Genomic DNA, 72,089 nt, shown 5'->3' with positions numbered 1-72,089 from the left:
GCGAACCGAAAGGAAATACAAAAAAGTAAAGAAAGAAAAATACCCAACTCCGCTCGAAACGTTGAAGATGTTATTCTCGCTATCAATTCTCGCCGGTCTGTCCCGGGGAAAATCCATCCCACGGCCTCAGGGTCGGGTGGGGAAAACGCTGTGTCTTCTTTCCAAACACACACACACACACACACACACACACACACACACACACACACACAACATGAAGATGATCGACACTCGTTAGAAAATTGGGTCTCGACAGTTTTGGCGAGGAGAGATTTGAGCAGTTCGTTTCGATTCCTTGCCCTGCTTCCTTTTCCAGGTTTTGTTTTTCCTTCCACTGCGGACCGTATTCCTATTTCTAAGGATTTCGGGATTCTTTCCTTTTTTCCGCGCTTGCTGGTTTTACTGGTAAGTGTTGTCGCATCGTTGCTGCCAACAAGGACGCTGCAGCCCCGCAGGGCTTTGCCTATCACGGGCAAACGGAACGATGTATCGAGACGATGTTGGAAGAGGGACGATAATGAATGTGGCCTGAGCACGGTTCCAACATGGATGAAATAGGAAAAAGGACATTTTTACAGGAAGATGTAAAGGTTACGCTTGATGATTGAGTGTAACGAGGTTTTCATGTCGTGTGGGAGTAAATAAAATGTTTTCAAACGCAACAATTGGAATGCTGAAATTTTAAACGTTTCTTGAGATTTTCTAAAAATTTACTACCTCTAAACGTACTCCAAAGGATAATGCAAAGTGCAAGTTTTAACTGAATAGGACAATTCTTCATAACATTTTCTAGCCATCCAAGTTTCAACATTGCTTGAAAGTAGGTTTATTGTAAAATAATTGTCTGAAAACTTGACCAAAGACTTCGGCGATCAAAATACGTAATGCAAAAATTGCAATTTCTCCTTTTGTAATAAAATGTTACATTGAAATAAGCCCGTCTCAATAAATTTTGTAACATATAGCGATAACTTCCTCCCATTGCTTGTTTTATTGCATGAAAAGAGGATTTAAATGAATTCTACATTTCATTAATTGCTACAATACTGTTGTTCATTTACATTTGTAGAATTGAAACATAATTCATCCATGATCCATTGCAACATCCAAACTCTATCGAAGCGGGAACGATCCAAGTGGTTAAAAAAATCACAAAAGTGGTGGTTTCCTATGATATTTTTAGAACATTTTGGCATATTATACGCATTATTGAACAGCACACTCTTGAAATAAATTCAGTCGTCGTTTCAAGGCATCTGCAGCTACCGTTCCTCTTCAATCGTGTATGGGATAGTGGTTGAATGATAGTATTTTTTTACATTTGTTCAAGTACAAGAAGTTTATTTGAATCAAATCCTTACCGATGTAGATAATTGGATCCTCATAGCTCTAGCAACGCTTCTTGCACCAACATTGCCGACAACCTCATTGATACAACCATCCTCTTCGTTCTCGATAAATATGTCTATCTTTTCACGTAACTTACCATGTCAAGCATATTATAACACCATATTTAAACATATTATTTGAATCACATGTTTTGCAATTTGGGTTTTTGAAGGGATTTGAAGGGATCAAAAGATTAACCATTTGTACATTGAAAAAAGGTTTAGAAGCATTTGGAACTTATTAAATGATTTAAGAAAACATCCATACGTACGATCCGTTGTCGAACTAACTTTAGCTAGTTTAAGACAAACCAAGTAATCGTTTCAGAAAAATGATAATTATATAGTGATCATATTTAATTCAAATTTATTTATTTTTAGTCATGTGTTTTGCGATTCATAACAATTGTGATTCTTCCCAATGTAAAAAATGGTAACGTTTAACGATATCTGCTCCACCTAATGAACATTACGTGGTTGATGGATGACGCTCAACTGAAATCATTAAGATTCATTTGTAAAACATCTTTGATTTTATTTTTATACAAAAAACAGATATTTTAACTTAACAAAGCTAAGTAAAAAAGTGAAATGATATTGTTATTAACAACGGCTAGTATTCAGGTGAAATCTGCGCGTAAGATTTCTCTTAACTACTCCGGTTTTGCTTTAATACAATATGTATTTGAACGTTTTTCTCTAAATTCATAAACTATAATTTTAAATCATTTACAGATACAGTTTGAAAATCAAAGATACATAAAATAACAAAAATAGAAAATCTTTTTGCATCCATCAAAACAAAATCATCTCTCGAGATCGGCTAAAAAGGACTTATGAATGTATGTTGGGATCCGGAACTCCATACATTGCCCGACCGTCTGTGCTGTGTCCTGGCGCAGCTTGTCAGCTACAAAGTATGTGTTTTTGTAATACTTATCATAAAAGGGACAAGATTTACGATCCAGGAACAAAAACTCATATCACAACCGCTCGGTCGGAAACGATTTTGATCTTGATTTTCTGTTTACGTTCGTCGTTTGGGTGCTTCACGTGAGATTGTGCTTGAAGCGGAATGAAATATACAGTTTTAGAATCTTCCATACACATACACAATGCAGCTCAAGAAACCAGACCAATAATCCTTTTGGTATGGATTAATCAACTTTCTTTTTCTTCCTGTACCCAATTTTGCTAGAACAGGACGACGCCAGGACCGCGCAGGTATCAAGATGATATCCCGTCGAGTAGAAGAAAAGTAGAAACACATCTCAGAGAGAAAGAAGGAGAGAGAACAAAAGAGACAAGAAAAAACTGTCACACACCGTGATTGTGATCCGTTGCTACACACAAGGCGGTTCTAGAGGTTCTGTCCCCATGCCAGGATCTAGTTTGCAGCGAGCAGCGATTGCGGTAAGGATCGTTATCTTGTTCCACGGGACATTTATGAGATGTGTGTGGGGAACCGACCTGAAATTATAAATGTGTATCAATATTACCACAGCGAGTGGGTGAAGAAGGATGTCCCAGCAAAGATCGACGATAAGGTCGGCCTTGCAGCATCGCCCGAAAGGACACGAGCTGGCAAAAGGACGGCATGCGGGCATTTTGAATTAATTTGTTTCATTTTTTTGTTGAGATTCTGTGTTTTTGTTTGGAATTCCGTTGAATTATAATAAAACAAGATATCGGGTGAGCACAACCATTATAATAAAATCATAAACTTAATGGCACCCTTGCACCGAATGCCTGACACGATACGGTTGACGTACTATCAAAGTACACCTGAAGGATACTGGCGTGCATCAAGGATGTAAATGCAGCAACGAGTAGAAAAAGAAAACAACTCCACTCACACGAATGCAACTCTTCTGAATTGTAATTAACGTGCAGTAAATGATGTTTTTTTTTATTTCTTTGCTCTTTCATTCTCGCTCAATACGACATGCATTGGATCACAAAACCATGCATTTGATTAGTTTCGTGTCGAAAACATAGTGATTGATTTCCGTGCGGACTAACCCCAGAAGCGGTTGGTTCGTTGCACTCGCGGCGTCTCTCCGAAAAGTCCTTGTAAAATTTCGATAGCTCCAGCGCAACCGGATGTGCGCCTAACACATCTATCCTGTGTCCTGTCGAGGCCGTTTCGCCTGCCGAATTCTGTCGGTTGTCACGATCGCCGCACGTTCACCCCGAGGACTATAAATAAAGGGTGTCCGATCGGGCGAAACACGGCCCCTTCGGTTTGGTTGGTTGCGTTTTGCGCGCATTATTATTTCATTTCCGGATTGTCTACCATGCGTAGTGGGGAAAAGGGCCAACGCAAGCAAGAAACAACCGCACATACACACACGCACACACACATAGACACGGACATCTTCCGTTTTGTACAATTTTTCATCTCCATCGAAACCAGTGCCAGGCAAACAAACTGTGCCAAGGGCGAGAAAGCGTTCCGGGACGAGAGACACGAGCGCACATTGGGTAAATATCATGAGTGACGGGTAATTATTATATTTTAAATATTAAGGGGTTTAAAATACCGCACGAGTGGAAGACATGTTAGTGTGCAACACTGCAAAAGATGTTGTTTTCTTTTTTATTTCTATGAAATCAGGGTTTTTTTTTAATTTTAATTGTATGGTTTAAATACTGGTGGTAAAATTTATTAATTAAATTAATTAACACTAAAAACATTCAAATAAAAAAAATCAATACTCAAAAAATATATCCTCCAAAAATATATTTGAAACATATTTAAAAAATACTTTGCAAATTTTTCTTTCAAGAATAATAAGTAGTTCTAGGGTTCAGAAGATAGCGACAAATTGCTAGTTGCTGGTTTAGTTTCAATTTTACTAAAAACATATTATAATACAAAAAATTGAACATTATTTCAAAAATTAACTGTAAATCTGAAGTTTATAATTCCAAAGAAGCTTTTGTATAACATAACATATCTCTCACGTGTAATAACTCAAAAAATATCCTGAACCATAGCAATTTCTCGATATAAGTTCAGCATTCTTTTTATTCTTTTTATTTTGTAATATATAAATGCTTGTTTGTGAATAAAAAATATGTTCAGCAAGTATTTTGCATTTTATAAAAAATCCTCAATGATCAAGCCTTTGTTGATTGGACGATCAACACATATATTCTGTTTTTCATAAATTTCCCATAGTGGCATAGTGCTTACGCTCTAATAGCCAAATCATTTGCTCGGTAAGCCAAACTCCAACGCATCAATGACGCTCCAATATGTACTCTCCCGTCTGCTTACCGCACACCTGAACCCAGCCCAAGACGGTACTGGTTGCGGTTTTTCCTTTGCTTCCCCCAAAACCACGGCGCAAAAAACTCAATGTCTTTCCACCGTTCGGCAGCGGGGTTCGTTGCTTGCTTCTTCTTAAATATCATTATTTCATTAAAAACCGTGCCCTTGAACTGGTCCGATTAATGCCGCTACGACACGGCGGGAAGCGAAATGGTGAACGGAGGCGGTCAGGAATAGCAGGGAACTCGAAAACGGGAACACAGGAAACGCTCACAAAACCGCACTTCCTTCGGCAAACCGGCAAGCAATCCTGATCCTGACCAAGCAATCCTGATGAAAAAAACATCGGCGCACCAGTGCACGTCTAGAGTTTCAACGCAAACGCACTTGATATCCGTTTCCGCCCGTGCAGTACGACGGAAGGAATATGGTTAGGATTGAAGAGCGTGTGTTGGTGTTGTTGTTGATTCTTTGCTAAAATTTGGTCCGAGATGTTTGTTGAAAAAGATGCCCAAAACACAGTCGCCAACACGCCCGTCGAAGCTCTGCCAACACGCTCGTCGGAGCTCAAGTACGTGTCCCACGCGTCGGTCCTTTGGGAATGCAAGCGTCTATTTTCAGCGAAAGCGATAGATAAGTGATGGAGTAGAAGGCGGACAATGCCGCTCGGTGTTTTGGTGTTAATGATTTGTGCTCGTCCACCCCGAGTTCGCGGAAGTAGAGGAGTGTAGGATTTCTTGATCTTGCGCCAGGCGCTGTAATGGGACACTCTTACCCACGCACACACGAGCACGAACTGGTCACTCGATCGCTAATGAGTATGGCTTCACCGTTCAAGACCTGCCGATGCAGGAACACGCTACAACACTGACCTGCGCAACAACTGTCCAACGGCAGATGTGTGGCGCTCTTGGAAAACACTTCTGTTTTACAGCAGCGCAAAAGCTGGATCATTATGTCGCAGCTGGATGTCGCGTTGAATATTAGTTGGTTAAAACAAACAGCAAGAATGTGAGTATGTGGCGACAAACATGTTGCTTTGGGATGTCAAAATAATGTTCGTTGGACTTGAAGGAAAATTGCGGGTTGGTAAAATGCTTCTTGTGTTGAGTATCTCTAAATATTCACTTTGAGACAAAGGCTGTCAAAAGAGCTCCAGTAGCTGGAGATGTTACGGATATGAATCAGCATTATTTCTGAGCATGTTTATGAACCGTTCCACCAACTATGGACATTGGAACTACCGTAGTTTTGAAGATTTACTGACAATACAGTGGATTCAAAACGTTGAAGTTCTCACTGATGGGGCTACCATGTGTTACTATTATTTTTTTTGTAAATCCTGTGAGTTCCTTTCAAAGAATGTTTGAACCACATATTACAACACCTCATCGTGTCCCTAGAGACCGCATCCCAAATGGCTAACCGGCCCGACGACTCGATGACAATTATTTCCGTTCCTCCCGGAATAGCAATAGTGCGACACTTATCTTACCAACGATACCAATAACGCGCAACGTTTCGCGCGCCCTTCCTGGATTATTTTTACATCCTGCCCATTTGGACATCAACTGGCACGAGAACATGCGAGAGCGCACCAAAAAATATTAAAACTAAAGATGCATTTTGGTCCGTTTCGTGACATGGTTCGTGCGTTTGTAAGGGCACAAAACACATGTTGCTACTGCTGCTAGTGACTCATTTTTCCAATATTTCCCAGCAGTGACGAGTTTCCGGGAAGCTGCATGGCAATGGCAAGCATCTGTAGTGATGCACTTTTGCCCGTGCCGGTCCACTCTCACATTTCTACCATACGAATGTACCATTTGCAGTACGGTTCACATGTGTGTGCAATATACGGTATGTGCAGCCGATCTCGACTCACTGGACGAGCATTGGAAGAGATCAAGGTTGGAACAAACGGGGAATGAGAACGCGCTAGTTTCTTATAAGATGTGTTTATGGTTTGTGTTTCCTTAATTAACTATCGCCTGACAAACTGCCAATAAAGTCCGCTTCCGCCACACTGTGCCATCGTATCACGCACATGGTACGCGGGTGTTCCACACAAATACGTCTATTTTTGGTGACGACGGTGACAGCCATGCCGTGCGATTACGATTCCAATAAGAAGTTTTGCCTTTTTGTTTGTTGATTCTGTTCTGTTTCGCCCTTTTCATTTTCCTTTCTTTTTCTTTGTTACATTCTTCACAGTCCGGTTCGCGCAGAAAGGGGGAAAGTCATAAAAGTGAATCATAAACAGAATCGCGCGAAACGTTTCCGTCCTGAGCGAGGCGTGAAGACTCCACATGGCGAGAGTGGAAGTGTTTTGTTTATCCCAAAACCATTGAGCGCATAATTGTCGACGAAGTTCGAAACTGGGTGTCATGTTTACCATAAACTGTATTATTTTTAGGACATCTCGAGCACTACTTGGGAAGATGTTGGAATTCTCTTGCTGCTGTTGAGCATCGCCGAACGAATGAATTTTTGTATTACCGTCATTTATGCATGCAAGAGCAAACCATGATAGTTTAAAAACATGATTTCCAATACAGCAAACAATTGTAAAAATTGAATTCAGTATCTCTAACATGCGTGCCCGGTTTCTCAAATAAAAGGATCTCTCTGTTTCGCCTGATACTGAATGATGAATTGGTTTTGAAATCGTTAATTCAACTCGAGATAGTATGTGAAAATAAAGCCCATTACAGTAAACGTCTACAATAAATTCCACTCAAATCAAACTTTATCGAAATGGGAAAAAGGAAATCCAAAAAACCGTAAAGAATGAAGGAGAGAGATAAATGCTCGTCCTTTTCGTACCGAAATCTGTATCCGTACCGCCGGATCAATCATCGATCGATGGATTTTGAACAACCCAAAGGAAGCGCGGCAGAAACAGAATCAACAACAAAAAATATCCCTAAGCCCTTTGACAGCCATTCTTTCCCGATCACGCCCGGACTGGTGGGTTGGGGGGAGAGATAGAAACGTGCGTTCGCTTTCGTTATCGCTTCCGGTGGAAAAACCATCGATGGACGGTGGCGGAGAGGGATTTTCATCCAGGATGCAATCCTATTTATTTTTTAGAATTTTCACGCCTAATTTCCGTCCACTGCGGGATGAAGCGCTTAAAAAAGACGAAATAAAATAAGAAAAAAAAACACACACACACATTTGCTATGGTGTAAAGGTTTTGTGTGTGGGTATGTGTGTGTTGAATTTAATTCCCGCATAGAAACACCTGGATTTGCGTGTATCGCACAAACGCATTGAAGTGTGCTGAACGCTGTAAGGGGAAAGGTTCCAATCACAGCCTGTCATTGTCCGGCAAATGAAAATTAAACTAAAGCGTCATTATCGATGAGTGCGTATGCAATTCCACACCGTCGCAATGGCGTGTCCTTCTGTCCACGGGCCATCACACCTGTCTGCCCATTTACCATTAACCCTTGATTTTGTTTCGCTGTTTAACTTTCTCCCTCTCTTTCTCGCTCTATTCAATTCTTTTTGTATCGGTTGGCTCATCCGCATGGAACGGGAGCATGTCCAGCAGTGGAATAATCCCTGCTTAGTTTTGAAAATCCTACTCCGCGCGCTTCTGCTTACGTGCGGTGACTGTTGTCGTGTCCCCCGTGTTGGTGGATTTTGTGTTGTTCAAAACAGTCAATTAGTAACGACGGAAAGGTAAAAAAAACGGCTGAAGTTATTGTTACTTATTGTATATGAATGTATTATTTAAAAATATTGCTACATGCAACACAAATAAAAGGGACGTAAGATTGAACTCAACATTGAACTTTAAGTTTAAAAGATATTTTGTTTTTTCGAGTTGATCTGCTCCCTAAAACTGATATGTTGTTTATAACATTAGTATAATTGTGTATCCCAGTGTAACTCAATCTAACTAAACAATTGTACAATAAACATGGCATGGAAAATAAATCTTCTGCTCCAACCTGAACGAAAATAATGTTGCAACTCTGATAAGCTGTCATTCCGTCACAACCGTTCTAAATATTGTAGAAACCCCCTGCACATTTCCAAAAACGAATCCTTTCAGCTTGTTGCCTGTGCTGACAAGATTACGCCTAATGACCTAATAGCTCAACGAAGTACGATTGTTGTTCTTTAGATTTACTGTAAAATCTTTCACAATTGGCAAACGGCACAAAATCCCAGCATTGTGACGCAAAATCACGGTCAGTGTTGTTCTAATCTTCCCCTTTCGCGGTGAACCAGCTGTAGCGGAGATAATTGTTTCACGAACATACCCAACAGCTGAGAGGATTGAGTTTGGAGGTTTAGAGCTTCTGTCCGGGATAATCCGCTTACGTTATGCCCAATGATGGGATAAGTTCGAGCAGGTTGATCGGTTTTTGGATTCACCGGACATTGGGCATGTCGTATACGGCACGGGGCCAATCGTTCCCTCTTGAACACAATCGTGGCATTCTGGCCTGTGGTGAGCATTTAAACCGCAGCGCGCGCGCTTACCCGTTTATTATGTAATTTCACGGATGATCTATCCCGGCCGTGCCCGAACGGACATACTCGACTCGTTTAATACGGGCGTGCGCGCGTGTGCCTTAATGGTTGACGGTACGCTCCCACTTAATCGGTCTGGTGTAAATAAAAAACGTGTTCGCACAAACGAAGGCAAGCAAATCAAATCCATAGTGCAACGTGCGACATCCCGAATTCAGGTGCTTCCTGAGCAGCGGCTAGACGCAGCTTGCAAGCAACGCAAAGAAACGTTCCTCTTCATCGAGCACGAGTCACGTGCCGGGCAGGTTCTTCTGCGCGGTTGGGAATGGGCTGAGAAGAAATGGAGAAATACTTTAATTCAAATGCTCAAAATGAAGAAGAAAATCTGAGGTACCGGCATAATTACTGGATATTCTGACGGCGCAAAGAAACGGGCGTTGAAAAACGATTGTTCCGATCTATTCGCTCCTAACCTAGCCGGACCGGGTGCGGCTCTAGCGTTGCCGTGGAACGTTCCTCTTTTCTGGTGGGATTATGGCGCGTACCCCAGGACTTGCGGGTTTTAATGCAATTTTAATGCGAATCATAGCTCCGGGAGCGAAATGCTGCCTCACGTTTCCACGTGTTGGCCGGGGTATGCCTATGCGCATAAATTTGGCACAAAACACCTTCACCTTGCACCCGCGCGGGTTGTGCCGATCGGAAGACAGGTAGGTATGAATAAATTGTACCCATTTCAGAGCGGAGCGTGCGCAATAGCAGCTTGCGTCCAAATGCTCACTGCTCCCAAAGTGAGCCCACCAAAGAATAAAAGTATAATAATCACGAGCAAATATGGTCGATGTTGGAGAAGAAACGGACATTTACAATTTAGAATTACCGTGTTCAAGATAACTGTTCACATCGATCATTCGTACAGTATCGGACAGAATGATAGGACCCTAGTTTTTTCAACGCACCGTACACTTTTTTTGCCACGTTACTTGTGTTTGTGTGTGTGTGTGTGTGTGTGTGTGTGTGTGTGTGTGTGTGTGTGTGTGTGTGTGTGTGTGTGTGTGTGTGTGTGCGAGTCTGTGTGTGTGTGTGCGAGTGCGCGGGTTTTTGTCTGAAGAAACGTAGCTTGACATGGTTTCATATTGCATTGAAAGCATTCTGTTTATGTGTGTTATCATGTGAAACAGCGTGCGTTCACACTTGGATAAATGCTAAAGTTTGCATCGACAGCAGCGCTTGTTCCCCGGACGAGAACGCAGGTGTGCTGTTTCATGAATGTGAATACGACACCGGTGCGAAATGAAAACGCGCACAATAGCAATGAACTCGGCATTCCCTCACAGGTGTTTCTCCAGTGCACGCCATTGAAAGGCCTGCGTGCATCTTTGCGTTGAACGTTGTGTGCGCATGGGAAACTTTGTGTGTGCATTGAGCAAGCGCGCAGGTGTTCTTTTCAATGGGCGTTTTGTTTCATGAGCGCGGCAGTATTCTGTTCTGGTTTTGAATGGATACATGCTCACTCGCTTACTCATTGATTGTTTTTATCCATACGCTTTTTTGCTGCTCGACAACGATGTGATTCATCGCGTATAAAAGCAGAACGCAGGCAGTGCACGGCATCAGTCGTGTCCAAGTTTTTAACCAGTGTGTTCTTGACGGTCTAAGCAAGCAATTTTTATTACAATGGGTCGAGGTAAACATTGTACCGATTATCAGCGCCATATCATTAAGCGAATGGCGGCTGCTGGCATTAAGCGCAGAACGATCGAGTTCGTGATGGAACGATCGCGCACTTTTGTGGCGAACGCGCTTCGGACAACCGAAACGCGCAAGTCACCCGGACGTCCTCGGAAGACCACGGCGGAGGAAGACCGTAAGATTGTTAACATATCGAAGAAACATCCGTTTAGCTCGGCACCAGAGATCCGAGGCAGACTGAAATTGGCGGTGACGCCGAGAACAGTTCAGCGAAGATTGGTCAGTGCCGGGCTACTCGCGCGAGTGCCACGCAAAGTGCCCAATTTAACACCTGCGCATAAAAACGCACGGGTGTTATTTGCAATTGAGCACATGTTCTTTGATGAAGAGGATTGGCGCAGGGTTTTGTGGTCAGACGAGTCAAAATTCAATCGACAGGGGTCGGACGGACGTAGGTTGGTTCGGCGCCCTGTTAATTGTGCTCTTGATCCGAAGTACTGCTTCAAAACTTTCAAGCATGGCGGTGGTAGTCTCATGGTGTGGGGATGCTTCTCCTACTATGGGATGGGTCCGTTGGTTCGAATCCACGGTAATTTAAATCGGTTTGGGTATCGAGATATTCTTGATACTCATTTGCTATCACACGCTAGGAAAAACCTTCCTCGGTCTTGGATGTTTATGCAAGACAACGATTCTAAGCATACTTCCGGGACTGTCCAAACTTGGCTTGCTGACAACAATGTCAAAACAATGAAGTGGCCAGCCCTTAGCCCGGATCTCAATCCCATTGAGAACCTCTGGGCAATTTTCAAGAAGAGGCTGGGTAAAAACATACCGGAAGATCTGGATCATCTCTTCGATCACATGCAAGAGGTGTGGAGCAAAATTCCACCTGAAACGATCCAGAATCTGGTGATGTCGATGCGTCAACGCATGATTAATGTCATCGTGGGCGACGGCAATAAGATCAAAAACTGAGCTTATTGCATTTTTGAATAGGGATCACTGCTCGCGAGGGCGGTGGTCCTGCAAATTACAACAAAAACCTAACCCAAAACACAAAAAAACTACTGACAAATCTATCCGAAACGACCTACTTGTGAAACAAACACACACATCAATACACATTCAAACATACATACACACACACACACACATGCACACACACACATACACACACACACAAACACAAACACATACAAACCACACATAAACTTGACCCAACGGGTGCATGGTGCGTTAAAAAACCAATGCCCTATCTTTCTGTCCGATACTGTATCACGGAGTCACGTGCGAGATGCACCACTTCTACTAAAGCTTTGAAGCTTCAACTGTACTAGCTTAAACTTCAGCTGCACCACACCGGTATGGTTTCATAAATCGCCCTTTTACCTGCCTGGTAAAGCACACTCCGTATTGCCAATTGACAATTAATTTATGACACACGCGGTTTCATCGCCCGAGTGCGCCGGTTGATAAGGCGCTGGAGGGGTTGGTTTCGGACGTACGGGTCAATCGGTCGATGCACGGCACTTTTTGCGTGCGGACATCAAACAACGAGCAAAGCGATTAAAACCAGCAGAGCGTACATACACTCACATGGCAGAGCAGAAATGGATTCGAATTGCAAGCGCAACGAAGAAGGTCAGGAGCGTATGCAAATTGGCGGTCGTTAGTTTGTTGTTTTGCAAGCCAGAATCAGCTGAGCAGGGTGGGTGAGTGTGTGTGTCTGTCCCAAACACCGTCATCGAAACAAATCAGTTTGTCGTTTGGATGAGCACAGTTCAGGCGAGAAGCTGCCGGTAGCCGACACGGTGTTGAAGGGAGATTTCAATTTCCGAAGGTACTCTGAAGGTTTGACTGATAGTGAGGGATTCTGTGTGGAGACTGATGAGATTTGACTTAGCAATAGAAATCTTCTCCGAAGTCGTAGAGAGGTAACATTAATTTTTGAGAGCTTCATCTGTACTGTTGTAGGTGAAGAGATGTTCATGTCTGAAACATATTCAAGCACTCTGCTTATGATTAGTAGCGTCACTTTACAGCAGAGATAGCAAAATATGACTCTCAAGCCACATGCTAGTCTTTTTTTGTTAGATAGCGCCTCTTTTTAACTTCATAAATCATCATGCGTTTTCATACATGTTTTGTTTAATAATATGGCTCTTTACGTTGAACTTTAAGGATATTTTTAGATTTAGGATCACTTAGCTCAAAAGTTTGGTAACCGCTTTAGAGCATAGATCATATAGATTATAACATATATAAATTATATTGAGAGACATTAAAACTACGCTGACATCTAAAAACAAAGAGTTGTAATAATCGAACGCTACTCCCAACAGGAACGCTGTCATTTTAAAATGGCGCCAAGATTTTTGGAGCTTTTCTCCTCAGTTTTGGAGAAAATATATTATATACAGTTATTAATCTTCTTCTTTGCACAATAAGCGTTGTCGGTCATGGCCTGCCTGTATCACTACTAATTGTCTTGGCTTTCAGTGACTTATTGATTTATCCATAGCAGGATAGTTAGTCATACTACTATCCACTGTGCATTCGAGGCTTGAACCCATGACGGGCATGTTGTTAAGTCGTACGAGTTGACGATTGTACCACCAGACCGGGGTACACAGTTGTTACGCGGATTTATAACGTATTGAGATTATATTTTACACAACATGGGAGTAAAAATTGTACGTACGTTTGCTTTAAAGCAAATAGAATCCCTCAATGTCGTAATGGGATAAAATATTAGAGAATAAAAAAGATTGATTTGATTTAGCATGTATTGGAGTTGAACTCCATGATCATATTCATCACCGTTTTCCTTGCAAATAATGAAGTTTTAGACTTTAATTTAGGTTTAGACTGGAATGTGTTCTGACGTTATTTTCACTTTGTAATGCAATAAAGGGAAGAAAAAATGTGTAGGTATTTTAAATACATCATGGTTTTTTTTTGCACTTCATATATGTGTGCTCACTTTAGAAGGATGTTTATAAATTTATTCTTAGCTCTGGTATGAAACTGATTGAAGAATAATGTGTATATAATATGTGAATAATAATATATACTTCATTTCAAATTTCTTTACAGATACTCTAGATACTAGATACCAGACCAGTTACTTAGACGTTTGTTTTGAGCTTTGAGACATTTCTGAGCTTTGAAATGTTGTTGACGTTTTATTTGATTTTTTTTTCAAAATTTCTCCAATTGATTAGCCTGCAAAAGAAGGTAATATTCTCACGACGCCCTACCTTCCAAGCACGTTCTGGTCACCTCGATACCGTAGCATTTGTCCATTCCTTTACGCTACATATCCAATAAATCGTTCGCGTGCAGGAAGCGCACCAAATCGGCCTGCGCCTGCTGCACAAATGATGGGAAGTTTTCCGACAGGCAAAAGCCAAACCACGGTTGATAGGCCGTCCAGTGCACCGGCGGTTGATTGCAAAGAGGGTTTGATTGATACACGCCCGAACTGAATGTATGCGAACACTCTCGCCACTCCATAACGTACACTACTGCGAATTCGCGCGAGCACCACACGGGCGGCTGCACTGGCTGGGCAGTTGCAGCCGTTTGCAGCGGTGTTTACCGGTGCGCCAGAATCGTGGTGTCGTTCCCCGGGCCGGGCAAAATTTTAGGGCGAAACGAAATGCACACAAAAAAGGAATGATGTTTAGGATCGATCAGGTGAGCCGATTGAGGCGCGAGGGCCGCGAGGGTGCGAAAGGCAAGTCAAGTCAGCCGGCCGGCACGGTCAACCTGATGAATAACCATTGCCATTTACAATTTGATGAAAAGTTTATTGCTACAACGTACCCTTTCGCCCCTTGTCGCCCGCAACCTACCCGCAAGTGTCCCCATATCATCGAATCAGTCGATCGGTGCGCTCACTGTGAGTGATTTGTATATTTTTTTGTGTCGTTTTGCACCGTTTTGTTTTCCCTTTGTATGCACCACTTTTTGGTGGGTGAGGAGGAGGACGATGAATACGATGGGGAGGAGGAGGATAGACTGCACCGGAGCAGTGTGGCCAGTTACGTTCGCAACCCGAGTCCGATTATAAATACTTCGCCACAGGGCGGTTGATACCACAGAGCAGCGGCTTGGTTCAGCGGTGGTGCATTACAGTGGTGTTCTCGTCACACACGCAACAGTAACCGAGGACCCAACATCTAGTGACCAGTTCGAGAGGTGGTGTGCCACAGCATCCAGTACAACATCCAGCACCGGTCTTCATCGCGTCATCGCGTGCAAACGTGTGTGAAACGTGTGTAAGAAGATCGTAGTGCGTACACAAGTGCACGTTGTGGCCTAGTGAGCGAAATCATGGGCATTGAAACGATCCCGGAGCGCATGGCGATGGACGAGACGGTCCCGGGCAGCTGGGTCCTGTCGGTCACGGTGGCGACCGTGCTGCTGCTGGTGGCCGGCACACTCTTCCACCTCTGGATGCAAACGCGCCGGTACGTGCAGCTCGGCAACCTGATACCGGGCCCGGTCGCCTACCCACTGATCGGGAACGCAAATATGCTACTCGGGAAGACGCACAATCAAATCATGGAGAAGGCGATGGAGCTGAGCTACATCTACGGCACGGTAGCGCGCGGCTGGCTCGGCTACCATTTGGTCGTCTTCCTGACCGAACCGGCCGACGTCGAGATCATCCTGAATAGCTACGTGCATCTAGAGAAGTCGAGCGAGTACCGCTTTTTCAAGCCCTGGCTCGGCGACGGACTGCTGATCAGCTCGGGCGACAAGTGGAAGTCGCACAGGAAGCTGATCGCGCCCGCCTTCCACCAGAACGTGCTGAAAACGTTCATCGACGTGTTCAACGACAACAGTCTCGCGGTGGTGAAGCGCATGTCCAAGGAGGTCGGCCACGTGTTCGACTGTCACGACTACATGAGCGAGGTGACGGTGGACATTCTGCTCGAGACGGCGATGGGATCGACGCGTACGGGCGAAAACAAGGAAGGGTTCGAGTACGCGATGGCTGTCATGAAGTGAGTGGGGGAGCGCAGTGCTCCCAAATACATGCAATCGGTGCAACAAAACCGTCATTTTTCCTCCGATTGCACACTGGGTAGTGTTTTGGGGGCTTTAAAATGTACACATTTAAACTTTCTTGCAGAATGTGTGACATCCTGCACAAGCGCCAACTGAAGATCCACCTGCGCCTGGACCCACTGTTCAACTTGACCGGCGTCAAGAAGGAACAGGAGCGCCTGCTGCAGATCATCCACGGCCTAACGCGCAAGGTGGTGCGCGAGAAGAAGCAACTGTACGAGCGCCAGATGGCCGAGGGCAAGATGCCGTCCCCGTCGCTGACGGAGATCATCGGCAAGGAGGAGAAGCCGGGCGAGGGCCAGCTCGGCGGTTCGCCGGCCTTCATCTCGCAAGGCTCGATGCTGCGGGACGATCTGGACGACAACGACGAGAACGACATCGGGGAGAAGCGCCGGCTCGCCTTCCTCGACCTGATGATTGAGACAGCCAACAACGGGGCGAACATTAGCGACGAGGAGATCAAGGAGGAGGTGGACACGATCATGTTCGAGGGCCACGATACGACGGCGGCCGGTTCGAGCTTCGTGCTGTGTCTGCTCGGCATCCATCAGCACGTGCAGGAGCAGGTGTACGCGGAGCTGCGCCAGATCTTTGGCGATTCGAAACGGAAGGCCACCTTCGGCGACACGCTCGAGATGAAGTACCTGGAGCGGGTAATCTTCGAGACGCTGCGCATGTTCCCGCCGGTGCCGATGATTGCGCGCAAGATCAACGAGGACGTGCAGCTCGCGTCGAAAAACTACACGATCCCGGCTGGCACGACCGTCGTGATCGGCACGTACAAGATCCACCGGCGCGAGGACCTGTACCCCCATCCGGAAACGTTCAACCCGGACAACTTCCTGCCGGAGCGTACCCAGAACCGCCACTACTACAGCTACATCCCGTTCAGTGCTGGCCCCCGAAGCTGTGTGGGTAAGTGTAGCGAATCGGTTATTGGGTGGGTGTTACACACCAGACAAATTTAACTTCTCGTTCTGCCCCCGCAGGTCGAAAGTATGCGATGCTCAAGCTGAAGGTGCTGCTGTCTACGGTACTGCGACACTATCGCGTTGTCTCCAACCTGACCGAGAAGGACTTTAAGCTGCAGGCCGACATCATCCTGAAGCGCACGGACGGGTTCCAGATTCAGCTGGAGCCGAGGGCATGATAAGACCGAGAACGCATCCGGGGACACACCAGACGAGGATACATTTCTGGGAATCTGTTGTGTGGGACACTTTTAGAAAAAAACGACAACGAAATAGCTTCAAAGCAGGCATGAACGGGAAGGCAGCAAAACATTAGACGTCGGCTGTTTATGCATTTGGGCCGGCAGAGGTATGGGCGAAGAAAGGAGAAAAAAACATTTGCTAACCATAATCTCACTGCTTTATTTTTTGTTTTGTTTTAGAGCGCACTATGCTCTCAACGTTATAGAAAAATAAAAACAAAGTAGAAACTTAATCAATAACCTTTACCGAAGTAAAGACGTCCAGCGGTTCGTGTGGTGTGGTGTTTCGTTGGAAAGTCCGCCGAAAGTCCGCAGCTACCTGTTGGTCGGTCCGCGAAAGGGTTTGCAGGTTAGTCGGGTGCCTTATCTTCGCTACAAAACCTCTTAGCGAAAGGGATCGATTATCTTTGCTTTTGTTTTGTTTGGGTACGCTGTACGACTTCATCGCAAGGCAGCGAGGAACAGCTTTATTGAGTTCGGCGAGGATCTGGGAACGTTGATATGATGTCGCCGAGTATCTTAGGGGTTTTGGCCTATCGAGCGTCACCATCTAGACAGTGTATACGTCGATTCCCGAACAAAATAGAAAGAACTGTTTGTTTTCATATCTACCAGCGACATGTGTCAAAATCCATCAATTGAACCTCACTGAAAGCATTGTCCTGAATGGGAAGGTTTTGTCCCGATAAGGTATATTATTTTTACCAATGCAAGAGCAGCCGAAGCTATCGGAGTGGCGTTGTTCCGAACAATCCTTTTAAGATTGTAGATCGTAAAGTGAGCCGTTAATGGGGTACTAGTGCAGTTTACGACGAGAACCTTTACAACTGGCGACTGAGCGACGGCGAAGAACACGACACAAACACGCTTGGCCCGGTCGCTTGAACCCAGCAACGGTTAATGAATGCGACTCGCCGTGCACGATTACCCAGTCAGCCAGGTAGGCAAATAATATGCACGGGAAAGCGAAAGTGTTTTCGAGACCGTTGTGTGCTTTCGATCGGCAAGCAAACGCCTACGCTTCTTGACTTTTCTCACCTTTGCTTCACACTGTGCTTCACACCTTTGCGATCGTGCATGTGTGCTCGTCCTCCCTAGCTTATCAGTCGTCCGCCTGTCCGTGTCGTCCTGATAAGTTGATGTACGCAGGCGACCAACGTTCTTCAGAGGGTTATTAATTCCCTGCTTTCGGAGAATGTCCGGAGAAAGGTGTTAGAAGTTCATGCAACAGTAACGGATACAACCACACAGGCTCATTATCAGGATGCACAGGTACGTTCTAAGCACGTCCCAAACGTCTGGATTGCGCAACAGCGACATCTTCGACATCCAGCAATATCCGAGTGTATCGTTTCGGTCTTCAAGATAATTGAACAGCTGGATCAATCTACACGCGACGGGGGCGCCCAATGCCATGCTGGGCTGTTATCGGCCGATTCCTACACACCCACAACCCAGTGCAAACATTTAACCGTATCGTTGACCACACTTTCTACACGAACTGATATGGGTTCGATACAAACACGCGCCTCACGCGGTGGGAGCTTGTGCAAACACGCCATGCACCCTGCGGCGCACTCTACCCAGCAAGACCACACAGCTGAACGGGTTCCACGAACGGTCACGTGGCCGGATATCTGCACTTCCTGCGGCTGTGCCCCGGTGCCATTAATTATGGTAACATCTTTTATCAAGACATACCAGCCCATGTGTCTTAGTGCCAGATTGTTGTTTCCAGGACCCGAGAGCCGAGAAGCTGAAGGTGGTATTGCAAATCCCGTGTGTCGATGTCAGATCAGGTCTCAATTATTCTAGCCATCTTCGTCTGCAAGGAACACAATTCAATTCCAATCACAAAGCAGACAGTTTTGTGTTTTTGTTTTGACTGTTTTCATGACACAAACCAAAAACATCCCTTTTTTCTGGTTCCATTGTCAGAGTTCCTTGTGTTCCTTGGCTAGAAGGTGACAATTATCTTGTATGCTGATGCTACAAATAATAGACACCTCGTGCTTGAAGGATCATCATCTACATGTGTCTCGATTTAAAGATAAAAATAAACAAACACACGACAGCACAGCAGGCCTCGGCAATAGCAAACCAATTTCGGACTGGTGCGATGCAAAAGAACGGAGAAAAACGGAGGAGCCGTACCGAGATTGCGATCACCCATGCGTTTGTCCCGTATCTTGCAGCGTTTGCACTGTGTGGTCTGAAAAAAAAAAAGAAGAGCAACACGATATAATTACTCTGCGTGGTAAGCCACACACGGTCGCCGCAGGACATCTCGAGACATCTCGGGGACCGTTGCTATCGATCAACCCAGGCGCGGATGATGGGACTACGTGTGGTCGCATCGATTTTGCCAGCTTTCTCTCCCTCTATCTCGATCTTCCCGACGGGGGTGTGTGTCGTTGAACGGTGCTGAAGGTTGTACATATTGTACATGAATTTATTGTACGGTTGCGATAGGGCGTGAGGTGCGATCACCCTAGCATTAATGCAATGCTGTAATTGCTGGTTCAGCCGGTGACAATATTTGACATACTGATTTCATCAGAATTTTAGCGCAGGTAAGGGCACAGATGACGGTTTTATTCTGTTCTTTTCTTTTTAAAACTCCCTAAATTCTCAAGCTCAATTCATGCTGCACTTGCGCTTCTTGGCACGGCAAACCGCGCGGTGCTGTGCTGCCGGACGTGAAATGGTCAAACAGACGTCGGTATAGAGAAATATTCTGTTTCTTAAACATTTGCAACTAACCTATGACTAATCCTAGCCGCGCTTGAGCGGGATGGCGCACGACACCGCAGCATATCTTGTTTACATTCCACGACACATTATGTCAATATGTGGGCATGGAAAAGAAGGGAAAGAGAAGAGAGCGCAAAGGTGGAAGGGGGTGGTGGGGATTGATTTGTCGTGCGACGAAAGTGTGGACTCGAAACTGCACGCGCTTCGCACAGGCTGTCAATATTAACACACGAGACAAGTTATAGGTAAGATTGGTAGGAGATATCGAATCGTTTTATAGCAATCGAGACTTTGTTAACTGTAGCAATGTTTCTTTTTTATATTATTACGCACTAAGCGATATAAAAATGCTAGAAGGGAACAGAAATGTAAATGATTCAATGTTTCAATGTACAGAGGAGTAAAGAAACGGAAATGTCAAAATCCGACACCTATGTCCGCTTATCAGGCATCACTTCCGCATGAAACGTACAAGCTCGTAGCTGCCAGCCAATCAATTGGAGCCATTATTTCCTCGACGTCATCAATTATTTAGGCGCACTACAATATTAGGCTCATGCTAATTATTGATGGATGGTTGTAGCTGCTCCAATATTTTACCTCCCATCCAATACCGATGGTCGGCATATCTTCCCGACACGGTCTACCAAAATTTCCGAAGTAGACGGCACGCATCCCCTCACACGGAATAGGTTGAGTTCAAGGGTTCCCGGGTACTTGCAACGATAAATACACCGTATTTGTACAGTCTAAGTTACGTGCTCTTTCATATCTGCGCCTTATCTGCGCTACAAATTAGCATCGTGAAGAAGAATCATAATCGATGGCTAGCAAAACTGGACCACCGGAAGAGACGGCGCACCAACTAACTCCGCACACGCTCCTAAGAGCTCTAGATAAGATACCGAGCAAGAAGGCTTGTAGCTCAGGGTTCTATAAAAAATCGCTTCCGACTAGAGAACAGACAAGTCGATTGTGTCGAGGTAGGGACGCAGAAAAAATATTATTGATCTATTGGAACAGTGAAGTTACCGTGCAGTGCAAAAGGAGCGGATGGGGCGATATAACTCGTGTTAGTTGAATTCTTGGAAAGTCAAATGTCCATGATTCCATGTTGCGTGCGCTGAAGGCATTGACTAAATCACATCATGGATTGATTTTGTTCACTGAGCCTAGATTTGACATTCAATATAGAAGGATATCGGATGAGACGACTACTAGAAAAAACACCCTAAACGTAGGATCTTGCATGAAGTGTTTCACACAATCATTGATATAACCTTTTTTCCCTTCAAAAATCCCTTAACTTTCATCTTCCAAAGGAAATGTGTATTCCATGCAAAAAAACCTCAGAAGAAACTTCAATGCTTACCTGGTTGGACAGGTACTGCTTTCCAAACAATGTGCGCAGCAGGTATTTCTTATTGTTATCATCTTTTTCTTGTAAAAACTATAAAATTCAACCAAATAAAACGTACACCATTTAGGGATTTTTTTTTTCAAATACCATACACTCTAGCACCTCTGCTGTTCGAGCGAGTGTGTGTTTGGCTGTGTGTGGGGTTTTCTTTTATTAAATTTCTACGTGCAACGCAACGTAAATTGCTTTGTACAATCGCTTCACTGTATAGCGCGCTAAATAATATTTGAACTGCAATATATATATATAATATAAAGATGGCCGACAACAGTACTTAACAACTTATACACTATACTAACGCGAAAAACTAACCCGAGGCGAAATTGTTTCACTGGTTTGCTGTTTTTTTTTAGAATCGCATTGCTACACTGATGACTATGACTTGTTCTCTCTCTCTTTCTTTCCTGTACAATCCCTAGTTGCTAACTTTAATCAGTGTCTAATTCTCTCGTGTTCCCTTTTTGTTGGGCAATGTGTAACTATAAATAGTACAATAAACTTAAGCAAGCAAGAGCGATGGTTCAATAGAAACGCTCGCAATACATGTACATTACAAAAAAAAGGTTAATAAATCATAGCTCCGTAACGTGTGTATAAACATCAGTAGTATAACTATAATAAAACATCATTTTGCCGTTGCATACAGCTTCAAGGACCGAGGCTACAAGTGTAAAAAAGGCACTATGCGTGATTTCAACTGGGTAGGTTGCGGAGACGCACCGATGAACAGGCTTGCTCAGGCGTTGGTACGTTCATCCTCTGTGCTCCGGATACGCGAACACTGAGAAGAGATTGCACCTTCACAACACTCTGGTTACGAGTGGACCTCGTCACTGGCAAGCATTTGCTGGTGTGGGTGTTTTATTGGCAGGAGCACGCACTCGCACACACGCGCGTTGACTAGACCGTTCCCTCGGGGCATCTATCGATTGCCGTTTCTATAATTGCGTGAGAGGAGAGAAAAGAATGGAAGGATGGTATTTAGTACATGTTTGACATTTGTTTTGTTTTGCAGCGGAGGGGGTTTGCGGGGCGAGTTTGAACACCTACCGATTAGGATGCTGTGGGGGCGTGTTACTGCTGCTGCCACCAGGAGATGTAGTCGAGCAGTTCCTCGTCGTCGGGATTCTGAGGGCTCAGCTCCTCGTCGTACTGCGTGTTGTCGTGCAGCTCGGTCTTGAACTGTACCGGTGTGTGGTGAGGATGACTGTGGTACTGCTGCTGGTGTTGCTGTTGGGGCTGATGCTGATGGTGGTGGTGGTGCTGCTGCTGCTGCTGGGCAAGGATGTAGTTATTGTTGTCGGTCGCCGAACCTAGCACCGTCGAGTGGCCGCCGGTATGCAGATGCACAGACGAAGACGTAACACCGCCAATGCCATGGTCCGAACCGAACGACGGTGTCGGCGAGCTGGACGGATCGACGTAGATGTCGTACGGTTCGTGCTTGAAGCCGCCGGCGATTGGTGCGTAACAGCCGCCGCCGCCGCTAGTGCCACCGTGCGACGAGTGGTCGGACAGATGGGACGGTGCCGGCGAGGACGCGTTCGACGGTTCCGACATCGTGCCGTAGTAGGTGGAGCTGCCCGAGGAGGCCGAGCAGAGTGAGCTGTTCGACAGTTGATTGGTGCTGGAGGCGCTGGTGAGTTGCTGCTGCTGCTTGTTGGACGGCAGCTCGCCACCGTTCTCGTCCAGCATGCGCTGCAGGCTGCGGATGTACTCGACCGCCAGCCGCAGTGTGTCAACCTTGCTGAGCTTCTTGTTGGCGCCGCGCGCCCCATTCGTCAGCGCGGTCACCACGGTTGATGGGATGTGCTGGCGCAGGTTCGCGAACCCATTGTTCACCTGCTTGACACGGTTCCGCTCGCGAGCATTGCGCCGCTGTACTGAGGCTGATTGTTGCGGGGTCGCGTACGGCAGCCCGCAGTAGGCGTACTTCTTGCTGCTGTTGCCGCTGCCGCTGCTGCTGCTCACTATCGGGCCGGCACCGGGCAGCTTCGCGTTGGCCCGGTGGCCGCCCAGCACGGTTGGGGCCGGCGCAAGTGGCCGCTGCTTGCCGAGCAGGGAAGCGGCCGAGCTGCTGGTCAACTGTCCGGAACCGATCGGTTTCTGCTGCAGCGCCAGCCCACAGTTGCCCGGCATAATGTTGTGTAGATTTTGGCTGAGTGCCATACTGCGCACAGCTGCTGCCATGGTTTTGTCGTGGTTTGTCGCTTTTGGAATGGAAGTGTCCCTGCAGAGGGATCAGCTCAGATCACTTTGGATCGCCAAAAACACCACCCGCCACTGGTTCCCAGTTGCACGCCGATGCCAAAGATGGGGTTTGAATTGATTGGAGAATTTTGAACGAAAGCGACCGCTACTCCGGAAGGATTGTTTCGGGATTGCTGCACGAACCTCAAATTTCTGTTCCACTTTGCAATAAATTCTGCTCACCACCGAGATCACACAGTGTTTTTTCGTCTCTGCACGTTAAATTCCTGCACTACACTGATCACACGCACTTGTTCCGCCGGTCAGGTCTTGCCGAAGACTGACTGTCCTGTTTGCAAGTAGACACCACACTGAGCGCACCGCACTTGATCTTCAGCTCCGCTTATACTGGTCCGAGAAGCGAGTAGTGCGCACGCATCGGAAGTTGCTCCCGAAATGATACCTTCTGGGCTTAGGGCAATGCGTTTTGTACAGTTTTTCGGGCCACCACGCCACCTTCGCCGCACTTTGCTCCGGGGCGCACAGGCACTTGCGTACGGAGCGAGCGAGTGTGTGCACGCGGCCGCACGCCCGCTCTCTTCGGCGCCGCTCCATCACGCTCTCGCTGCCGGGCTCGCACGGCAAAAGATCGGTTCCGTTTCGCTCGCGCGCTCGCCGTACGTGAGAGAAGGTTTTTTCGGGTTTCGCTCTTCGCTTTCCAAAATCGCTCGAGAAGATCCTTTTTGATGCACACACACACAGCAAGACGATCTTGTATCAGGTTCTGCTCTCGTTCCCTCGCTCTCTCGTTAGTGTCTTTCTATCTTTATTTTTCTTCCCTTCAACCACTTGCCACACCACCTCCTATCGTTCGCTCCGTTTTCTTCTGCCCTTCGTTGTGTTTTGTAAGTTTTTTTTTCAGTTATTTGTTGCTCCTATCTGTTTTCTCAGGCGCATTTCGATATCTCTCTCTGTCTCTCTCTCTATCTCTCTCTCTCTCTCTCTCTCGCCCTCTCTTCAGAATTCATATCTACGAGATGAGTAGTCTACAACCAGCCGAAAGGATCACGGGAGAGCGAGATCGGGCGAGATCGCCGGGAGCCTTCGGGGGTCGGTTCGGTTCCCAAAAACCTACCCCTAATGCGTGTGTCGCTCCGTGCGTGTGTTTGTAGATGCGCGCGCGCGCGTTCGACGAGCCGGTCGCGTGCCGCATTCTGATATTTTTTTTTGTTGCGTTGTTGCTGCGCGTACGATCATCTTCAATGCGCTATCGGGGCTCTCTTTCGTTTGCTTTCGCCTGCCTCATTTGCCGCTTCATCTTTTCCTCCTTGAAGAGCGATAGAGAGAAAGAGAGGGATAGAAAAGAGAGATAGAGAGGGCGAGAGTGAGGAAGAGGGTCGGGAAAAGGAAAGTCGCGGGTTGACTTGCCTTTGCTCGGGATGCGGGTGCTCTGCGGCTCCTCTGCCAGCCTGCAGCAGCCTAGCGCACGCAGAGGGATGCAACGCGGATCCACACACTAACAGGCCCCGGCAGATGCAGGATTCGTGCACTCCTCCCTCCCCCCTCTCTCCTCTTCGCGCGCGATCTTACGATCACTATTCACTTCCCTCGATCCACTTTCAGCTCGCTTCCTTTCGGAACGGTTGGGGTATGTTTTTTTTGTCGCTGGTTTGCCGTTTGGATTGAGAAAAATACGGGAAAACCATCGCGAACCCTCAACGGTACGATGGATGGTGTGTAATCTCGCAACCGGGGCATAATCTTACGGTTGCTGTTAACACAGTGTTCGCGATCGGGCGGCTCGACTGCAGCCATTCAGCCATTCAGTCATTCCAGGCTTACCTTAATTCAAATCAAATTCCAGCCTCCTGCGATCAATCACGGCGAAAGATCCCGATCGGTAATTTAAGGTGAGATCTAAACTTCACAAAATTATAACGTGAGGCCTTGCGAGAAATTCTGCCACTAGTAAAACGAACTTCCAGTGTCTCGTCTAAATCTTTCCAGTGAGATAATTTTGCTCCCATCAGACAGCGTTAAAAATCACATAAGATTTTCCACAGCTCCGTACGGTCCAAAATGGCAAAGAAAGGCAAAAGGAACAAACGGCACCCTTTTTGGGACGAACGGCCCGCGCGGGGAAAAAGGGTTTTTGACGATCGGCCACACGCCGGATCGTGATTTTTCGTTTCTGCTCTGTGGTGTCGTTTTTTTTGTTGCGCCGTGCTTTTGTGTCTTCTGGCCCTTCTGGCGGCATTTTAAGGATGTGCTTTGCGCACCCCGTTCGCCCACCTGCCCGCAACAGAAGCATAAACATTAAATACACATCACCATCAGCGGCAGCGACTTAGGAACCGGGTGCGTGTGTATGCGCCGGTCCCCTCTTTCCACCTGGTAAGCTGTGGAAGTGGAAGCCGCATGCTCCGACAATTTTGGCACTGACAAACACACACACACATACACATGCACACAAGAACCTAAAACCAGCGACGTGGATGCACCAAAGACAAGCGGTTAGACATTAGAAATGAGCGTGTTCGCGGCTCTTCATCAGCACCTAGTATCGGGGTCGAGAAAAAAACTCCAATGATGCACCATTGAATTATTCATTTGTCTAAGTGATTCGTTTGAGAGGAAACACGCTGCTCCTATCTGAGCGCAAAAAAGGAAACCGTCCGAACACTCCTTAAGCTGTAGCTACAGCCCAAACACAATCATCCGCATGTTGTTCTGCCGCGAAAGGAATTTCTGGAACATTGGTCGATTCATTACGAATTGATTGAGATGTTGCAGCAGAAATTGTGTATTTTGGTTCTTTCTATGCGAGATAGCACTGTCTTTATGAAGAAATCTGTTGCCTTCATTTTTGCCCGGTGGCAGCCAATTCCTGCAATTTGAAACATGTCGTCATCCGCAGTGGAAACATATGGTATTAGACCCTGATGAACTAGCGTAACAAAAAAAACGAAATCAATTTCTTCTCCAAACTTGAGCAATATGAGCATACGAAACGACACGCGCCATATGTGTCTACCAGGCAAACCGGCATGGGCCAAATGTGGCCAGCATCGGGTCTCAACCGGTGGTACTAAGTCACAGGACAAACCACTAGGCAACGTTTTGCGCGCAGCCGAGCAGACGGGCCGAAAGATTGCGTTACTTGAGTCATCCCGGCTGGGGTAATCCGATACGGAGCGTCATCTTCTTGCACGAGGATTATGTGACAGACGAACCGTTTGCGGGCGAAGTGTGCTATACTCGGAAATTGGTTGAATCTGAAGCCCATGCGCTGAAGATTCTGGGAGTAGCTTACGAAGTACATTAACTACTTTTTTGCGTTGTTGTGTCCTTTCTCTATACCGCGCTCTCTTTCTCTCTCTACTTTATAGACACGCACGCTGGTGTGTTGTTAATATTGTCACGGTTCCGTACGGTACATTACCACTTTGCCACTGCACCATGACGATAGCATGATGGCGTGTGAACAACGTACTGCCGATGCTGTGCAGCGTATTCGACCACCGGGAAGTGCAGTTGGGCGCACGAAAACCTCGCGTACATGCGCACCAAACCAAAGGTACGGTAGGTGTGAAGCGACAACTTAGTCTATTTGTTTTTCCGTCCGATTGGAGTGTGCCGGTGGACCTTGCGCGGGCTTTAGTCGAGCTCGCCCGAAGGCACCATCCGTTCCCAGACAGGTAGTTGCCAGGGGCCCCGCGTAGAAGGTCCTCGAACTGTGCGCAATGATTTTGCAACAAATAGAAGGACCAGCGGACCTGCCTTAACCCAGGTAAGGCCGTGTCTCAAGACACGGCTAAGATCCAGACAGTTTCTCTTTTGCTTCGATACGCATCCGTAGCAGCTCATTTTCTTCCGAGGGTTCGTTGCATTATCGCGTGTGCATCTTTGCAGCACAGAGGAGAGGACAGAACGGCGGAAGGGGAAAGTCTTGCAATATCTTAGCCATTAAAGTTGCTGGAAGAAATGCCGTAATCTTGTGTACCTTTGCGACGCAATAGCGAAATCCCGGAGCACCGAGAACTGAAAAATTCAAGGCAAAATGGAGAGGAAAGCAGCAAACCTGAGCAGCAATTGTAAGACGTTCGTACGGGATGCTGTGTGCTGGAGGTTCTCGAGGGACGAGATTTTCTATCCCGAGCTACCTGAGACTTTGCAACATCAACCCGGACTCAAACTGGGACAATGAGCTGGTTTCTTTTCTTTGGGTGAGCAAAGGACTCCTTTAGGAATCAGGACGAACTTGTTGTGTGGGGTTTCAGTTTTATTCATTCTTCCAGCGCCCTGTGCTTCTTGTCGTTCCTCCTTCCTTCAGCTTTGGGAGGCTTTGGTGAATTGGTACACTGATAGAAAATGAGAAGAGCAAGACCAATGCAAGCAACTACACGAAGATACGGCCCGTGGGACACGGTTCTCATCGATCTCGCTTGATAGGGACACCCTTGGAAATCGAAAGAAAACACTACAATACCGCATTCTTGCAAGGCTACGAAGGTGCTCCGGAATAAAATATCACCCTCCGGGGCGAGTCCTGTCAACCTACATCGTGTGTTTGTGTGCGTGTGTGTGTTTGGTACGCACGTAACATTTTCTTCTTCTTGTATTCGAGGTACGCTGGAATTCGTCGTCTTCGTAACGGGCCCCGGTGCTGGAGAAGATTATCCCAAAATGCACCAGGAAGCGTATCGTAAGCGGACAACGCGCTGGGACGACAGGCTACTGGGGTCGCGCTTTCCGAAAGTGACCTGGATCTTTAATCGATTTGTGACGGCAGTAGCGGTACTTCGGCACTTGAACGCTTTGCTACGCTTTGTAGGCTATTTCTTTCGCTTTGAGTGGAGCGATTTTCAGGAAAACGATTGCGCCTGTGTGAAGAACTAAAAGGTAAGGATGAGCGGCATCAAAGATGGGTAAGTTAGCTCCTCACGGATGACCTTAGCACAGCAGAGTGTTCCGATTGAAGGAATTAATAAAGGAATAATTCAAACGATTTTCTTCCTCCAAACGCATGAAAATGTGATCCCCTGATTTTTTGCAGTGCCTTTTTTAATTCCGATGGATTAACGTTCTTCTATGAAATACTGTCACCCCTGTTTTGTTAATACGACTTGGCAAAAAAAAACTCTCAACCTTTTACTTCAGAAAGGGTTTCAAACTCCCGTATCCTTCCAGTTCACCCTTGGTGCTTAATTCACAAGCATTGAATGTGCTGGCAAGAGGATTTTCCAGTGTCCCAAACATGTCAGATGTCAAACGGGAAACAGTATCCAAAACCAGGCACCATCAACAACCGCACCAAAGCTGACCGGGATGATCCTTGGATGAAGCAGAGGAACAAAAAAATCAATCACCATCTGCAGGTTTCTTCTTCCACACCCTTCCCAGAGTGCTCCCCATCAAGAAACTCTCTGACACCTTTTTTTGCTGACGTATGTAACAAAAATAAAACATCCGGTGCATTGGAGAACCCAAAAGCCCCGACACGAAACGACACAGTGTCATCATCACAGTCAAAGTCGCGTGTCGTGCGCTATGGTGCCTGTGATCTTTGCGCCTGCCGACAACATCGGCGTATTTGCATTTTTATCTCTTCGCTCCATTCTCCATACTCTTCCCCGGGCCAAGCCGCGTAAAGTTGCGTTGGCTGCCAATTAGGTATGCAAAACTGCAGCCCAATCCTGTCGCGTGCTGATTGGAATTGGAGCAAAACTATGCCGCACTATAGAGACGAAAAAAAAATCCTCAAAACACACACATGGCCCCCAAAGCCACCGACTGCAGTCGTTTCCGTTTTTGATGGCGCAAATTAGCGTTTAAATGCCGCTTAGCTGCACCGGGAGCCGTATCGAAGCGGGTGAGAAGGCCGCTCCACTCTGCGGCTGTCATCGGCGTAACGTTTAGAATTTAATTGACGTTTATGTGACGGGGTCTTTTTTGTTTCTGCTCACAAGCGCTCGTGCCACGCACAAAAACAAGTGGGGCGAGGCGGGAGGCTCATTCCTCGTCGAGGTGACGAGTTCCGGGGCGCCCATCGGCTGACAAGATATTAAGAGATAATACACTTTTTGGGCGCGTTTTGTTTGTTTTTTTTTGTGTTGTTGTGGACGTAGCTTCGAAACTGCGTGGCGGAAGCGTTTCATGCTTCGCCGTCGTACGGTATAATGCGTTTACCACCCACAACGCAATCTACGCGGGACCTTGGAGCAATATCCGAAGGTGGAAAGCGTCCTGGGTGATGTACGGGTTATTCTAAGTTTTTCCACAACGTAAAAATTTAATCATATTAATCATTCCCATCCATAAGAGTGCGTGAGCCGCCTTTGAAGTTCGCGTTCCAGGAGCTGAAGATTGAGGCGGCCCTTTGAACGAAAAGATTAAAAAAAAAAACACTAACGGCTGCTTCTTTCATATGATGCATTCTCATATATTGGTGGTATGATTTATGAAAGCAACTCCAACACGTCAAGGTTAATAGTTTTGTTGGAGGAGCCTTCGGACGGATCTTTCCTTTAGGACGGGCAATGAACTAAAGCATCACGATAAGCACTCATTTGACCCGGGCATTCATGGACAGGAATCGACGGATTAGCGATGTGGTCTCGTTATGATTGGTTTATTACTTTATTGGTAGCTCAACATTTACAGGATCTGGAGTTGTGGAGCTCTCCAGCCACGTCGTACGAAACAATACGGAACGCTTTTTACTTGATTTTCATCAAGAAAATACACGCCCGTACAATGCCAGATTTTATTGCATCCTAAGGCTTCAAGATGGGACTTGCAGCGCAGGCGAAATGAGACCCCATCGTAAACATGTCATTGGGTGCGCACTGATAACTAGTGCGGGCATTCTTTTATTGGAGTCCGTGAAATGGCGTGTGAAACGTACCGAAAGAAAGGTTTTTTTGTAGGCCATCTTGCGAAGAGAGCCCCTGAGAACCACTCCCGATCGCGAAGGCGATGCTTATACTCATATCCAAAATGCATCTGCCCCCCAAAAACGGGGGAATTTCTGGGATGCCTATTGTTTGGCCTGCCGATCGACCAAGATGCCGCGGCATCTTCTGCTCTGTGTTCTGTGTATCTTCTGCTTTCCGTGCTCTGTGGTTCTTCTCTGCAGGGATTTCCAGGTTGGGCGCAATCGTTAACACACGATCTTGCACGGAGCCGACAGGTCTCGAGAACCCGATTTGCTACAAGGCAACTGTGTAAGCTTCATTACATAATTGTTCCAAAGCTTTTGGGGTCGCCGACTGCCGACCTGCCGCTCAGGATTAGGGCTAATTTGTGCGCGGCTGCTCTGCCTGCGGATCTTCCGAGATTACGCTACAAATTGGCATCTTCGTCCTGGACTTCGGCTACAGTCGAAGATACGGCGCGCATCCTTTGCATATATCAATGTCCCGGGATCAATGGCTGCGGCTCGGCCGGTCACACCTTTTCGCTTTGCTGGAAGTCTTCTTTGCGACGGTTGACCGATTTTCCATACGTCTTAGGACACCTTCTCCGCAACGGTGACGGTACTGGGGGCCAGCTGGACATCCGACGTGTGCGCATCCGGCTATTAGAAGGTATTTTGCGCATTGTTTGGCTGCTGGCTAATTTGTTGAGCCATTGTACCGCCTATGGCAAAGAAAAAGAAATGCGTAGCCCATATGAGCGCCGTGTGCTGGGCAGATCCTCTCCGGTGAGCTAATTATCGGCTCGGGGATTTCATTCTCTTCTTCCTCCCGCTGCTCAACCATACCGTTTTGTCTTTGGTTTTGTCTTGGATGGCTTGCGTCTAAGCCATCACAACCCCTCCTGGCAAAGCCGATAGAGCCCGGGTGGCATCGGAATAATCGGGACACGACCACCCACACCAGACATATACGGTACAGGGAAATTACCGGAACGAAGCGCACACACACACACACACACATACACATGCAGTGACATCGGCACTGCCTGCTTAGGAAGGGACAAAATCATGCGTGAAACTTGGTCCCTCCGTCCGGCAGCAACACGTAACGGATTGCGATTCGTCCTGCCCGGGGACTCTTCATAGGGAACACAGCTATAGTTCGCCCAGATGCACATTGGTACATTTTCTGCACAACACCGGGTACTGGGTTCGGATTTTTAGGACCACGAAACCATTACTCACCACTCGAGCGAGAATCGCGGGCTGTTTTCTTCGCCTCTTTTCGCTTCTTGTCATCGTTTCTCGTCGCTTCAAATGTACCGTCCCTTTGTTCGGCACCTCTTGGGTGCATTCATCGTCTAGATCGATTCAATGCGAGCAAAAGCATCGGCGCACGCTTAACTCGCTCTACTGAAGCCGGCAAGCGGTCCACCAACGGGACACCTTTGCCTCGTTCGCGGCAAGTGATCCTTTTCGCTGGTCGGCACAAACGACGAACCTAGCCCTGTTCACTCTTTTCTTTCCCCTTTTTCGGCCGTCTGCCTCGCGACACGACATGAAAAGGGCTTTCCAAAAGCGATCGTCGAAGGATATCTTAATCCTTTTTTATTGCTCGCCCACCACGGGCTTAAGCGTTTTGATACGGCGCACGTAGTGAGACCTTTTTTTTGTTAAGCACGTCCTTTTTCCACGTGGGCCGAGGGAAAGGATGTGTAAGACTTCTAGTTGGACAGTCAGAAACAGCATTCGAACAGGCGGGCTTCCCTTGGCACCCTCGGTGCCACGACAGGGCAGTCTTTAACACGGGGTCTGCCGAGTTCTCGCTATCCAAAACCCCTTTTTGCTTCCCATACGCTTTTCGTCGAGCCTTTTGTCCCCCTTGTACGGGGACTGTTTTGTTCGATTTTGCGCAGATACACGGACGCTTTAGAATTGTTATTCAAACGAAGTGGAAAAAAGGATTGGTTTTCTCATATTTTTGTTTAATTTCCCTTCATATTCTACCACACGGGAAGAAAAAAACATTTTATTAGAGTGAGACAAAGTGATGGAAGGGGTTCGAATCCAAAAACATTCATCTGCCCAGGCACTTACGGATGATGTATTGCAAACGAGGAGGGTTTTGTAGGTGGCATGTTTGAGGTAGGTCTGCATTAAAAATCAGCTCATCAAACATTGTCAGCCAGGCTGCTCAGTTTGTGGCACCCTTCCGTAGAACAATGGGCAGATCCCATATATAAAGATTTTATATTTGAATATTTAAGAAATTTAAGATAGTAAGCAATTTATTGATGTTTGGTAAGTATTCTATGTGTTTGGCTATTTTTATTTGATGTGTAGTAAACTGCTGTGGTAGATTTTTTAATTGTTTTTAACACAATTATTTTGACCAAAGAGTGTCACCCTCTACCTTAATATTAGTTAAAGCGAATTTTTAAGTGGAATAAGTCTTTATGGTGATAAATATCGCTACTTGAATTAAACATAATAGTCTACATAACTCAAAGTTTGTACCCCCGAATTGTTAGTGCACAACAAGCAGATAAAATCGTATTGACGAGTTTGCAAGAGCATCGCCTCAGCTGCTGTTTGGCTTACAAAAACGCTGCTTAGAAGAACGACATCTAATACGGCGGGGCATTGCAGGGATGGTCGCATATTTCTTATGAATATGTTTAGCATATTTTTGACAGCAAAATTCAAATCTCAAAAATATGCCCCCCTGCGCCCCGGGATTTTCCTGTTCCTACCTTTGCTTTTTTAGTGTAGCCAGGTAGCTCGGGTTGACGTGATGACATAAAATTGCATAAAATGTATCTTGATGACGGGTGGTTCGCCTGGTGGCCTCTGCTCCAAACTCTGCCTCTCTTTCTGTTTCGTTGCGTCAAAAAATCAATGGATGAGTATTTTGTCTTTGTCTACTGCGCTCGCATGGAAGGACCCGCAAAAAGATTGTCTACAGTCGTCAGATGTTGGTCAGATGCGACACTTTGAAAAGAAAAGAAAAATAAAAAAAATCCAATAAGCTTGCAGACGGGAGAAAAATAACCCATAAACGATGCACACGTATAATCGAATATGATGTGGATAAAAATTAAATCACCTACCGGTGATGTTGGCTATGGCGAGCTTGCTGGTGAGTCTTTTTGTATTCTGTCTGTTCTTTCTGTTTGCAAAGTTGGCCAAAATCTCAGTCCACAGCAAAAAAAAAAAACCTCACCATTTAAAATTTAGATACCGAACGCCCGAATGTTTCGGCATTAGATCGCCGACTGTATACGAAACAAACAACACGGCCAGACGCGACACTAAATAGCCCACATATTCGGTTGGGAAAAGATGCTCACAGCGCGTAATTCTTATTGGATTCTGAGAGGCTGCGCGTGTGTATATGTGTGCCACAAGACACACAGGGTGGCTCGGCGTGATCGACAGCGCGGAAACTTTAAAAACGTTTTGGCAATGGAAAGTTAAATCTTCCTTGTTTTTTTTTGGTTTCCATTCATCCATTATGACGTGCAAAGAAATATAGTCATCAAGACTTTCTTTTCAGTCTCGTCGAGTTTTGGGGAACAAATTTATGATGAATGTAATCAAATGAGATACAATTAAATTTCGTTTGCGTTGCTTCGTATCGGACCGCACGCCACGTTTTGGGGATAGAACATAAAGATATCGAGAGAGGGAGCGAGACAGAAAAGGAGAGCGAAAGAGAAAGAGTTATAGAAATGAAGATCCATTTGCTAATAACTGCCAACCCTGCGGTGGACAGAAATAATATTTACAACCAGCGCAAGCCACACAAACTATATACCTTCAAATGTCATTTCCAGGGATACTGGGGCTCGCTTTTGGAGATCTGGATGTGCTGAGCATTGCTCAAACCAAAAAAAAAAAAGAACGATCAATCAAGCGCCGTTTAATAAAGCAAAGGTCGTAATAATGATGACATCAGGAGAAAAGCACAAACTGTCCTTTCCTAAATCTTCCAGCGACCGCTTGTTAGGGCTTCGATTCGTTGCTGTTTTTCTGTTGGTTTTGGACGGTTTGGACATTTGGATTTGTTTTTGTTGCGTGTGTTTTTTGTAGTTTGACTGATTGTCCCGGTATGTCAAACGTATTTCATTTTTTTCTACCCTAGCCGGAACTTTCGCTCAATTTACATTTGGCTGGATGGAACGTTCAAGAGGGGGAGAGGGTGAAATATACGATCACCATTACGGAAGAGCCTGTGTCCTGTTAGAAACAAGGACAGACAGATACAGACAGGGCTGTACGCCGAACGGGGATGATCGAACTCTTTAGGCACGGTGTCTCATGGAGACATCTTCTGAAGAAACTCTGTGATACTTCTTTGCTCCAGTTTAAACTCGCAGCAAGTTGATTGACTTGCTGGTAGAAAAGTGCTGGGCAAGGACCAAAAATCCATCGATTTATGTATCCGTTGGTAGGGATTGCAATCGTTCCCCATGCTTCGTCGTCGACGGTAGTGGCTATAGGATGCAAGACGCGAACGCACGTTTTTGTTGTTTGTGCTGTAGGGATGGATTTATTTCCTTCCCGCTGATTTCTTTGTCCACCGTTGGTGGTTAGGTTCTTCCTGCTGCTGCTGGCCTGTTGTCTAATTGAGCCATTATTGCCGAAGAAAATGCAGTTGTCAGCTGAGAGATCGGTGTCCCCTGTCCGATCTGTCCCGTAGGTCGTGTGGTATTTGGATGCGATTGCTTTTTTTTTTAAGTTTTAGTAGGTTCTTCCTTCCGGATCTTCACTTCAAATTGCACATACAGAAAAAGGGAAAACGGAAGAGAAAATGAGAAATAAACGGAAAGGAAGTGTCCGTTTGCAGCACCGCCGGGGTGGTCTACTCGAGCCGGATAGGTCACACCCGGGAGGGCAATGGGAAATAATCATGAAGTTTCGGTATCATTACTGGGTCGACAATCGAGTTTCATCCATCCTACTTCTCCTTAATCGCTTCCAATGGAATATGATTTTGCCTACCCAACGCGAATGATGTTGAAGGCGGATGCGAGCGTAAAGATGATTTGGTGTCATAGGTTGTGCTTGTGCGAGGTTGAGCTGTAATAAAGTAATTCAAGCACCTTAAGGTAATTGGAAAAGGTCAACGATTTGTGCCGATGAGCCGTTCGTAAAGGTAACCGGTACATCATTTTACAACTTGAGCATCGTTTTCATTTTTATGGTTTCTTTTGCATACACAACATCGTGAGATTTGTGGAATATTTGCATTCCTTCATAGTGACTGGTAGAGTTTTATGAGTTTATTGGTAGTTTACGTCTTTATTTATTTTCCATTTTTTATGGTAAGACATTGAGAAGAAAAAGCCATTGAAATGGAGTCATCCAATGGGTATTTTTACTAAACTGATCATAAAAATAATTGGATAAAAATGTGAAAAAAGATGCTTGCGAAAGGATGTTTTATTGATCTTATGAATTTTGGTAAACTCTTTTGCCGTTAAATATGTTAGGCGTGATCGTTTATCGTAAGTGTTATAAGAGTTAGCAAAAGGGGGTTTACAGCTGTACATGTAATATTAAGACTCAGATATACCTCTCATTTATTGAATACAAGAGTAACAATAAATGGCTCAAAGACGCGAATGAGGCCAATCGGCTCAAAGTCTCCTTAAAAATAAAAAAAAAATAAATTGCTCGAGACCTTTATTACAATATTTATTTAATTGATGAGTGGCAATTTAAATTTACTTACATTCCATTTAATTAAAATCTTTGGTAATTTAATGCGTTGATCGTTGAGGTGCAATAAAACTTGTTCGAAGCGGACTTATCGCCACTTGATCGTCCAGGCGATCATAAAAATCTGGAAGGCGTTTCCCTTACTGGAAATGTTGAAATTTTGAGACCTTACCTTGGGTAGCGGGACATATCCAAATTCTTGAAATGAGAAGTCGATTGATTTGGAGGAAGAGCATAGTCTTATCCACCCAGTCCGAACGAATCTGACTTGCCATGATCGGTGGTGGTTTTATTTAAACTCAAAAGATGCTATGGATCTATTACAATTGGGTTTGGAATGTGTTTTTGTGCAAATTAAAGCTCATTGATATGAGGTGCCGTCTATAAAATGTCCATATGTGCCTATGCCGCGCTTTAAGTGTATTTACACAATAAGGTTTTGACTGTTATTGCCATTTCACGGATGCGTTCGTTGATCTTTGTACACGCTGCGATTTTAGGGTGATAAGGTGTTTGTGTACATTGCTGCAGTAACGCTTATTTTGCTTATGTTTCGCGTTTCGGTTGTTTTCGTCTAGTGTGTCTCAATTGTTTTTGTATGAACAGTGTGGCCTTTCGAGTGTGATGCTTTGTTGTGATCTAATTGGTTGAGTGTGTTACAATCATGGAGAGTTTTGGATTTCCTAATTGTGTTACAATGTATACTTTTTACATTATAGTGTGTATTTCAGTTGCTTCTAGAAAGTATATATGATACAGTAAACTAGATTGTAATGTTTAAACAACGCCTAGTCTTAACACTACTCCAGTTGATAACGGTTGAGAAATGCTTTTATATTTCAGGCTTTTCGCTAAACTCTGCTAAACATAAAATAAATAAGTCTTTCCTTGTACAGCGGGAAATGGTTTAAACAGAATATGTTTCATTAATTATTCAACATTATCCGCAACAAAAAGCACCCACTAATAAATCAATACACTATACAAACATAACATCTTCAATACATAGCGTACGAACGGTGGGAATGCAGGGCCGGCATACAGAATGCAGACGAAAACCTCGAGCCCAATCGTTGCAACAATCTGCCCCGGCTCTTCCAAACTGCTGCACCACGTATCCATTTAATCGATAATAAATTATTTGATTCTTAAAACACAAGAAAAAACAAAGCACCACTCACACCACACTCAAGCACGCAAAGGCAAGCAAGATTCAAGTCCCGCGGGACGCTCGGTGGACGTCCGTTTTTTCGCGACTAACGGCCCACTGTAAATGTGAGGCACAAAGAGGGGACCGAGAAAGCTACAGGTTAAAAGACAAAACAACAAAAAAAGGAAATAAAAGGAACGCATCGTGCAAGGTGCATCCAGGAAGCATCGTGATCAGGGTCAAAAGGGCAATCCGCGATAGATGATCGATGCGTTGCCTTTATCCCCTCGGGGGACGGGGGTGTGGGCTTCTGCGACTTCTGCGGCGGTCAGGCATTGGTCGTCCTTTTCAGCATCGTGACCGTGCCGGCAGGGAGTCGGTTATGCAATGCGCCACAATCACAGCACCGTGAAGGTGTAAAAAACAAATACAATTTGTAGAGGGATTACTCCGATTGATTGTTGACCGAACGAGTCCTGACGGAGGTGGAAAGTTTGCCGATCATTTATCACCGTAGCTACGGGCACACTTGGTTGGTTGAAATACCTGAACCTCAAATACTAGAATCTGGATCGGTATGTATGTATGTGTGAATGCACTGTTAGCAAGCCCTTCGGTGCGCTTGTGCTTACCCATTAGTCAGAAACTAATTATTATCCCGCACAGCACTATGCGCTTGCACTTGGATGGAATGTGCGCTCGGTTTTTTTCTTCCTGCACTGGGGAGAAAAATCGGATGGCTATTAATTACAGCCAAAAACACGCGAGTTAGTGTGAGCGTGTGTATATGTGTATCCACGAGCGGTAACCCCATGCTGGCAAGACAAATGTGCTGAAAGGTGATCCCCCCAACAGAAAAAAAGAAGAAACAAAAAACGTAAACCCCGGTTGCAGCAAGACCCATCAACGACACACGCTCCCGAGGATTAATGACGACACGCTGCTCCACGGTCACAAATTCCATCAGCAAGGAATGTCGTGCCCTGCACAGAGTGAGCGATAGAGAGAGATACGTTCAGTTGACAAATCCTTTCGGGGTTTTGGTGCATCTGGATGTCTTGATTTGTGGAGCGGAGTGTATATCTGGTTGAAGCAGTTAAGGTGAACAAATAAGAAAATGAACCACCCGACTGTAATCCCGCGCCTGAGTAGTGCATATCATTTAATCGGGATTGTGCGGCTGATTTCTCACCGGCCGGGCGAAAGTTCGCCTCCTCCCCGGCGTGCGTAGCAGGGTCCAAGCGGGATAAGAACATTCCCAAAAACGCACCAGCCTTTTTCGGCGATTTCGAAATAAATTCATCTCAATTTGCCAATTCATGCGATCCGCATACAGCCGCGACCACGGTGATTAAACGTACTAAGAAAGAGGGAGAAGGAGATGAAACGAGACTGAGGATGCTGGAATCCGAGCGGGCTGGGAAGAAATGATGCTGCGATTCGGTGCGCGCTTTGATGTTTTCCGCTGCCTGTGCAAAGCGTCTAACGATGCACCCCGAATGTCCCAAAGGGAGCTCCCGCGAGCTGGTTGGAAGATGCTGGGAGCGAGCTCTAGGCTCAAACCTGGTCGTATACCTGGAATATCTACGGGATACTTTGTTAGGTTCGCTTCGAACGTGTTGCGGAACGCAAATGGATCGAAGGATGTCTATCGGTAAACCTTTCAGCAGTCGTGGTCGGGCTGAGAAGATGCGTTCAGAGATGAGTTTTGGTTCGTTGTCCTTACAGCAGCAACCGATTGCAGCTATTCGAAGCAAGCTATTGGATTTGACTTTGTGCTTCGCACTAGTAGAGCTATATATTTTTATTAGATATTTTTCTACTGTATCAAGTCACCATTGGTTTTGCGGTCCAGTACTCCTAGGAATTCCGTACGGTTGAATTCTGTGTTGAAGCTTGTTCTAATGAAGGATTGAAATTGGTGGGCAACACCTTGAAAACTTCGTTTCTTAATGCAAATATCTAGCACGAAAAAACCTTCGCACAAAGTTATCGCTAAGCATTAGAGATTTGAGTTTGATGAAGGAAACTTATGCGTTTATTATGAATCGGGAAATCGCTTCGGTAAAGTATTTGAATAGCTGACAGTGGGACTTCTTCATTCTATTTCTCGATTCAAGTCGAATCGATAATCTTGTCTTGATTGCTTTTTGAAATAACCTGATTATTACATAAGTTTGCTTGGGAAAATCCATCGCTACGGGAATCCAAAATTGCAGTAGATCGCCAGACCAACTCTCGGAGATGCATTTAAAATACGTTAACAGAATTTGAATGAAAGTAAAAAAATAAGGAATTTCCCAAAAGATAATCAATCGAAATCATTTTTCATGTAATTTCATTGAGTTATTCCTTTTTGTGCCTCGTGATCCATCAAATTTCATTTTATTGGCATATCAGTTCAATTTAATTTAACACATATCAGTACTTTATTTTTCATAGTAGAAAACTCGAAAATTATACTTCAAAACTGCCAAAACATCGTTTCCGATCCATTTCTCCCAAGGTTTTTGATATCGAGAATGACCGGCCTGAATCGGCTCTCGATTCGAAAGAACACCTATACGCTTACATGGTTAAACCTCGCTTACTTGATACATTTCTATGGAAACCTTGAAACTGCTGGTGCAAACGGGATAGTTTAGTTGCATAGCAGACCTGATTTCCTTAGCAATATTCAACTCGACGTCGAGACATCTCGATTGCAAGAATAGAATAGGCCTAAGTATCGAACAACATGAAACACCATAGTTATTTACAAACGTATTTTGGGCCGGTCTGGTCTGGTCAACTCGAACGGCTCATTAACAAGCCCGTCATGCTCCCATACGTAGGATTGACTATCCTGCTATGGTAACAATAAGTCACTGGAAGTCAAGCTCACTTCACTAGTGGGTACAGGCAGGCCTTGACCGATATCGGTTGTTGTGCCAAAGATAACATGAAAAAATAAAAAAAAACCTGGTAGTTTCAAATTTTAGATGGAAGATCTTACAATTTAGAGACTGAGAAACTGTATGTACGCCAAAGAAGCTTAAATCAAAGTAGGTAGATCCGTATAACTAGTAAATGTTCCCCTCCTTAATATTGAGTTTCTTTGAACATCTAAGAGTAGCAGCAATGAGATTTGTTGGAGATGTTATATTGCAAAATTTATTGGACCTACATGACTAAGAGATATAGGGTGGTCCCTTGGTACAGTCGTCCAGTCTCAAGACTTAACAAACTGCCCGTCGTAGGCTCAAGCCTAAAAGAGGTCCCTCTTTAGAATGTTTTAGAATTCCCAGAGATTTCAATGCCCGAAGCAAACGTAGTGAGTGTCAGTTTATAATACATTCTTCTAACAATTTCACGCAACAGGATCCGTTTCTGTAAGATATTTGATATTTCTCTTGTTTATGTTCACGTTACCCAAACACTGTCGCGCAATATCCAACATTCTGAGCGGTCATCCGCCAAAAGTTGTATCTGTCAATTTATGACACCTTTCCTGATGATGATGAGCGAAACGACTCAATCCATTCCATGGGACGGTAATCTTTATCGGTTCCCTTTTTTCTTCAACGTGACCCCATCTCAACTTCCAGACTTCTGATTTCAATAATCTCAAATGACAGAATTTATCCTGATCTTGCCAACTGGTTATCTCCACTCGGGAGTAGCTAATAAAGCCATCGTCAGCGAGCCTTGCTTCGTCCTCTCCGTTTTCGAAGCGAAAGAATTTATGTAAAAAAAAATCAACCACACACACACACAGACGCACACAAAAGCGCATAAAATCTTATTGCTTTCCTTTGCCTGTGCTCACACTACGCTGTGCTCGAATTGATGCTCATTGGTTTCGCTACGCTTTCCGCTTTTGGTCGCCTAATTGTCCCAGCGGGGTGTTTTCGAGCAGGCCGGCCCGCGATGGAATCGCGAAAGAAATTTCAAAATAATAAAAAAACAAAAACAAAATCACTGACATCCTCCACTGCTGCCGCGTGTCGCGAGCCGCCTGTCGACGAGCTCCCGCAGTAAGCCCGTTTTAATTAAGTTTTATTTATTTTCCCACCGCGATACGATTTGTCTTTACGCACGCATACAAACACACACTCACATACAGGCACACACGAGGGAATTGGCGAATCCGGGCCGTTAAATGAAGCCGCAAAACCGGCATCCCGCTGAGGGAAGCGCGTCGGTGGGATTTCGAATGGGTAGTAGCAATTTTTCGTTTTCGCACTCGCACACTCCGCCTGTTCCCATTAGCGCGGAAATCGATTTATGGGCCACTGGTACCGTGCAATCGGCAGACCGGTCGATAGGCTTCCCGATCGTTTTAATGTTTTCATTCGAGCGCGCGCTGGCTGTGCGAGTCCAGCCCGAGGCCGCATCGGAAGCGAGGTCACGTGGGCTAGGGAATGGGTCAGGAATGCTTTTCATCGAGGTCACGTTTTGGGCAGCTTCGGTTCGGCTCAAAGCGCGTCGCAACTTTACTATCCTTTTGTACCCGTGCTTTGGCTGGAGTTTTCGTCATCCCATCAGCTGAATGGGGTAAAATGAATTTGAGACAAGGAAAGCGGATTGATTTAAGAAAGTGTGTGTGTGTGTGTGTGTGTGTGTGTGTGTGTGTGTGTGCTTGAGCCTGGAGAGAACGAAAGAGGATGAACAAAACAACAAAAATAATACAAAAAAGGCTCGTAGAGCGGCAGGTGTAAGTGACAAATTGATTTCAGCTCCAGCGAGCAAATCATCCTTACGAGAGTCCTTTTTCTCACCCTACGTGTTCCCCTTTGACTTCGCTCGATCGCTAGCGGGAGCTCTCATGTGTTGCTTCCTCTTTTCTGCCCAGGGGAAAGGTAACGCAAGTAAGTGAAACCGGATTGTACCGGAGGCTCCGTACCGCACTCCCGAGGCCGGCACACTCCTTCAGTGTTGCCGTTAGAGTGGCACGCGTCCGACCGCTCCAGCTTCCATTCGCGATTCCTGCGAGGATCGTGGAGTGGGAAGGCGGGCAAGATTATCGATCCGGTACCCGGCGTACCCGGGGCATGCGCGGTGGGCTTGGTGGATAAACCGGTATCATTACTTTCAAGCAGTCTTATCGCACCGTGAGGAGCTTTGCGAAGATCCTTGCTGCTCATCTGCCGTTCACCGAGCGAAGATGGAAGGATTGTTGTTGTTGTTGTTGTTGTTTTTTTTCCTCTTGTGTTAAGAGGGAATTGGACCATACACCTGTGCCAAATGGAGACGCGTGAGTGCGCGCGCGACCTGTACAACTGTTTTATTTATCGCGCACGCGACCATTTCTTAATTTGTTGCTCCCAGGAGATTCAACCCAGAATTGGAAAGGAATGGAAAGCTTTTACAAACACCGTGGCAAAATAATTGAGAGGAGAGAAAGAAAGAGGCGAAAACATTTTATTTAAAAAAAGATAGAGATTGAGAAATATTTATAGTGAAAACGATACGAGATAGCAGTTTGAAACAAAAGTAGGCTAGTTACTAGGACGAAAACGTGATTTCTTTCAAAATCAAATAACAGCAAACAATCCATTTACAAATGTCAAAACATTAGGCGTGTTTTTTGTATTAGTACTAGTACTTTTACAGTATAATTTATCTTATCAATTGATTGCTGTTAGCACTAATATGAGCTCAATAAACATATTTAATGATCAAAAACAAACAATGCGAGCCTTGGCTCTTATTGATAAAAAATCAATTTGTACGCAAACAAGACTCCGTTCAAAGTTTATTGCAAACTGCATTTGCACATTCCGCAAAAATGAATGTAATAATGTATTGTTTTCAGTTATGATTAGTTTTTTACATTTTTTGTCTGGTTTAATATCTTTTAAATCGACGTATAACAATTATATTTATTTCGTTTGGCAATTAAATCAATAAATTTTATCAAACCTCTGATCAATTCACAATTGGTGGTTTGAAGTGCAAACTTTGCTAGGCCCACCGCTACAGATGTCATCTTTACCTGTAGCTTCTTACCACTAAAACCGCGCTTTCGCTTAAGACATCTTTTCTCTCTGATCGACGCGCTCTACCAACAATTTACGATCAATCTACTCCGACAGCACGCACTTGCGCAAAGTGTATCGGTAGGATGTTTGCAATCTTCGCGATTCTTGTCACAAACAAACAAATAAAACCAAAACTTCACACACACGCTTCTAAAACAGGTTATCGCGTCGTCTAAGAATGCTTCCTTCCCTTAGCTGCAAACATTCCTGACGCAAACGATGCGCGCAAGCGCAAACGACCGGCCGGCACCGAAGCGCACCGTGGCGTGTTATGCCCAAAAACCGAACTCATTTCACACCAAATTTACCGATCGCTCGCGCGCCCGCCACGCGTGAATGCACTCCCGGCAAATGGAACCCAAACGAAAGAAAAAAAAAAGAGAAAGAGAGAGAGAGAGAGAGAGAGAGAGAGAGAGAGAGAGAGAAAGAAAGAAAGACAGAGGGGGAAAAAAGGCAAAACCAAAGCACACATTGCGCTGATCCCCCGTCTGCATCCCCAAGTGCCTAGCCCTCCCCACCCGATGCAAATCGGCAAGCGCAGCAGCGGCAACACCGAAAATCCTGTGCGCATCGGCGCAACGGAAACGAGGGCGCAAAGCGCGCAAGTGCGCAAGAACATTGAGCCGTCACGCTATGCGCCGTAGTGCCATGGTAGTGCCGCGGCTCGTGTCATCGACCAATCAACGGGCAGCTTTCGCCGTACATTCCATATACACACTCACACAAACGAACGCGCGCGCGCGCGCGCACTTACACCCGCCACGCGTCCCTGCTTGGCTGCTGCGTACGCGCACGACCCATTCCGCACGCCCGACACCGCGAGAAACGTTTCAACGAGAATTTACTTTTCACCTGTTTCGTTGTGCCCTTTTCTCATGTTGCTGTTAGTGCCTGTCTGCCTGCCCGTTTTTCGCTAGTGCGTTCTGCCGCCGTATAGTCGCCTTGTCGCATCTTCTGATCCGCGGAGCACGTACCCGAGGGAAAGGGAAATTTAGGAAGAGAGATGAGGCGGTTAAAAAACCACCAACACGGATTATATCTGTACATTGAGATGTGGTTCCATTATCCCCACGGTTTGGGATAAACAGTTAGGCAAAAAAAAAAAAAACGCAAACACACTAACAAAATAAAAACGTTTATACGATTATTGATATCATCTTTGCACTAGCCAATGTTTCGTTTTGTACGTGCTGTGGAAGCGCCGTATGCCTACCTGCATACAATTTTCGCTTTGTACGAGGGTCCCCCGGTGCACTTCTATGTTTACAAAAATCCATAATTTTATCTTATCGCTTTTTTGAATGTATTTTGTGTGCGTGTGTGGCTTTTTGCGACAATGTAGACTCTCACACATACACACACATCTCGATTCGAGGTAACCATGGTGAGAGATGGAAAAATAGAGAGAAAGAGAGAGAGAGAGAGAAAGAGAGAGAAAGAAAGAGAGAGAGATAGTAGAAGAGAGAAGAAAAGCTTAGTAATAATCCAGTCCTGGGCAATGTGTAGCGTATAATAAAAACAGAAAGAAACTCCTGATCAGGAAATGGTACAGGGCGAAAGGATCTTTCCCCGTAGGTCGTGTGCCTTAGCTCGAGCGCGCGCGCGCGCCCGTTACATCGACGACCTGCACCTGCACACCTGCCTGTACGCATACACCTTGTGCCCGTGGGTCTTGAAGAAGAGGAAGAAAAAGCTTGTGGCAGCTGAAGCTGGCCAGGACGACGGCAATGTCCTGGCCGATTGTCCTCTTTCCAACTTTTGTTTCTTTCCTTTTTTCCCCTCTGGGTTTACGGCGCAGGGTGCAGTTCAGGTGTTGTTTTATGCATTCGTTACATACGAATAGTCCTGTCGCTATCGCAATTAGAAAAAAAAACGTGTAGCGTTGTTTTAAAATTAAAATTATTATAAAAATTAAAGATTTTTCAAATCTTCTTTTCCTACCGTTTCTCCCTACACGTATGTTTATATCTCTCTCTATGTTTTCTCCCTCTCTAAGCGTGTATGACGCGAAAAAGTCTTCAATCACCTGCCAGCGGCTGATTTCAAAGCTTCCTCTTTGTCTTGCCCGCGCCCTAATCTCCGATATCAATTAAAAGCAGTCGAATACTGTCGTGCGTAATTAAGCATTTTTCACATTTTACAGTACGCTCGAGCATCGCCAGACAATGTCCAGCAGAGCCTCGCCGCATGCAGACCGATGCAGACCGAACGAGGTTTCCAAATGCATCATTAGCCTCGTTTTGAGGAGTGTGGTGTATATTTTTTCTCGATGGTTTTACGACCATTGTTTATCGAAGATGCGTGCCTTGGAACGCTTCTGTAACGTGATCGATTTGGCCAAAGCCTGGGGGGAGCGCGCAGGGTGCAAGAATGTCGGGAAACGGGCGGCACACGCATCGCAGGCGGGAGAAAGTCGTACGGCGGTCATGAACCGTCTTGTCGCGCTCCAAGCTGCGGCTGTTGGTGCGTGTGGTGTTCTTTGGGTAATTTGCGAACATTATTGCGTCCCTGCGAAAACGTGACCCGCGTGGAGGCCTACTTTTGGCTCGACCTTGGACCTTTCGGCACGTCCGACCGCACCGTTAGTGTGACAGCCCGGTGGACCGTGGGCCTTGATTTGATGAAGTGCGGCTCAGTTGCGGCATCGCAAAACAAAAAAAATCCAAACTGTAGCGCAACCGATCACCGTTGACGGAAACCTCACTCCGTAAAACATTGTAGACGGTTTTTATCGCCCTGGCGTGTGTTGTATGTGTGTGTGTGTGCGTGTAATGGATTTGTTTGTTTTACTTTCGTGAAGGATCATTACTGTATACCCTTTCTTGCACACGGCCTGACTGCATTTAACGCTTTCTCCAGAACGACACTGGGAAAGGGCTCGCCGTACTTTTATGATGCGGTTGCAGACGGTTTCAAGGGATATTGCCTTTGTTTTAAAGTATTTCTGCACTATGAAAGAGGGAAAGTAAGTTGTTCATGCAACGGTCTGCTCAATTTGAAAGATGTAAAATATAAATAATAAACATCGAATGCAACAAAGGACGCGTAAAAACATTTTTCAAGCAATTGCATGCTTGACGATTCTAAAATAATTCGGAGGACGAAATTCATCATCACCCTTTGACATCTCAAATGATAATACTTTCCATTTTCTGCGTGCTTCGCTTCGCTCTCAAATTGAAATCCCAAAACACTGCTTGCGAGGGCCCAGTTTGCTGGCGGTAAAACTGTTCAGCAATATTCATTATTAATGGACTCCCCATTTCCAAATAGAACGCAAAACCACGCAGCAGGCAGGCGAAAGAAATGATAATGAACAAACGCTCGCCCTGTCGGCCGCTTGCACGTGCCGTGGCTTCGCCGAGCCAATGAATCATGACCGAAGGCTTACGGCATCGGGGATAATGAATCCCTATCGCCGCGACTCGCGTGGAATGCAGCCGAAACTCTGTGCAGCTCGCCAACGGGCACAAGTGGGGTGGGGACAGCCCATGCGTCAAGTGCACGGTCGCCGCGTAGCAGTGTTGTATTTGGCCCTCGCAGGAGCAAATTAAAAAATGCCACATAAAACAACAAACCCTTGGTGTGGTTCGCTCGCAGCAGCACGCACGCAATTGCTTGGAAGTGTAGTTTGTTTTTCCTGCGTGTAGCCCCCTTCCCCGTTCCCCACCATTCAAGTTGATTATTTCGGGGCTGGCCGGTGTCTTTAGAATCAGCAGCAAGAGAAATAAACCTTGGCGAGCCAAAAAAAAAAAACAAAAAAAAAAGAAAATAGCTCCTCAAGACTGCTTCTCCGTAACTGGTCCGATCGAGATCAGAGGTTCGATCGTGTCGCGAGCCTCACCGAAATCGAAACTTTCAAACGACCGAGGCCAAACATTCTCCACATACACACACACACACACAAAGAGGGAAGCAAAGCGAAGAAGGGACACACATTCATGAATGATATAGGGCGCGTGGAACGATTTCCTTTACTTCCTTTGCCTTCTTTTGCGTTCTCGCGAAAAGTTCCTACTCGCGAAAGTGATCAATTATGGGACTGGACGGGTCTATGTCCGCTCTGGCTCTGGCTACAGAACAGGATCTTCTTCCCCCAGGGCACAACACGTGAGTAAGGAAGAGCAAGTAAGTAAGGAAGCACCAACAAAAAAAAAAGGAAAGAGGAAAGGTCCAACTAATTATGCACGATGGGTACGAGTTCCTGTCACCGAAACTTCGCAACAAGTGGACCTCGGAGGGGAGAAAAAAATATATCGAAACTCGCTCTCGGTGTATTAACTTCCGAAAAAAAAAATTGTACATACGCACACACATACATACGCTCATATCAATCAAGCAGGGTGCGCGCGTCGCCCAAGTGCCACGCGGTTTGCGTTGTCCCGCCTCGCTTCTAACGGTTCGCAAAATTGTTTCGCTCATTTCGCTTTCCTTCGATTTTCCTTTCGCTCGGCCGCGTGGTGGAAAGTGTAGGGACTTTTGATTTTATTATGATTTAATGAGCTACCTCTGCCGAGGACATCAAACTCAGCTGACAAACTTCGGATGCCCGGTTATTAAGCCGCTGCCAGAGGAAGCGCTTCCGACCAGCGTACGTGATGCGCCATCGTTCTTTGTGTGTGTGTGTTACTTGTGCTCTTTTTTGCCTTACTTTTCTTCTTGCACGGGCTCATGATTCGGTTTGTTTCAAAATGTTATCTTACTTTTTGAGTTGGATTTTTTTATGGATCGTTCCGTGGTCCCATCAATCATGCAGCATTTTCATTAGCATGCAAACTGGCTTTCGGTTTTGTTCCTGATAATTTCGTATGTTCCTAACCTTTATTTAAATTGACAAACCACTACACTTTCCTTTGTTTTTCTTTTCATGGAGAAGCGTTTTTTTCACTGGTTCTCATGTAATGCGTACGATGAGGGCGAAAGTATGAAACGAGCTTCATAAAATTGTAATTTTAAGAGTGCACTGAACTGAAGCTTGGGAATTCCTTTTGATGCAGAATGTCTTTCAGTATAATGTACAGCCTGTAACCAAGTTACGCGGTTCTCGACGGATTCTGAGATACGCGGTTTTCTAAATTTGACAGATCAAATTTCAAATCAGTACGATTTGATTCAAGAATTGTCCAATGCAGTATAAATTTCAGTTTTGCTAATAAATTTAATCCATTTACAAGCGAAAAATATCTGAATATTCTGCACGAATCGTATCAAATTAACGATAAATTTTATAAAAGTACTAAATTGAATAAAAATTATCTTTTATCTTTTATCTTTTATCTTTTATCTTTTATCTTTTATCTTTTATCTTTTATCTTTTATCTTTTATCTTTTATCTTTTATCTTTTATCTTTTATCTTTTATCTTTTATCTTTTATCTTTTATCTTTTATCTTTTATCTTTTATCTTTTATCTTTTATCTTTTATCTTTTATCTTTTATCTTTTATCTTTTATCTTTTATCTTTTATCTTTTATCTTTTATCTTTTATCTTTTATCTTTTATCTTTTATCTTTTATCTTTTATCTTTTATCTTTTATCTTTTATCTTTTATCTTTTATCTTTTATCTTTTATCTTTTATCTTTTATCTTTTATCTTTTATCTTTTATCTTTTATCTTTTATCTTTTATCTTTTATCTTTTATCTTTTATCTTTTATCTTTTATCTTTTATCTTTTATCTTTTATCTTTTATCTTTTATCTTTTATCTTTTATCTTTTATCTTTTATCTTTTATCTTTTATCTTTTATCTTTTATCTTTTATCTTTTATCTTTTATCTTTTATCTTTTATCTTTTATCTTTTATCTTTTATCTTTTATCTTTTATCTTTTATCTTTTATCTTTTATCTTTTATCTTTTATCTTTTATCTTTTATCTTTTATCTTTTATCTTTTATCTTTTATCTTTTATCTTTTATCTTTTATCTTTTATCTTTTATCTTTTATCTTTTATCTTTTATCTTTTATCTTTTATCTTTTATCTTTTATCTTTTATCTTTTATCTTTTATCTTTTATCTTTTATCTTTTATCTTTGTAGGATCAAAGATAAAAGATAAAAAGACTTTTATCAGCAATGTAGGATATCCTGTTGTTTTCAGACAAAATTATCTTTCATTTTGTACAAGACACCGCCCCTTCCTCCCACATCCCTCAAAACGCCCTCTCGGTAAGTAGTAAGTCATTAAGGACCCTCAGAAGAAGAAAACACGCAAGGTGAGCGTTCGAAGGAGATCGTAATCAATATGACAACACGCCGCCCAAGAGCCACTATCAAGAGCTAGCAAGAGGTAGATAAAAAAAACTGGCGAAGAGTACCACCACCAGCCAGCGGCAGATGATAACACACGCACGGCTGCAGATGCACGACCGCAGTTGGCTCGCGCCCGGTGTGCACAGCCTCCGCGTGCTCCAATTTGCATCTGCGGGCGTGCGCACGCGTACACACACGCTCGGTGCTACCGTCCATCGCGACGGCGGGTATTATAATTTATTGCACCGGTTTTCTCTCCTTCCTCCATCTCTCCGCTTTCCCCACATGGCTCTGTTGACACACTATTCAAGTGAAAGGGGTCAGAGGATGGACCTGAGTCGATGATAGTTTGATGAACGCAAATAAACTTCACTCAAGCGAGAGAAAGAAAAAAAAACTCGAATTCCGACAAGCAAACGCGGAAGGAAAGAACACAATTCGATCGCGCAAAGTTTGCCCAAAATCGTAATGACACAAGGTAAACATATGTTGCGCCCATTATCGTCCTCGCGCGATCCTTCCGCCTCCTGGCATGGAGGGAGAGCTGGTCGTTGGCTTATCAGCCGCACTGTTTCCCGTGCCATTCACAGGGCTGCTGCTGTCGGGTTCGTCGCTTGCAGTAAGCCGATGGATGTACAGCAACAGCAAAAAAGCACCATATCGCATTTATATGTATATTGCGCCTGCTCCCGTAACATTGTAGCTTTTATTAGCTGCGCGCGAGGTCGCTGTGTGGCAGGTGAGATCGCGGAAAAACTTTCGACCAGCTGCCAGGCACTCGCGCTCCGTTGGAAACTTGCCGAATTTATGCTCGCAGTAGCGCGCAGCATACCTCTAGCCGGGGCGACTTTCTTTCCGCGGCGGTGGCTTATCCTCGGAACAGGTAGCTTTTCTCCGTCCCTCGAAGCCGGTTTTGTGCAGAGGGTCCACTTTTTGCAGTTGGTTTCCATTTTTTTGCCTCCCTCTCTCCCTGTGACACGCGTACACGATGCAATGAGAGATAGAACTAAATAAATTGCAGCAGTTTTTCGTCAGTGTCAGATGTAGCATTTTTTCTTTAGCCGCCACGGTCGAATCCGCTCACCGCGTGTAACGTTCTGAGACGTAGACGCTCATCCACATTCCCATCTTATGACCTTAAAAGGACAGTACCAGTCCGTGTGGCTACATCCTGGGTCCCACGATTGCAAAGCAAGACGACAATCCAACCAACCGGCGCTAAGGATAATGAGCCGCTCCAGAAACGCCGAGCAAAGACGTACGCAGTTCTACTTCCTCATTCTTGTGAATAAAACACCAGCTAAACCCCTTACTGCTTTCTTCGGGTATTAAATAATGTAAGGGACACGTTTGGTGTTACGGTGTGTCGGAGCAAAATGGTTACTCTTTGAAATAAAAGCAACTGTATTCACAGCACATGAAATTCATTTACCAGCCTTAGTACTGTTGTTGTGAGTTAATTGTCTTCTTTATTTATCAACTGTTTCGAACCGTGTTAATTTGTACAAATGTTTTTGTTTTGTTAAAAGTCTTTATGATTTATTTTACAAGATTTAAAATAAAAACCCTTAGCGTGGCCATTTTGGCCTCCAAGTTTGCACCATGCACCAGCCGTGAAAGGAAAGGGCTGACGCGTGACGCGTGTCCCACATAAATCAAGCTCCCAGCGTGGGGACCGGCAGACGGAGGTTGCATCCAGCATCCAAAAACAGCAACGTCGCCAACGTTGTCACCGTGAGAACGTGTGAAGTAAGAACATCACCAGGGCAAGAGGGAGAGCGAGTGAGTGAAAGAAAGAGAGCGCCGGAGAACGGGAAAGGAGCGACGTGCTGCTAAGAACGAGACGAGTTCTTGCGCCGTGCAACCCGGTGGTTTGGGGATGATAAGGTATTTTTTTGCTGGTGTTTTTGGTTATCTTTCTTCCACTTAGCATAGTGGTGTCGTCGGGCTCAGCGCACACATCCTACTTAATGATGAACGTCAGCGAGCTCTATCAGCCGCTCAAATTATACGATCCGATAGGGTAATTGTACACCCCTGGAGGATAGACGGGTTTTAATCAGGCGTCAACATGCTCGCCCCGAGTTGGCCGTGGCCTTCTAAAACGACAAGACGTTCCCGCCTGGTCGGTGCAATGCTGACGCTGATTATGGGCTTTTAAAAGCTCGTTAAGCGAACTAGCGAGATTTTTCGGACGCGCGACCCCTGTGGCGACACAACTCCGCCTCAACTCAATCATGGTAATAAACCCTTCTTATTTTTCGGAAATTTCAAAACTCAGAAGATTTTGCTTTCCTTTCTCGCTGATATCAGTAGCTTCCGAATAGCTTGCCTCTTGCTGGGAGCACAATTTCTTTTCACGATCTATCAACATCGCACGCAACACTGAAGGGAAGATGAAGTGCACCCGCAAAACTGGCCAAAGATCAATGGCCGCAGTCGTGTACTAAGAACGAAAGCCAAACTCCGGTACGCAGTGAGGCGATTTCGCAGAAGCGCAACGAGCACGAAACGTAACTCGGGTAATCAATTTCAATGCCATCCAAAATTGCCATCCAGCACTGGTTAGTGCGCACAGGGAAGAAGGGTTCTAATTATGACGACACGGAGCCGCTATCGTACACACACATACACACACACGGGGTAAATGCACTTTGCATGTACGGCCTGTCGCAATCGGACGATCTTTCGCCTTGTGGGCGCATACCGGGGCTGCAAACGCCCCAACGCAGTGGGACAGGACATACTAGCGTGACCGGTGTAATGCCGAATCGAACCGATGATCGATCCGGTGGCCATCATGCCTTCCTGATTCAGCAGAAAATTAATTTCATCTGCCCCGGCGTATCGATCAATCAACACGTCGGAAGGGGTTGGTGATGCGGGTTCGTCGCTTACGGCATTACATGCGATGATTGCTGTCTTTGGATATTGTTACGGCCTTCAATCCGAATCGATGCGTTTTATTTTGTAGCGTTTTGTGTTATTTTTAATTTCTCGCATACTGTATACACGTATTACACATGCACTTTCGCCTGACAGGAACAGCATCAAAACATTCAATTTGAAAATAATAACTATTGAAGAAAAAAGTATCAAAAAATCCAGTCCAATATTCCTCGAATCGTCGCGGTGCAACTTCAAACGCTGCCTACGCTGCCGCTACAGTTCATAAATAACTCACGCCGGTGCACAGGCCCGGGTATCCTGCCGCGCTATCGGGGCACGTCGTCCTTTTTTGTTGTTGTGCCCGTTCACTCCCACTCTCAAGCGACGAGCCAGGAGCGCTGTGGAAGTGAAGAAACGTTTGACTTGGATTTCATGGAAAATCGTTCCCGTGGCGCTAAATTTGGAACTACTTCATTTGCTGCCCCCATGTTGGCGAAGGTAAAAGGGGATAGTTTTTATGGTTTTTTTTGTTACAACTCAAAACCGCCCTGCCCTTAGTCGTCGTAAATCGTTTGATGACATCATTTAAGGGCCGAGCAACGTAGGACATGGGAGGTGCAGTTAGGACGCACCTTAAAAAAAGAGGTCGAAAAATCACTCGTTCTAAATTCGGGCGCCATTTGATCTATTCCGTTTTGCTTTGTGCTGTTCTTAGCGTTAGTGGGTGAGTATTCGTTTACGTTAAAGCGCACCAAGTTTATGAGAACCTTTTCAGTTTGGCATAAATCATGCTTCAAATAAGGAACAAAGCGCACTGTAGAAAACAATAATGTTACTTTTTTTTTAACTTGAGACAAACTGCCTCATCCCAGAACCACTAATTAAACCCTTTTAAATAAGCATTAACACAAACGGGGCGTTACTTTATGGATGGTTTTGTGACCCGGAACCCGGAAAGGTTATAACACTGAAACAGATTCTGTTTTATAAAAGGCATGTTTTGCTTCCTCAAAAACAGCTGCAACTCATACATAATTTTAGCAAGGCACAGACTTGCTTTAGTCAGAACGCTATCCCCTTTCCAGTTGCGCTTTAACAAACCCGGCTTGAAAAAGGAAACGCGCGAGTTATTGGAAATAATTTACGGTGGAAAAAGGCATCAACTATCCGTTTTTCTATTGCAAAAAGGGCTACAGCGTCCTTATTTCATCTTTTTCATCTCGTTTACTCCTTCTCTCTCTCTCACACACACACACACACATACACACAAACACACATATTCACACGTTTCCTTGGTATTCCATGCGCCACTTATAAACCCATTCATCATCGCCCATAATTGGAAACCTCCCTATGCTGGTGTGCTTCGTGTGGTCCACGCGTAAACGCGTCGGTAATTATTCAAATTAAAACCAGACCAGTGCTCTGCGCACGTACACCCTCACGGCTCGAGTGCGGCAGGCCAGGTGCCGAAAGCGCCCGTCCAGGCCTTTCGTGCTTAGCTTAGGATCTGGCTTGTTTCGTGCAGGGCGGTAAAGGTGTGAAGACGCCCCTTTTTCGGACCAGCGATGACGAGGAGATTTTCTGCTGTCCGAGCAGCGTTTACAAGCCGCGTTTAGGCTCAATTGCTTCAGGCGTGTGTTATGGCTATTGATTACATGGACATTAATATCAACCAGAACCAAATTAGGTTCAATATTTGTTTGTGTGCTAGAATTATATTTTGCTTGCAGTGTGCTAGCCGATGGAAAAAAATTGTAGTTTTAGGTGTTTTATGGTATTTTAAGTATAAATTTCAACAAAGAATACTTTGAAGCTGATTTGAAACGAAAACAAGTACATGATATCAAAACAAATATATAATTTAACGTAGACATAAAGCATGCTAAAAATAGATAAACATCTGAATTTCATAAGAAAAATTGAGTAAAATAGAAATACCCAAATTATCGAAGAACAAAAAAAAAAAAAACAGAATATAAACGAACTAGATAAATACACATCCCACGCTGCTGACCAAATTTTCAGGAACGGAAGAACTTATCTCTCGTTCACCGTGATAAGTTGATATAAAAACCCAACGTCGGCTGAAAAAAAAAACAACGGAAATATTGATGAGAAAACAAACCATTATCTGATATAAAAATGAAATCATTCCCACAATCCTTCCAGGACCTCATTAACACCTTTTGCCAGTGGTGTATCCTTTGTTTTTTTTCTCGTCTTTTCCCCGTTGCAGTCGCTCTCGCAACGTCCAAGGAGCTACCATTTATCATGCCACAGTCAGACCCCGGAAGTGATTGGGTGCGATTTGTTGCCACCGATAAGCGACCATCTGTCTGTACCGATATCGAACAGGGCCAAAAGTTGAACAAATTATCGATAGCAGGCATTGCCGAGCTTGGGTAATGTTGCACTTGAGAGTTTTTTTTTAAATATTGTTTTGTTTTTAGAGTTTCTCGCTGATGAAGATCGATCGAGGGTATGGTTTTTTTGGTTTGTTTCGGGTGTGCTATACAGAGAGAAAAAAAAGTACACGAAGCACAGTAGACTGCTGCTTTATAGAACTATTTTCACTTTCATCCGACACGCTACTTCCGGACGGTGGAAGATAATCCTGATTTGGATTTGAAGAAAAAAAAAAAGGTTAACAACAGCGTTCAGATTGATCGTTTACTTGAGACGAATCGATCTTTTTCCACCGGAAGAGCCTGATCGCTTCCTCTTCATTTTTTTTTGGTATGCTCACACTGTATAAAGGAAAGTGAAATCCCGGCAGTCAGGATCTAAAGAGTGGGAGTGAGCTCTCAGGCATTGTTTGGCAGAAAAATTGTATCAAGTTGTTTCCGTGCTTGCAGGAGTGCAAGAGTGGAAGCCAATAAAATAAGGCTCGACAGTCGGTGTCTTATCTTGGTGGTTCGTTGCCGGCACTGCTGAACGGTAACCGGACCTGCTGTGAAGGGCTGTGAGTGTAGCCCACAACCAAGAGTAGCGGCAGAAAGGTCGAAGCGGAAATGTAATGTTAACACCTTTTTTTCTCCCGGGCTGTTCCGTTTTCGTTTTCCCTAAATATCCGATATTTACGCTAATGGGTCGGAAACGTTTCGTTTTGGGTGCCGCTTTGGTACGATGCCCTTGAAAGAATAGCTGAAGAAACGGTCGATTATTTATCATTACGATTCCATCATTTTATTATGTAAAGTTTAGATAACAGTTCTAGCAAATTACTTCTCTTTGTTTCGCTCAATTGTTTCGTGCTGCTATTAACGAATGGAGACATGTCAGTATAAAGGCAGGTTTTTCTTTTTCAAACGTTAAATAAATTGTATGCCTTTGGATATTATAAAAGGGATAAGACCATTTTCTTCAACTATAACAGCCAAAAGGCAAATAAATCATTAAAAATAAGCAGTCTAAACAATTGACAACTAGCTATGAAGCTAAGTTTTGCTTTATTTGCAGTTTGATTTCTCTGCTAAGAGAGATTACTCATAATTTCTAATACTATGTTTAAGAAACGGCTTCAAAGCAGCGGCTTGGAACCCTTTACACACGGCGATTAGGAAAAACCTTGAAATCTGAACGCAAAAAAAGGCAAAACACCCGGATAGGGACTCAAAACGCTGTCATTAAATGATCATCGCCTTAAGTTGTTATCGTACACCGCGGTGCTGTGTCGCGTCCTAGCTTACTACGAGGGGTGAGCCGTCCGGTGTTTGCCTTCCGAAAAGTTGCTGCGCTATGAAGGACGTGCGCAGGGCAGGAAGAAGCAGCGAACGGTGTACTTTAATTTATGTACCATAATCGAGCCCCGAAGCTAGCGCTCAGCCTGCAGTGATGTCGGTCTGATTGACGCCGGCCAATCAGGGAGCGGCATTATGCCATAATTTAATATCAATAATGTGCGCATAAATAATAAACATAAATTTTCACAAGAAAAAAAAAACAAATCCACTCCACCAGTCCGATGCCCTAAAAACGATCGCCCAAAACGATGGGGAACGGGTGTACGGGAGGTACGGGGAGACGATCAGCAGCATTAGGCTGGCTTCCCTCCGGCGGATGGAGGCAAAGTGCGACTTTTAGAGTTGGGCTCTTTCGGAAGGGCCCTATTTCGGCACAGGCCCTATCGTCACTGGGTATGCCTTCAAGCATGTAATTAGTAGGGGTAAAGTTGTGTGTGTGTGTGTGTGTGTGTGTGTGTGTGTGTGTGTGTGTGTGTGTGTGTGTGTGTGTGTGTGTGTGTGTGTGTGTGATTGTGCGCTTTGCGTTGCTGTTGCGTCTGTCCTGAAATCCCGATTCCATTTGCTTTGTTTTTGTTTCGAAACGAGCGAGAAAGATACGAAAGACTTGTGCGGGTCCAGCAGCGACGAACCCCAAACAGTCGTCGAAGAGAAATTAATGATCGAAAACCCCCGAAACCCATCGACAAAAAAGGAAAAAAAGAGCCCCCAGAAACCGCAATAATACACCTGGCGCCCCTCCTCTCCCCCCCCCCCCCCAACACTCCGTTGTCGTTCTCACTTCATAGTGTGTCTCCTTTCCTTTACAAGACATTTAGGGCTGGCTGGCGCGTGCCACAAGTGGGAACCCCTTTTGCAAACGGCGCAATCCAGAAGGACAGAAGCTAGCCCGATCCAACTGAAACAGAAATCTCTTCCCTATCTCTTTCTCGCTATTTCTTTTCCTAATTCGCACCCGCAGAAGGGTATCCCCATCGACAGCCCCAAAAAAAAAAAAACCTTCGAGGACGGAAACGATTTCGAACCAAGATCGGTGGCGCACAGACACTAGCGGGACCAAACGTAATATGAATTTAATCGACCCCTATTAAGGGTAGCAGAAGCCCTACGGGTAAAGGTCTAGTTTGTTTCGACTGCAAAGGTATGATATTTTGTGTACGTGTGTGTGAGTGTATTATTTCGTTAGTGGTTTGATGATGTTCCTTTGTTGCAGTATCGTTGGTGATCGAACTCCAAATTTCGTTCGGGGAAATCGCGTTTTTTTTTGGTATAAAAACCTATAACAACTAAAAAGGAAGCAACTCTAAGTAAAAAAAAACTCCAGCATCCCAATACCGGCACCGTCGGCAAGGATAAAACACTGTTTAATTGAGATTAGCCACGCTTCCCTTAAATGGTGCGTTAGGCTTCCGACTCCGGACGGCTAAATCGCTTTGTTCTTGTACCGATCTCTATGTTGTTGGCTTGTTGTTATGTTTAGTGAGTATTCCTCCCCCATAATCAGCGGATCAATTTGTGGGTTCTCCTGTTTTTTTTTTGGTAATGCTCACTGCACTCCGTGCCGCATTATAAGCGCGCGCACGTAATAAATAACACAAAAATGCGCTTCGCAACTTGGCTCAACCGTTCGGTTAGATATAATAAGCTGCACGATTAGGCTCGGCGGTCGAATACGGCGGTTGCATCGCGATTCGATACGGTTCGATCGAAATTAGCTGCCGTCGTGGTTTTGCCTCACCACTCTTTCTATTTCCATCGCCGAATCTGTTAAAAGGTGGCTCATTGAACGCTAATCGCTGCGATAATCAGGCTGGTCGGTAAGAATACGCGGCTCATCTTACGAACGATTGCATAGATAATTGAAGGCAGCGCACAGTGAGACACCGGCCATAATGTACGTAAAATGAGCTTTAAACAGGGAACTTAAGGCTACTTAACTTGCAACGAGCGTCTGATTATGGTGGTTGTGGCTAAGGCGGGGTAAGGAAACATGTTTACAAAGCATTGGTTAGGTTTATTTTACGGTCAGTCAATTTTTTTCCATCTTTCTTCATTTGCACGAATTTCAATGCTGAGACTGTTTTATCGCCATTCTTAGTGTTTTATTGTTGTTCTTTCATAACATTTTCAGGAATCTCACGTCACAGAAAGGTAATTGACAGCTTCACTAAAAGCTTACTTAAAATAATGCTCAAATTCAGGGGTTGGTTTGAAAATGAAGATATAATAGTGCTATTTTCAATGCACGGTTTTCGTTGGCGCACAATCAAAAGCATACGATGACAGTAAAAACCTACACCGATGCCGAGTGCAGCTTTGCACCTTCCGCTAAGCTGCCGGATTAAATCGGATGAACCAATTATTGGATTGATTTTGCTGACTTCATCCATTCCTTTCAGCATTGATTGAGCTTAAGCAAAAGCCAACGAGACGCCCGACGTGTGGCTGAAAGTGCATAAAACGCCTCCCTGCGTCTTGCTGAAGCTTGCTCCGACCAACCAAACCCATAATTACATTTCGACCTCGATATGATGGATTTTGACACATTGTTGCACTGTTTTGCTCCAAAAGGTTGTTCGGCCGATCGTTAGGAACCGGAAATGGGCAGCTAACTTTTAAAAGTGATCACCACACACGCCCCCGTCCCGTCGGTCGGCGGGCGAGTCGCCCATAGCTCACTCGGCTCATTGATGGTTTGCTTGTTGCCGTTTTTTTTGTGACCGCCGCGCCATCACCACTGGCGGCAAAATTGTCCGAAATCGAAAGCAAAACCAGCAATTTTGAGACGATTCACGGCGCACGGACCCTAACGAGGTTAAGGCATTGGGTTCGACACGTTCGAACTCCTACGCACCGGATCTGCAATTAGCGCACGCCTGCCGTACGCCCCACAGCCCGTAGCCGGGAAAGCAACTATAGGGTACGGGCTACTTCACACCCAACCAGGGTTCAGGTAGAGGGAATGTGTCCCAATCCACCAAAACCGGACAGAGGAAAACAGGTAAGGTGCATCCTTGTCCGGCACCTCGAAACAGGATCGCGGTCAGTCGCATATCCTTTTGTGTTGTTGTTATCTTGCTTTCGTTTCCTTTAATGCGTTGCGTCCTGGTTGCACGCGGCACCGATCATAACGATACTCTGCTAAACACGGTTATTAAGCACCGGCGTAATGATAGGCGCGCGGCTGAAGTTAGATCAATGTCAGGAGCTGAGCCATCCATTAGAATTAGATCACGGGAAGGCAAGGTGGTAGTTTGGATGCGAGATTTCTAGAGGACCTTTTAATTCTTGGCCACGTTTCCAGAGACTAGGCAATGTTTTGGCGGTCGTGCAGCTAGAATTTCTTTCCAATACTTGCTGGCGGTTATTCTTAGCATGAATTTCTTGGAGGTCCTTTTAATTCCATGCCGACGTGCAGCTACGAGTACATTCCAAGGGTTTTTGCTATTTAAGCGCAGTATTGCATATACTGGAGGACCTTTCCATGTTTTAACCATATGCATTGAAACTAGTCAATACTCTCGCTGGAAATGGGTTCAGACAATCAGTTAGAAGTTCGTTCCAAGGATTCTTGGCTTTTCAATAGATCACAAAATTTCTGGAGTTCCGTTTGATTCAACAGTAAAGTAATTGAAAATTCACGCTCCGATTGAACGCCAACATATATTGGAAAGAAATTATAGCTGCACTGACTGAACCTCCAAATCATTGCCTGATCTCTGTAAACGTGGCCAAAAATTTAAAGGACCTCTAGGAATATCGTGCATGGCAATAGATACAGACGTACAGCTAGAAGTTTTGCACCACGCATCGATAAGGTTCATCGCCCACCTTCCAAGGCAATGCAATATCACACCGTTCGCAGGTCGCACAAAAGTTCATTGACTTGCCGGTACCCGCTGCCAGCTTCCGCTAATGCCACCTGTCCTCATCTGCCGTGCGGTCCGGTGCCGCATTTAGGCAAATTGATGACAGGTCGCCCCGGTGACAACCGGCTGGAACGGTACATTTTATGATTGCAACATGGATCGCTCGCACGGACTTAATGAGCATGTAGTGAGTTCATCTTTCCGCGCTCCGTGCGCTTAATGAGCGGGTCCTCCCCAGAACAGCCCGCAAGATTGCCCGGCCGCACAGGGTTACGTAACGCAGGACATGCTGGCAAGCGAACGAGCCAAGAACTTTACAGAACGCGAGTAATCGCGCGCGCGAGCGCGCGCGCTCACTCCTTGCTTCGCCCCAGGCAATGCCGATGACATAATGTGCCAAAGTGCAACGTGCGCACTGCACCAAGGATGCGCGTAATTTGCGACTCGAAACCTTTTCATCAAACAAACCAACGTGCACAGACGAGCACACACGCACCGAATGCGCCCACAAACAGGCGGCGAGCTGAGCGAAACATTAAACGCGTTCTGCCATTCCAGAACCTCTCGCGGCTCTACCGGTACCGTTACACAAATTACTTAGGAAACAAGACACTGCTACCGTCAAACTGGAGTTGGGGTGGAGTGCAACAATACAAAAAAAAAAAAATATCGCCCGAAAGATGGACAGAAGCGCACTCGCTGCTTGTTCGCTCCCGGTTAGCGGTACCGAAATTAATCCTACAAGCGCCAATTACCCCGTTATTGACATTTGATAGTACTCATGGTACCAGTGGCGATGCACGCAAGATCTGCACCAGTGTGTGATGGCTGCATGCAAAGTGCGCACGGTTTTCCGCTGAGCGGGGTAGGTGGTTCTTTAATAAAATGGAAAAGGGACGTATTAATGGTAAAATTTCGTTCACTCTTCTCGGCAATGGATGGTTTGTTGCAAGTAAGGCAACCATTTACTTGAACGTTGGTTTTTGTCGATTAAAATGATAGCAAGGTATTGAGTTGGCAAATGTATGATAGATGGTAATTGAACTTCAGCGGCCATAGATTGCTTTAAGAAATGCTTCAAAATCGCTTTCCAATCGTTTGCAATGCATGATTGCGTTTAAATTTGCTAGCAAGTTTTGTGTATTCTTCAAATTTTCAGGTACTTTTTACCATATTTTGTGTCAAATGTAAAGCTAGAACAGCTCATTTTGAGCTATTCAATATAATTTTGAATTCAGATTCTTTTCAACATCTCTCACATGTTGGAAGTTTGTTTGGTTTGTAAAATTATTTGTGTTTGCTTCCTTTTCTCTTGACCTTTCTATAGTCTTTTTCAAACTTCTCCCTTCTTCCTTTCATAGTCTTTGCTCAAACCGCCCTTCAGTTTCTGTTTTTGTTTTTGCCCGTTCCCGCCCTTTCGCGGAGAACCGAGTTCGCGCGAGTTCGACGCCACCGAATGTTATCCCTTTGCCCACCAAGGGATCGCAAGATGCGAAAATGTGAAACATAATTATGCGCTTCCGCGATCCAAACCCGAAGCGGTCGGACTCCGGTGTTTCCTCCTCCTGTTTCTCCTGCCCCGGCCACGGGGAATAGTGCACCGGAGCCTCGATCCTGACACATAATCGCGGCATGCATAACATACCAATTTCGAAATGGGTCACTCGATCAATTTTGACCTCATCCGCCCCTCATCGTCATCGTGATGAACTCGCTCAAACACACACACACACATAAGTGCGCCCTGTGCTTCTTGTGGTGCGTCAATTAGGCGCCCCCGTTTCACCATCCCGCTACCGTTTTTTTTAGGGGGAATAGTAAGGTAAAGGGATCCACACATCAAAGGAGAATGCTTTAATATGAAAACGGTACTTTTTCGAAACTCAAGCATGTGAGAGAGATAGAGCGCGGAAGAGAGAGAGAAAGAGAAATGCCATTCCCACGTGGTTGCGTTTTGTTGTGTATACGCTCTTTGTTGTTGTTGTTTTGCTTCCTTTAGTGGCAAGGCTTTCACGGGCACAGACACACACGTCACCACGGTGGTCACGAGAACGCACCGCAAAGGACATGCCGTTGGAAAGAAAGTCCGTAACGCATGTCGCTCGCACTCACGGCTCCATGCAACTTTGCGATGTGTCGTTTTTTTTTCTTCTGTCGCTCCCTTTCTCTCCCCAGCATCTCAACTTTGGGCATCTTCTTATCTGTTTGGTTTAATGCCGGCGCACCGAGCGGGAGTGGAGTGTTTGTATTGCCCGCCGTCCACCCTCCGCCTGCAGCTTCGAGGGCGCGCGCATCCATTTGCACTTTTCAGGTTCAAGTGCAATCGATTATCTGCGCCGTCACACCGGAAGAGCACGAGTGGATGAGATACACACACACACGACTCCACGAGTGGGATAATAGCGCTCGGAGGTCAATTTAATGTGGACAAAAGTTGTACCACATCGCCAATTCAAATACTATTTAAGAAAGTAGGAAAAAAGTAAAAATAAAGTATAAAATAAACACATGAAATGAAGAAAAAAAACACAAAAAACTGAATAAGAATGAACTTAAAACACATTTAAGTTGAATGTAGAAGAAAACAAGTCAAAGCTCAAACAGTGCCACAAACATTTAAGTATAATTTAAAAAAGTATACAATAAAGCAAACACAAATAATAAATTCTGTAAAGGATAATAATACAAGGTTTCAAGTAAATAAGGCATAAACAGAGAAAAATAATGAAAATAGGAAGCTATTTATGCTTCTAGTAATTTTATTTTTTATGTTCAATATGAATGTGTACACTATTTCTTAACTTTTATTCGTAACATATCCCTATTTCTGGTAAACCTTTTTGCATGGAAGTTATCGAGTCGAGTTGCTTCTCTATATACCTATATAATTCACGTTACATATATAATTCACACATACTTATAACTAAACCTAACACTATCAACGCCATACTGCTTTACACTATTCCTAATAAGATATACAAATACTATTCACAGTATAGTAACTTCGATCTAAAGCATGATTGGTTAGTATTATTGGATTATATTTGTGCCATTTTAATAATTGTCAGCATTTTACGCTGCGCAAAATTACATTTTGTAGAGAGCGGTCGCTTTAGCTGGTGTTTTTTTTTAAACTATAGAAGGAACTTATAAGTTGACGAAATTGTGTAGTACTGTTTACCTTCGCGCAAGACATGCATAACGGCAGCAGGAGAGGAAAAAAGGGCTGCCATGGAGACACTAACTGCGCAAATAACGTTGTTGAGGATCATTTTGACGTTACATTTAGCGAATGGGTGAACGTATATAGATTATGAGTTTTTATGATAGAATATTTGGTTTTGGAAAAATTGCATTTGTAAATTTTCTACACTTTTGTATTTTTGAAACTTGATTTTCGTTTGTAAAATCATTTTTTAATGTGAATCGTCAAAATAATCAACTATTTATTTTGTCCATTGCAAAGTTAGTGCGAACCGCCTAATAACCGGCCGTAGTTTGGAGATTCTACTTCTTCTTTGGCACAACCAACCGTTGTTGGTCAAACCCTACCTCCTGTACCACTAGAGGGCTTGGCAGTCAGATACCTATTGATTACCCATAGCAGAATCAGTGCTGCAAAATATCACTGTCGATGTCATAAAAAAATCTGACTGAAACAAAATCCATATCAGCGTCACGTACTCAATTGTGATAATCAGAGGTGATACCCAGAACGGTTGGTGTGACTAATACATGCTCATGACATGTTTGCGACCATCGCTTGGTCAGTCACTATATCACGACTTTTTTTGCTGTGATCAGTTTTGCAAAATGTCACTGACATAGTAATGATAAATTCCAGCTGAAACAAAATCATCTCAGCGTCACGAGCTCTACTGTAATGATCAGAGGCGAGCCTCAAACAGTTGGTGCGACCATCACATGCTTGGTGACATTGTGTGCAACCAATTCTTGGTCAATCACTTGGTCGCGACATTTTCAATCGGTGATCATCACGATGATCATGCGAGTGGTTCCAAGAAACAAAATGAGCATGTTTTCTCGCTCTGTTTGACTCGACAGATAATCATAACAGATAGAGCGAGAAAGCATGCTCATTTTGTTGCTAGAGCTCACGCGCCAAGTATATTCCAAGAATGTCGTGATTATCGCCGACAAAAATGTCGGCTGAGATGCGTGCTAAACTAAATGTCACCAAGCATGTGATTGATTCTCCAACTGTTTGAGTATCGTCACTGATCATCTTAGTTGTGTACGTGATTTGATTTGAGCTTCGTTTCAGTCATGAGTGTTGATGACTGAAACAGTGGCATTTGGCAGCACTGTTCACAGCCAGAAAAAACATGATTATGCTTGCGCCGGCATTAAGCTAAGCTTGTCAGTCAGAGTATCGCGTTGGACTCAAGAATTCACATGTCGTGTTCAGCATGTCATGACGCGCTTTTATTGACTATCAGCAATGAGCATCAAGCTACCACGGATATGTTCATTGTTTTCGTTGGTGATACGTACGTTTCGTTGGTTTTCGTTGTGATACTCATGACATTTTGCAGCACTGAGCAGGATAGTCATTCCTATATATAGAAGCACGGTTCATTCGGCAATTGAACCCATCACGGACATGCTGTTAAGTCGTGCGAGTTGACGATTATACCACGAGTCCGGCCACCGGGAGCTCAGGGATTATTTATGCTAATAATAAAGACTGGAAACCTACCTGCTTCATTTAGTTGTTCTAGCTGTAGTCTTTTGTATCGAATCGATGTCTATGTCTTAGACACATATTATATTAGCTACTGACTACCACTTCCTTTTAACTATGCTAACAATCTGTTAATACGTTTGACAAAAACATGCAATGTTATTGAATTGTCATTTAACTTACTTAAATTAATGAAAGTTTTTGTTTTTGCGCTAAACTAGCACAGGTGTAGGATTAGGTTGAAGCATTGTATGTTGGCTACGGAATCCAGAACCAGTTACTGCGATAAAGAAACTAATAAGCGGTTATTCCCTGCTGAAGCCTGGTATTTTAAGCCAATTTTTATCGACACCTCTTTTGACGATAAGAAGCATTCAGCGTGAGCATGAGCTACTACTTTCCTCTTATTTTTTTATAGTTCACTACACACTCATACGCACACATACTCTTGCCTTTTTCCACCCACCCTTGAACATGCAGGCGAAAGCAAGGATGCATGTACAAGGCGCTACTTTCCCCGTTCTCGAAAACAGGTCCAAAAAAAGCTCGAAAAAACAAAAATGCAACAGAATTCACCAGGACCACAACCAGGGAAATGTTCAAAACCGGTGGCCTAGCTCCTGGGTACGCTGCGCACCCCAGTTGCAGAGCCGTCCGTCATAAAACGCGACCGGCCGGGCAAACGCATATAATTACGCATAATTGTTATCAAGTGGTGCGCGCAGCGATGCACAGCATGGGGCGAGCACGCGCGCGCTTACATTTCGGCCTGTTCGATCTCCGCGCCCTCTGCCCTGGCCGCTGAGTTATTATCAATCGTTTCCCCGCGGCCGCGCAAGGTGGGGGGATATATGGCCGCCGCTTATCGGGGCCGGTCGGGACGGTTTGCCGGGCTGCATTTTGCTCCTTGCTTTTGTGGCCGGCCACGCGGAAGAAAGCTGACAATTAAATCGAATTTCACCCGATGGTAGGCCAATTTTTGTGTGTTTTTTTTTTCGCGAGGGAAAGCTTACCGTCTCGAGTAACAGGCTGGTCGGTTAGCATACGTGTGCAAGTGATCCTTCTGTGCAGGTTGCAGGATGGGGTTTGCTTCCTTCTTCTTTTCGCTCGCCATCACCGGATGTCACCGGATGCAGCGGAACGGGCTGTGCAATTGCAATCGTTTCCAATGCGCTTATTAAAGCGAAACGCGCTCTAGCTTCCACATCCGGTGACACCCGGTGCTTTGAATATACATCCTGCTATCACGAGGATAGTCATTACACGGTACGGCGTGTTCGATTTTAAGGAGAGCGGTTTAAAAAAAATACATTGTCATAAATTGTGCAGTGGCCTGCAGCGGAACAAGCCCAGGAAGCGATCCCTGTTGCGCCTCTTAATAGTAGAGAAGCGCGGCGAACGAACGGTGCGACCTAGAAACAAAAATCTATCAGGTACTGAGAACCGCTGCCCAATTCGTGGAAAATGGTCGCACGGTTCTTAGGCTTTTATTGTTTTATAAGCTACCAAAATTACCGACCTCTATTCAGGTCTTCCCTGGTCGCACCGCGCCCCGAGCCACCTGATTTATTGGCGGGTAAGTGTTGTGTCTTTTTATTCGAGATTCTCTGATCCCGTTGATAGAATAGAACCTTGAAAAGATCGTACTTTTTTAGCTCCTTTTTTAAAATACATATCCCGATCCCTTTTGTGAACTGCCCAACAGCTAGTTGCTGGAAATGATCGATCGTAATAATCATTATTATGCCGAATAATATAAATCTCAAGCAGCTTCTACATGCTTAAAAAGGGCTCGGGTTTTATATTGAAAGAACAATGGTTAATAGTTTTAGTTTTTATTTCGCTGCTACTCAAAACGTTTATAGCATTAGCTCGAGAAGTTTATGCGCAAATTGCTTCTTTTGGTATGTGTAGTGTTGCTGTTCTTTTCACAAATGCGTGAACGCGCAATTATTCTTCACTTCACGTAAGTGAGCACGAAATAAAAACCAAAACTTTTAAAACACATGGATGTAAATGCCACACTGTCACTTTCCACGTAAAAAGACTGAAGTAGTCAACTAGACGGGTGCGTAAACTGCACGGAACACGTGTCGAAAGCGGAACATTAAAACAATCGCACGGATGGCATAAATTATTCATTAAAATTGATGCACACACTCACATACACACATACACATGCGTACACACAAGGCTGTGACTGTACTTTGTTACCCTTTTTTTCAGAACCTCACCCAACAGTCAAACAGCCACACTATTCCATTCCAGTAAAAGTAGCTTGATGAAGAGAAAGAAAAAGAGAGAGGGCGAGAGAAAGAGAGACAGATAGCGAAAGAGGAAAAATAAGGGGAAAAAGAATGAAAGGACTGTAAGGAGTTGTAATAAATTATTTTATCAAAAACTACACATACACACAAACGCGCGCGCGGATACACAACATTAGCGACATATCCGACACAAGAATATTCTTTATCGAAAGGGAGTGGCATCTTTGTGGAGGTGAGAGTGAAAAGAGCTTTTTTTGTTTGAAATTCCTGTGTCCTTCAGTTGTTTACCTCTGTTGAAAGTGAGAACGAATGACTTCAACTCGCTTCGTCCAAGTTTGCTAAATGGTTTTTGATATAAATTTTTGGTTTTTCAAATTTTGCATTATTCTTCTATCGAGTTTACTGAACTTATTATTGAGCAAAGGGGTCTCCAAATCGCTAGATTGAGCATGCGTTAACAACTCTAGCCAACTCCTAATCATGCTGTAATGCGAACGAAGCAACTAACAGCACGATTACCGTGCCGTCCCTTAACCCCTTTTTGCGCCTAGACCGCAAACAACAGAGACGATTCTCCTGTTACTGGTACCAGCAGCACTTCCTTCTCTCTGTCTGTTAATCTGACATGCTGAAGTCTACTTAAAAGATCAACAAGCTCCTGCGGCCGGGGCCTGTCCGGGGCGACAAATTGACGATAATTACGTCTTAAATCCTGGCCTGCTCGACCTACCTTACTTCCTCACCTTGTTCACTCCATTAATCTCTATCACGGCTCGAGCCCCACCAAAACGGGAGTGATGAAAAGTGAACAGGAGGGGGAGAAGGAGGGGGAGAAGTAGGGAGGGGGGAAGGAGGCAACATCTAAAACGTAGCTCCACAGGGGCAGCCCTACACCACCGTGCGCCGAAATGAGCAGCTGGCTCGCTAGGCCGCGGGAGCTTCGTACGAGGGAGCCAAGAGAGACAGGGGGAGCGGTCGGCGAGTCGGCAATGTGGCGTGTGCCAGCTATCTCCCCTTCCTCGGCCTTTCCTCTGCACTGTCCTCGCCCCCTCCGCGAGACGTACAGGCGCGATCTCCATCATCTTCGCGGCGTGTGTCCTGGATCTAGCTCCCCTCACCCCACCGAGCAAGCCCTTACGCCGAACAGAAAGGGATTCGAGCTGCTGGTGAGGATGAAAAGTACGACCACTCAGGGAGAAAGAGAGAGAGAGAGCGAGATAGGTTTTAGGGCCTGGTACACCTGCCGGTCGGCTGGTTGATGCTCGATCGAAAGGAGAGCGGCCGGGGTCGAGCGCATCGCTGTGTGTGTGTATTTTTTTGTTGTTGGTTGAGGTTTTTCAGCTCGGGCGGTTGATTTGTGTTTTTCGGATCTTCTGCCTGTTTTTCTTCCTCTACTTCCACTGCTTGTTCTCCCGTTTTTCGATGCGATCAATTCGACTTGGCGGCTCCCAGTGTGTCCGTATTTTTCGGAGGCTATCGGCTGCTTCCGCGCCCGGCACGGATGCAGCCGGCCAGTTTTGCTTAAACAAAAAAGGATATTACATAGGTGCACACACGCGTGCGCGTGCGCACCAGACCGAGCGAACTCACATAGGAAAAGCTTATGCAAACGAGCGACTGCATTTTGGACGACGGCAACTATGGACTTATAAGAAGGAACTTTTCAAACCTTCTGTTGGATGTATGAATTAGATGCAATAAAGCTTGTGTTTTTAGAATTTGGAAAGATTGTTTTTAAGATTATATGCAATTTAAAATTTTCAAGGGGAAAGTTGTGAGTTGATCCTGAAACAAGTATACACAGCAAATTTTCTCATCCTGCTTCAGTCAAGTTTTTTACTGAAACGGTTCAGTAATAGAATATTTTACTGATTTTCAGCATGAATGTCATGTTTTTTACTGACTTTCAGCAAAATAATTTACTGAATTCATTTCAGTAATACGCATTTTACTGAAAATCAGTAAAATAAGTGTCAAATTAGTCGTTTCACTGGATATCAGTAAAACAAATTACTGAAAATGCAGCAATTCATTCTGTCAAATCGACCTGTCAGTCAGAACATCAAAACAAAACAATGCGGTACCTACTTGCTCGTGATGTGCAAAAAGTTGATTTTGTAGGCGCTTACAGGCACCCTGGTGAAATTTCAGGTGGTATTTCGGCTTACGGGAGTAATTTAAAACAATTGGCAGCCGTGTTGGTGTGTAAAATGTTTGCTACAATCCACTGTGCGTGCTGAAATTGCGTGGTGTCTGTGAGCGCTTACTGAACCATCTACATTTGCGGCGGCAAAATACAGTATAAAAACTGTATAAAACAACAAAACACATGTATGAATATGAACTGAGGGACTGGCAATATCTGCGCATCAATAAAAACTCAATTTAAAATAAATATTTCGTCATTTTTAATCGCTACCAACTACTGAAAAATCAGTAATATGAGAATGGCTTTTTTCAGTAAAATTTTACTGAAGTTCAGTAAAAAAAGTTTTCAGTGTAGTTTACTTATTTCATGAGTAAGTCTTTTTATATGACATTCTTGTAAAATATATCAATTTATGAAGAAATGTTTAACACAAGGAGTTCAATTGGCAGAAAAATCGTAACTAGCTAACAAATCTACTTTGGGATAGTTTGGTACGAAAAACAACAACTGGAATTCTGATCAGCGTAAATTCAGCCCAGCTTGACAATGTTGAAAATTGTAAAATGCATATCATAAAACATTCAATGTCAAGTACCGTATTTTAGTGTAAACGAAGTAGCCGCGTGTAATCGAAGTAGTCTTTAATAGATTTAGGAACGATCGTTTCATTACAAGTTAGTCGCAAATCAACCATTGACGAGAACGGTCGCATAAAAGAGAAACTTGTTAAAAATAAAAAACTTCCAAAGTATTTCAAAGAACAGAGTTCCTTTAGGTTATGGGCTCCTCTGTAAAGGAAGGTGCTGGCATTCCCCAGCTGAATGGAACGAACTACGGAAAATGGCGTTTTCGAGTTCGTTTGTTCTTGGAAGCTTCGGAAGTTTGGGAGGCGCTCGAAGAAGACGTGCCTGAGGCGGTCGGAGAACCGCGGAACAAGTTTTTGCGAATGGACCGGAAGGCAAAATCCTTGCTGGTTGGATTTGTTGGAGACGATTGTCTAGCCATAGTCGAAGAAAAGGGAACAGCCAAGGAAATGTGGAAAGCCCTTGAAGACACTTTTGCGAAGAAGTCGGGGGCAAGCCAGACGATCTTGCGCAAACGACTGGCCACGTTACGCATGAAGGAAGGGTGTTCTATGCGAAGTCATTTTGCCGAATTCGACGAGCTAGTGCGACAGTTGAAAAATGCAGGTGCGAAAATGGAAGAGAACGATTTGGTATCGCAACTTTTTTTAACGTTGCCGGATAGCTACGATACTCTTGTGACAGCCCTTGAAAATATCCAAGATAAAGACCTCTCATTAGAAATGGTGAAACATCGGTTACTAGGAGAAGAGTCTAAGCGAGTCGACAGGGTGGACTACTATGTCGAAGAAAATTCAACCGCTTTTATCGGTGGAAGTAATCAGATGAAGAAATTCAAAGGAAGATGTTACCGGTGTGGAAAATTAGGCCACATGCAAAAGGATTGCCGATCCAAGATGGAAAACAGAAATGCTAACTCTGTTGTGGCAGGCAAAACTGTGAGTTTCATGGTGAAACCTCAGTGTGAAGTGGAAGAAAAAGAGCAAGCAATACATTCATTTGTAATCGATTCCGGATGCAGTGACCACTTCATCAACAACATCAAATACCTTCAAAACATTCGAAAATTGAAAGAACCGTTTATCGTTGATGTTGCCAAAGACGGTGTAACTTTAGTCGGAGAATACGAAGGTACCGTGCGTGGAAAAACGAAAGAAGGCGTTATTTTAGAAATGAAGAATTTTATTTATTTACCTGAGTTGAGAAGTAACTTAGTTTCAGTAAAGAAAATGACGCATGCTGGAATCGATGTGCTTTTCACTCGTGAAGATGGCTTTGAAAAAGCCCTAATGAAGCTAGAGAAGGATGTAATTGGCGTTGCTCATATGAAACAAAATCTTTATGAGCTAGAGTTGCAGTTAGAAACGAGACGATCTGCAAATATGTGTATGACAGCGGTGAGTACACTAAAGCCTCGTAATGAATATTTTCGATTTCAAGCTACAGGCATGGTGATGCAAAACTGTATGGTAGACGGTCGCGATCGAAAATCAACACATTTTTGCGACGCATGCCGAGAACCATATAAAAAAAATCAAGAATTGGCCTTTATCTCATTGGATAACGACACTTGTGGTTCTGAAAATCGAGATGTAAAATTCCCTTTTCATGAACAGCGGGACAATGACCGTTTTCAGCAAGAGGGGGAAATGGTCGGAAAAGATAATGCTGCCAACGGTTTGCAAGTGCATCAAAAGTTAGTCGATATTGAAGAGAATAATGAGGAATATTTTGAAATATTAAGCGATAAAGAAATACGTGAAAAAGAAAATGGCGAAAGGGAAGAACCGATAACTTCAAAACTCAGCGCAAACGTAAGTCATTATAATTGTGAAATTAGGAAGAAAGCTATCAAAGGTGAATCGTTAACATCAAGGCCTGATTTTAAAGTAGCATTTCTTCATGGAAAACTGCCTGAAGCTCCTCCTGGTTTGTTGAGGCAATTCTTGGGCTTGTTACAGGATGTTGGATTGAAAGTAATGACTTTGATTCGAACCCTTCCGAAGCTACATACCAATAAGGCATTAGAAGCTGGTTGATTGAAAATCTTGAGGAAGAAACTTGGGATGAACGATCGAGAGGGGGTGTAAACGAAGTAGCCGCGTGTAATCGAAGTAGTCTTTAATAGATTTAGGAACGATCGTTTCATTACAAGTTAGTCGCAAATCAACCATTGACGAGAACGGTCGCATAAAAGAGAAACTTGTTAAAAATAAAAAACTTCCAAAGTATTTCAAAGAACAGAGTTCCTTTATTTAGCATTTATAACGACCCCGTTGTATGTCGAAAATGACCAAAATTAGATTAAGGGGG

The 72,089-nt window shown here is 44.7% G+C and overlaps 3 protein-coding genes across 3 annotated transcripts in view; 1 reads left to right on the top strand and 2 right to left on the bottom strand.

Annotated features, from left to right (window-relative positions):
* Positions 1-422, bottom strand: part of LOC120959116 (uncharacterized) — a 3,837-nt gene extending 3,415 nt beyond the window's left edge. The window contains exon 1 of the mRNA XM_040382286.2: positions 1-422. This exon is cut by the window's left edge and continues 3,415 nt beyond it. The gene's annotated coding sequence lies outside the window, so the exon portion shown is untranslated.
* Positions 423-14,937: 14,515 nt separating this feature from the next.
* Positions 14,938-17,376, top strand: LOC120955884 (cytochrome P450 4g15-like). The gene is made up of 3 exons (XM_040377098.2): positions 14,938-15,866; positions 15,995-16,845; positions 16,920-17,376. Exons 1-3 carry the CDS (start codon positions 15,190-15,192, stop codon positions 17,078-17,080), a joined length of 1,689 nt encoding a protein of 562 aa, XP_040233032.1. The 5' UTR covers positions 14,938-15,189; the 3' UTR covers positions 17,081-17,376.
* Positions 17,377-21,411: 4,035 nt separating this feature from the next.
* On the bottom strand, positions 21,412-24,454 carry LOC120955894 (achaete-scute complex protein T3-like). Its single transcript, XM_040377110.2, has 2 exons — positions 22,368-24,454; positions 21,412-22,255 (listed from the first exon to the last, which is right to left on the bottom strand). Exon 1 carries the CDS (start codon positions 23,505-23,507, stop codon positions 22,392-22,394), a length of 1,116 nt encoding a protein of 371 aa, XP_040233044.2. The 5' UTR covers positions 23,508-24,454; the 3' UTR covers positions 21,412-22,255; positions 22,368-22,391.
* Positions 24,455-72,089: the final 47,635 nt, after the last annotated feature.

The sequence above is a fragment of the Anopheles coluzzii genome, chromosome X (assembly GCF_943734685.1).
Source record: "Anopheles coluzzii chromosome X, AcolN3, whole genome shotgun sequence".
Taxonomy (NCBI): Eukaryota; Metazoa; Arthropoda; class Insecta; order Diptera; family Culicidae; genus Anopheles; species Anopheles coluzzii.
This window is presented reverse-complemented; position numbering and strand designations above follow the sequence as displayed.

Coding starts and splice junctions, on each gene's coding strand:
- LOC120955884 (XM_040377098.2), top strand. CDS start 15,190: ATGGGCATTGAAACGATCCCGGAGCGCATGGCGATGGACGAGACGGTC. Junction 15,867..15,994: donor TACGCGATGGCTGTCATGAA/GTGAGTGGGGGA, acceptor ACTTTCTTGCAG/AATGTGTGACATCCTGCACA. Junction 16,846..16,919: donor TGGCCCCCGAAGCTGTGTGG/GTAAGTGTAGCG, acceptor CTGCCCCCGCAG/GTCGAAAGTATGCGATGCTC.
- LOC120955894 (XM_040377110.2), bottom strand. CDS start 23,507: ATGGCAGCAGCTGTGCGCAGTATGGCACTCAGCCAAAATCTACACAAC.